The sequence below is a fragment of the Alnus glutinosa genome, chromosome 14 (assembly GCF_958979055.1).
Source record: "Alnus glutinosa chromosome 14, dhAlnGlut1.1, whole genome shotgun sequence".
NCBI classification, from domain to species: domain Eukaryota; kingdom Viridiplantae; phylum Streptophyta; class Magnoliopsida; order Fagales; family Betulaceae; genus Alnus; species Alnus glutinosa.
In genome coordinates this window covers 15,206,232-15,277,262 of record NC_084899.1, presented here as the reverse complement: position 1 = coordinate 15,277,262, position 71,031 = coordinate 15,206,232, and the positions used below count along the sequence as shown (strand labels likewise).

Sequence of the window (71,031 nt, the reverse complement as noted above, 5' to 3'; positions counted from 1 at the left end):
CTTCAAATAACGTAATACACGTTTAGTTGCTGATAGATGAACATCTGTGGGAGAATGTAGGTGTTGGTAGAGTTGGTTCACAGAGAACGCAATTTTTGGGTGAGTTAAAGTGCAGTACTGCAGAGCGCTTATAACATGTTGATAAATGGAAGGATCATTTAAAGCAATTCCATCATAGCGGGATAATTTGGAGCCAAAGGAGCACGAAACTTGGTTGGTTTTGCTCCATCCATATGAGTACGTTTAAGTAGATCAGTTATATACTTCATTTGACAGAGATGGAGACCATGGGAGCTACGGCTGACTTGAACTCCTAAGAAGAAACTAAGAGGGCCCAAGTCTTTAAGAGGGAATTCTTGCTGCATTTGACAAATCAAGGAGCCAAGTACCAATGAATGAGTACCTGTTAGGATAATGTCATCCACATAAACTAGCATATAAATCTGTACTGCACCATAAATTAAAACAAACAGAGAGTTGTCCACAAGTAAGGCTTTAAAACCAATATCAAGAAGAAATGTAGATAATCTTGTGAACCAAGCTCGGGGAGCATGTTTAAAACCATAAATTGCCTTGTGAAGACGACAAACAGAATCAGATTGGCTCTTGTCATTAAAATGTTGAGGTTGTTCCATATAGACTTCTTCAGTTAATTAGCCATGGAGAAAGGCATTCGACACATCTAACTATCGAATGCTCCAGGAAAAATGAACTGCCAAGGATAAGATAGTGCAGATGGTGGAAAGTTTGATCACAGGACTAAAAGTTTCCGTATAATCCACACCACATTGTTGATCAAAGCCTTTAGCAACCAACTGGGCCTTAAATCTTTCAACAAAGCCATCAGACTTCCGCTTGATTTTATATACCCACTTGTTGCGAATGATATTTATGGTAGCGAGGTCGAGAGCATAAGGACCAGATACTATTGGAAATCAACACATCAAACTCAAGTTTCATAGCCTCTTTCCATCGAGGATGACTTACATCTTTGCTATAACACGTTGGTTCAATCTCCTGCAGGATGGTTAATGAGAGGATACTTGGTAGAGTGAAATAGTTGATAGTCAAGAAAGGTTTTGGGGCGGAGAGAACTTGTTATAGATCTTGTGATCATAGGGTGCTAGGAAGAGTTGGATATAAAAGTTTGCTTAGAGGAAACAAGGGTAAGCACTAGAAGGACAAAGTCTATAGAAGAAGTAGTAGTGGTTGGAGAAGGTATTGAAGGAATAGCATCAAGAGGACTATATGTGGTATCAGTAGACATAGAGGCAGCAGGGGCATGGATAGTTGTTGAGCTAGAATTATTAGGTGGAGAAGTAGCAGTAATAAGTGGAATAGGAAGAGATATAAAGAAAGGAGAATCGCCGTCAACATTAAGCTGTTAGGGATCATGCGCTATTCAAAGCATGCACAGTGGAATACTGATTCTAGAAAAATTTCTTCAAGATAAACAATATTAGATTAATTAAACTAATATATTCAGGGTACTTACAATCGAAATCGGCCTCTCCTAGGCTACTACTACTAAGGCCAGTTGACTTTGGTTTATTTGCTTTTTGCATGTTGAATGGTGAAGAACGTGTTCTTCGTTTTCTTGACTCAACCTCTAAATTTTCTCTCTGATGATTGAATATGACCGTGAGTGTCGACTCACAATTTCAAGCAAGAAATTGGTAAATAATACTTTACTATGACCCTCTATTTATAGATATGATAGTGTTGGGAGATAAATCAAAGTTATAGCAGAGATAGGATATGAGTCATAGGAGGAATTGAATTCCACCTCCTACTATCTAAGGTGCACGACCAAGTGGCTAGAATCCTGCCGGCAATGACGGAATCTCGTCATCGATGGTTTTTCGCCATTAGTGATTTTTTCGTATGAGCCAAACGCTGGAAAATATTTTCAAGGAAATCATTTTTTCTGAAGAATGATTTCGTTGAAAATATTTTATGACGACAAAAACATTTTACGTCGAAAGAAACAGAGCATAAGATTTAATGTTATAGGTAATATGTTATCATTATTGAAAAGATATGATACATTTACAATTTCTGTATAACTCCACCAACTATATATATATATTATTTTTTTAAAAAAAAAACAATTAGATATGTAGGATCCACATGTAGGAAAAAAGATCCAACGGTTAGTTTGAAAAAAAGTTGTTAGAATTGTATAGAAGTTGTACAAAAGTTATAAACGTATTATTTCTCTTATTGATAACATTAGAAGTGGTTTATTCTGGTTAGTCTTTTATTTTTACTATGCATTGTAAGTGTCGATTTAAAAACACCATAAGTTCATTAATAAAATTAAGCAAAAATTAATATTATTCAGCTTTAGAATTGATTTGGGAGGAGTTAGGATTCTTCGAATTACCTTTAATCTATTTGTTATGTGTTTGAAAATTAAGCCCATAACATACCCATACTTCGATACAACATGAACTTGACACACCATATTTGGAACTGATAATCTTTGACACGGCCTATAATTCCAACACGATATTAAATGATTGGAGATGAAGGCCTGACCAGTTTAATTACGACAACTCATATCGTTCCACAATAGTATTGGTTGTTGATAGTTGGTAAACAAAGTTAGGAAAGGGACCTTTTACAAATTTTTTTTTGATAAGTAAAAGGGACCTTTTACATATTAATTTGTGTTCCGGGTTTAAGTAGTTGTTTTCACTCCACTTGACTATAAACTATATATTGTACGTTGTTGTCACTTGTTAACCTCCATTAATAATGCGTTCAGATAATGATTTTTTAAAATTAAGTACATTCGCAAAATCACTTTTGTTGAATTATGTGTCTTTTTCCTATCTTCTATAGTTGGACTATAATTGTTGAATTATCCAAAGAATAATGCTACACGCGTGGATTAAAGTTTATATGAGTCGTTCTTAAAGAGTAGTTCAATTGGCTGGAGACCACGTCTCATAAAACGATAATCATTAATTCAAATCTTCCCTTCATTCTTGTGTAGACATGTCAAAAAAAAAAAAAAAAAAATTATCTGAATCGGAGATTATGGGTCCGTGGCCACGTGCCATGTATTTGGTGTAAATACATAATGGTAATGCTTAGAAAGGTACATATTATGTTTATTTTATTTTTAGATATGTCATAAGGGGCTAATAATCACACAAATGTATAACACATAAACAATCTAAATTAAAGATAGTATTATGATCATTAGAAGTACAAATTAATTTTATTTTTATAAAAAAAATAAAAAAATAAAAAAATGCTTAACTGTGCTCCTTTTAAAACGGGAATTCGTAAAAGAGATATGATATTTTGCCACCTCAAGACATAACTCTTGACCATCTTGTCCACGTACCAAGATGGTCTTCCACTTGCTCTAGGGGTTTTTTTTTTTTTTTTTTTTTTTTTTTTTTCGTTTTCTAAAAAGAAAAAGAAAAAAGAAAAGTAAAAATTACCACGTGGATAAAAGTGGTCAAGAGTTGTGTCTTGGGGTGATAATATATCATATTTCTTCATAAAAATACCTGAACAGTCTTGGAACAGATACAATACATTGTTATCCCAAAATACAATTCCTGACCACTTTTGCTTACGTGACAATTTTTATTTTTATTTTTTTAAAAAAAACTAAAAATCTAACTAGAGAATCATCTTACCGTATGAGCAAAATAATAAAAAATTGTATCTTAAGATGACAATGCACCGAGTCTCTTGTCCTGAAATATAAAAAAACAAATGCACCAAGTCTCTTGTCCTGAAATATAAAAAAACAAACGAACGCCTCAGCTGACCAAATGCTATAATGCGCAGCCATAGAACGGCGCATCTTAGCTTCCAATTCAAGAAAATTGTGAAAGTCAGACGAAACTCAAATGGTGCATTTATAGCGAACATAAAAAAGAAAAAAAAAAAAAAAATTCAAATCCCAAAAGATTTAAAATATTTTTCACTTTGGAATCTAAGGAAGTTGGGTCAGTTTTGTTCCAAGCGCGCATCCTGCTGACTCTCAAGTTGGTGCCAAATTGAACTCTTTTCTCTGTGATTATCTCTGTCTTTCCCAGCTTATCAAATTTTCATGCTTTTGGTCTATTTCTATTTACTGTTGTGACCCATGATGCGTTTTGGGTACTCAAACCACAGCTCCACAGCTTCTGAGGTCTTGGCTTAAATGAGTTCAAGGTAATCTCTCTCTTCTGTCTCTTGGTTATTGTAGAGTTTGTGCTTTTGGGGTGGCTTAGAAGATTATTCTCAACTCAAAATGGAATGGGTAATTATTGCTTTTCTTTCTTGCCCACTGAGGGTTCATAAAGTTGGCATCTCATTTGGGTTTACAGATTTATCATATTCCTCGACTGTTACTTGATAACATATGCTTGAACATGGAACGAAACTTTTTCTCAACTTCTGTAAACTTTTTTTTTCCACTGAGCATGAATTGAAACGTTCTTCATTTTATTAATTTATTGTCCTGCTGATTGTGTAGTATATTATAATGGATGTTATGGTGAATTGCTAGCTTTTGCGAAAGCTATGTTTGGTCAATGAGAAACTGGATGAATAGAAAAGAGATCTTCGAATCTTTCAATAGACACATCAGACCCAAGTTCTCCTCCCTCGCCATACTTATAGGAACTTAGGTTCTATCATTTGTAAATCAAATAGATCGAAAAAAGAATAAAAGAGGAGAAAGAGAGAATAGAGTGATCACTTCGAGGGGATTTGGCCTCCTAAATGTCTTTGAGGGATCTAACCTCATTGCTTCCATAATAATAAGCCCGTAAGGCATTATGATTTATAGACTTCCCAAAACTGCTAATACCCAATGGCCAAAATTCTATTAATTGCTCAAAATGGTTCATTGGCACTGGCAATTTCACAAGCTTTTTCTAATAAGGACTTCTAATCTCTAATGGATAAGGATTCCTTTTTTTTTTTTTTTTTTTTTTCATGGACAAGGATTCCAATAATTGCAAATAAGGACTCGTAATCCTTAATGGACAAGGATTCAAAAATTAATTGACAAGGACTCTTAATTTCTAATATTAATACATAAGTTTCGAGTAATTAAACCTAGAAATCATGGGATTGTATCACATACATGAGTTGGCTGTCAACGAAAGATTTGTGGAGAAATAGATTGTCTAAAATAAGTCAAGATGAACACTTAAAGCTGTCTAATTTCTAATCTGTTGTATATGCTAGTTTTAATGCTAAAGATAAATGCCTAACTTACATGCAGGCTATATACTATAGAACCTTAGCTGATCAGATAGTTGCTTGTGAAGTAAAAGTGATGATAGCCTTTGGTAATAGTTTCTTTTAGTCACTTTTCTGTTTTGTTTTAATTTTCAGGCTGTTTATTTTAATGACCTTTGAGTACAAAATTAAAAGTCAGGAATCTTGGTATACTCATATGTTTGATCAAAAGAATCTATAGAACTTGATAAAAGTAAATGTCCGAAATCTTGGTATACCTATTCCATCTCCAGGTGGTCATGCAAGGTTGTTGGTAATATCTGATGTTATTAATCTTGATAAACAATGAATGCTATAACATCTAATACTCTAATGAAAACTCAGGATGAACACTATTTGTAATGCATGGAAAATAAAAAGGTAACTATGTACTAGTATTCTATGGATGTAAGAGTTAAATAGGTAATCAAAAATTAGATTTCATGAAAAATGTTCTTGATGGAAGCTTTAGCACATAAATCTTAGTCCTTGTGATCTGCTTTTGTAGTCGATGATAACATAGATAACAGGAGAGATGCTATGGAACATTTAATAGTTTATTTTCTTGTCTGGATACTTAACATTCCTCCATTACGGAAACTTACAAGAACTAATCCTCCATTTTTCATTGTTGTTTGAATAGGTAAGGTCACTAAAATTCTAAATCTACAAACCACATTTCTTGACAGCAGCCTTACCCTGCTAGTCTTAGTTATGGTGTTTTGGCATAACACTTTCCAATGATAATTATAAGATGGAGAGGTCCAAGTAATATTCAAGAGTTCATTCCTTGAGTTTCCTCATATTTGTAAAAACAACTTTTATGTTCTTGTGATGGTTAGGGAAGTTATAGATTTCCTCTCAGGGTTATCAATGGGAAGTAGATTATTTTCTTAGCTACCATTTTAGTTGCTGGTAAGTTTTGGAAAATTCATTTTGCTAGAAATGAAATATAGAATAGTAGGATTTTAGTCGTATAGGCCCTTTTCAGTCACGAACTACGGACATTTCATAGCTCCATTTTAATTGTCAATTATATGCTATGTTATATTACTTCTGCAGCTGCTATTGTTTTTATCCTTTGATTCAGTAAGATCTCCAATTGGGACATGGAATTGATGCCTATATCCTTTTTTTTTTTGGTTAAATATTTAAGACCTGTGTTTTAAAGAGCTTCTCTAGATTCTTTCGATCTGTTTCAGAAAGAAGTCTCGGGGAAGACATAAGTAACATTAGCTGAAGGGTCAACGAGGCCTCAAATTTCATTAGTCGAAGACTCAAATTGGGTTCTAGGTCAGGTCTCCAGTGTTCAGTCCATTAAGAAGAGAAGTAGTTAAACAGGTTTGTTTTGCCCCATTAAGTGTTACCGTATTGTACTTGATACTGGGTTTTAAGTGTTTATAGATTCCTATATTTAATGTTTGTGATTCTGATAATTTTTCTTTTCATGTTAGCATTGCCTCTATATTTTACCTTTTTTATATTCTGTTTTCATTTGCTTAAAATGAATAGTATTATACTTGACAAAAATATGATTTTGTTGCACATTTCTGTTATTTCTTGGCACTAGATGTGACTTCAATTTTTTATGTCTCTTAGTGGTGATGTGTTTCATTTTATTACAAGTTGGAAGACTAAACAAATTTGAATTACAAAAAGAGAGTTTTTCCTTCTACTTTTCTTAGATGCTCTTACCCTGCTTTGTGTTTTTCCTTCTACTTTTCTCCTTCCTCTTTGTCATTGTGCTAGAATTCTGCATGGACACCTATCTGAGTCTGAACTCTTCAATTTAGAGGTTTATGGCAGTGCACTTTGTGAAACATGTAACTTTTAAGAAGAGGAAATTGTGATAATCTTGTAACTGATGGTTATTTTGTTGAGTTAATCACAATATGGCTTGTTTTAGCTGGAAACCAATGTATTGTTCTATCAGATTCTGTTCCTATAAGGAGCCATTTTTTTTAACTATATTAGAATTTCTTCATTCTGCAGCACACCTCTTGGCAATCTACTATTGCTCCTATAATGTATGAGAAGTGAAATTTGTGAGCTTTATTCTACATTATATTTGAGTTATCAGGAATTAAGTATAAAACTTTTTAAAATTGACAAGGCTCTAGACCCTGATGGTTGTACTATGGGTTTCTTCGAAGCTTTCTGGGAGGTGCTCAAAGTTGAAATTTGTGAGCTTTATTCTACATTATATTTGAGTTATCAGGAATTAAGTATAAAACTTTTTAAAATTGACAAGGCTCTAGACCCTGATGGTTGTACTATGGGTTTCTTCGAAGCTTTCTGGGAGGTGCTCAAAGTAGACATCACGAATGTCTTCCATGATTTTCACGCTAGAGGTATGTTTGAAATAAGTCTCAATGCGACCTTCATTTCTCTTATAATAATAACCCAGGGGCGTCGACATTAAAGATTTTTGACCTATTAGCTTAATGGGTGGAGTGTGCAAAATTGTTGCCAAAGCTCTAGCTAATAGGTTGAAAATGGTAGTAGAGAAGACCATTTTTAAGCCTTAGAACGCTTTCATCAAGTGTAGGCAGATTCTAAACTTTGTTCTCATTGCGAATGAGTGCCTTGATAGTAGGTTTAGATCTGCGGAACTAGGTGTGCTGTGCAAGTTGGATATTGAGAAGGTTTATGACCATGTCAATTGGTTTTCACTTGCATATGTTGAGGAGATGCGGTTTTATTTCCTCGGTGCGCTTTTCTGCATTGGTCAATGACACTCCGATGTTTTCTTTAGTAACTCTTGTAGCTTGGGACAGGGAGATCCATTGTCTTCCTTTTTGTTCATCATTGTTATGTAGGCATTAAGTAAAATTATTTCTGCTTTATTGAATGGGGGTCTTCTATTAGGGGGGCCTAGGAGTGTTAGTGCTATCAATATTTCTCACCTTTTGTTTGTAGATGACGCCTTGATATTTAGCGTGGCTAATCCCGATCATCTTTGCAACTTGTGTTTTATTTATTTATTTATTTTTTTATGCTTTGAAGCGGTTTCAGGTTTGAGAATTAATCTGGCTAAATCAGAGTTTGTCCCGGTTGGAAATGTTATTAATGTCGAAGTTCTGGCTAGTATTTTGGGTTGCAGAGTATCTTCTTTGCCTATGAAATACTTAGGTCTTTCCTTGGGAGCCTCGTTTAAGACCAAATCTATTTGGGATTTATTGAGAAGATATGGTGCCGTTTGGCTGGATGGAAAGGGATGTACTTGTTAAAGGGTGGGAGAGTTACACTGATTAAAAATACTTTATCTAATCTGCCTACTTACTTCTTGTCTCTTTTTCCCCTCTTAGTTGGTGTTATTAATCGCATAGAGAAGTTGCAGTGTGATTTTCTTGGGGTGGTATGGCTGAAGAGTTGAAATTTTACTTGGTTAGCTGGGCTAAGATATGTACTCCGATCTTTGAAAGAGGGTTGGGGTATGGAATTTACTTGTGTTCAACCAAGCTTTTTTGCAGAAGTGGTTGGCGCTATGCACACGAGAGAGGCCTTTTTGAGGATGGCTGTGGATTCAAAATATGGTAGTGCATGGGGTGGTGGTGTTCAAATGAGGTCCATGGGTTGTATGGGGTGCGACTTTGGAAAAATATCAAGAGGGTTGTGGGGAGCTTTCTAGTCATACTAGATTTGAGGTGGGTGACGGCTCAAAAATTAGATTCTGGTATGACGTATGGTGCGGAGATCAAGCCCTCAAGATAACTTTCCTTGACTTGTTTAGTATTGTTCATTTTAAGGAAGTTGAGGTGGCAAACCATTTGTAGCTTTCTAGTGCCACTTATCAGTGGAATATTAACTTTCTTAGAGCAATTCACGATTGCGAGGTTGATCTCTTTACCTCATTTTTTGAATTTGTTATATTTCATCAGAGTGAGGCAGGGTGATGAAGACAAGCTTTGTTGGGTACCTTCCAAGAGATGGTTGTTTGATGTTATATCGTACTATAATATTCTTGTTCCCCATGATAGTACTCTTTTCCCTTGAAGGAGTATTTGGCGGACTAAGGTTCCCTTGAGTGGCGTTCTTTGCTTGGTTGGCCGTATTAGGAAAGATCGTCACCATGAACAATCTAAGGAAACATGTCATTTTGGTTAAGTGATGTTGCATGTGTAAGAAGAATGGAGAGTTAGTGGATTATCTTCTACTCCATTGTGAGATTGTCAGTGCTTTGTGCAATACTATCTTCAGTAGTGTAGGGCCAGAATGGGTTGTGGCGAGCATGTTGGAGGGCGCAAGGTGGTAAGTTTTAGCTTGATGAAATTTGGAAGACGATACCGTCCAGCCTCATATGGTATCTTTGGTGGGAAAGAAACAATCGGAGCTTTGAGGACAATGATAGGATGTTAGTGGACTTAAATGCTTTATTCTTTAAGACTCTTTATCATTGGGTTGTTGCCTTTGATTTTAATATTTTGAGTTTTCTTTAGATCTTTTTCTGCTTATAGTTAGGTGTCTCTCTTGTATACTCCCTTTGTACTTGGGTTGCTCCTTTGTAATTTTTAATGAATTTGCGATTGCTTATCAAAAAAATAATTTTTCCTTTCTCAATGATTGAATTTATTGGTTCCATTAGTCTTCTCACAATAGGTTTTATCTTTTTTGCCTTTATTTGACCATTGAGACTCTTTGGGGGTCTAGACGATAAGTTGTTTATGTGCTTGGCTTTATTTCTCTCTCTCTCTCTCTCTCTCTCTCTCTCTCTCTCTCTCTCTCTCTCTCTCTTCTTTGGTCTTCCCTCTTTTGCTCCTAGAACAATAAACAAAAGTGAGTTTTAAACATTGGCCTCGAACTAATCCTATCCACTTATATGCAGGTCATTATCTGCAATGAAACCTTTTGAAACCAATGAAAATGACTTGGAAAGTGGTAAGTTGGACAAAGACAAGGATAAAGCAACACGAAGTAACAGGGTGCTCAAAATGCATAATCAAGCCTTATTGTCTGGCCTTGCATATTGCGTTTCCTCATGCAGCATGATATTAATCAACAAGTTCGTGCTTTCCAGCTATGATTTTAACGCTGGGATATCTTTGATGCTGTACCAGGTAGTTCAATGTAATTGTTGTCCCTTATATGAAATTAATAATTGTGATTTTTTTCCCTTTTTTCATCAAAATAATTTTGTTGGATTTACTTAATGCCACGAACTAAAATGACTTGAAAATAGTTTTTGATATCGAGCAAGATCATGACACTGACACGTACTTCTGTGGATGCAGAATCTTATTTCAGTGATTATTGTGTCTATATTGAGTTTTCTGGGCGTAATACAAACAGAACCATTAACATGGAGATTGGTTAAGGTCTGGTTACCCGTGAATGTTATTTTTGTTGGCATGCTTATAACAAGCATGTTTAGGTATGCAAATTTTTGTTTATGTGCTCGCTTCATGCTGCTTTTAACATGAAACTTATCTTTTTACTTGTTCCTTAAATATGATTAATCTTTTCTGCAGTTTGAAGTACATTAATGTAGCTATGGTCACTGTCTTGAAGAATGTTACCAATGTGATAACTGCACTTGGCGAAATGTATTTATTCAGTAAGCATCATGACAGTAGAGTCTGGGCTGCTCTGTTCCTAATGGTACGTTCAGTGACTCAAAATGTACTTTTGGATTTAGTCGTTTCCAGAAATACCAAATTGGGATGTGGAATAAAATAATCAACTTCTTTTTCCTTTTCTAGTTTCCATTGTTGCTTGCATCTCTAATTAGTGTCTCATCTTTTTCTTTTTCTTCTTTTTTTTTTTTTAGTTGTTAATATTTTGTTGCCTACTCTTTGTTGTTGATTTTTTCTTCTTCTCCATCAGGTTTTTAATCTGTATGTCTTAAATAGTTAATTTTATTTCAAAAATATTATTTAAATTTTTTATTATTATATCTAAAGAATGTAGTAGTGAAATAAGATAGCTAAATTGTTCTATCAAATGACTTTTTTTATATTGTCAAAATTTGAAATACTATATTAAGTGAAGGGTGATAGAGAAAGAGAGTATATAAAGAATTAAGATAGTTCAGCGTTAGAAGCTTAAATCCACCATAGACAGAGCCCTAGGGACTACAATCTTTATTTGTAACATATTACAAGGACTCATATTTATATGAGATTTGTAGGATTTGAAAATAGAAAGTCAATTGATCAATTTTATTTATTTTTGAATATCAAATTGGTATAATTGACTGTTGCAATCTCATGATTTATTTCAACAATCAATCCCTTGGTTTAACAAAAACACGGGAAGTGGATCCTACTTCAACGTATATATCTCCTTTTTTCTGTTTTGGGGAAGAGGATGATAAAAATATGAATACATTTTAGGGGACCAAAGATTGGTGTCCCTGCAGTACTTATCAAAAAAAAAAAAAGATTGGTGTCCCTGCAGCTTAGGAGGTTCATGTGATGTTAACATATTAATTGCTGATGTACTACAGTAACTCTCCATGGGCCAGACATGTTTGAAAGGATGCCTTGTTTGTGTGTGCACGTATTTTGATGTGTCCAATTAAGTATAAATGCGTCGTTGGTTGCCAAGTTGAACTCTGATTAATTTCCTTTTGATTGATGTAAATTGCAACTAATCTGGTTCTCTTTTAACATCTCGAGAATTCAAGCACATTATTACTGGATTTGTACTTTTTCTGAAGATGTTATCGTGTTACATAGATTTTATTTAAATACATTTCCATGGATTTACGAACGAGTAAGTTTGAATGGTTTTACCTTGCGGCTTGTGCAGATCATTTCAGCAATTTCTGGAGGAATTACTGATCTATCTTTTCATGCTATTGGCTACGCATGGCAGCTTGCTAACTGTTTCTTAACCGCATCATATTCTGTGAGTACACAATTGGACATCTTGATTATCCATAGTAAGCTTTTGTAGCTAGTTTGTTGCATTTTTTTTTTTTTTTGTAAGTAATAAAATTGTATAAAAAAAGTGTAAGGCACTTCTAAGTACACAAGTAATATACATGAGAACAATCAAACTAGCCCCAAAAAAGAAAGAGACCCAACAAACCTGCAAGACCCTAAAAACTTAGAAACCCAAAAGACCTAAGCCCACGAGAGGCATTCAACATTACATCATGTGAGCCTTACCTTTCCAACGTTGGGAGGTTGCACAATCATCGCCATAATTAATGGAGCTTTTCAAATCTAACACATCCCTCTTACCTTTGGTCTTTTGACACGCAACCATTGTTTCCTGATGAAACTCCTCTTTGCTTACACTAGCATCCAGGATAGCCAAAAGTAGAACCTCATCCTCTTCATCATCCGCCGCCCAATCCAAAGGCATGTTGGGCAGATAAACACCCAAAGGGAAAGGAGATACACCATTCTCCCCATCCCAGAACTGATCACCTTGATCCTAAACATCAACCTTCCTTGACAGACCAAAACCTACCGACCACTTCTGAGACTGGATCACCCTGAGGTCCTCATCCTTATCAGCGGTTGGAGTGACGCAACTACCCAAAAGTGTTGACGACGACGCAACCGACACTTTAGGTGAAGCTTGCCCTGACAAACTTGGATTGAGAAATCCCCTCCGTAAGAAAGCTCTTGCCGGAGAAGTTTTCTTAGAAGCAACCTTCACAGGAGCTGCCTCATCAATAACATTTGTCTTCGAGCTCTGCAGAAGCTTAGACTCCTTTGGGCTCAAAGGTTCCCCCCGGCTCTGGCGCAAGAGAATTGCTCGAGAGAGGGAAATGAGGAGTCCCACCGGCAGTATCAACCCTCATTGCCGCCACAGAATCTACATATAACCCCTCATCCAAATGCATTGCTTGACCTTCCCTAGCCATCCTTTTAGCATCATTTGGCTTTTTGACATTTTTTTAATGATATTTCTCTTTTTTCTCTGTAAAACACTTATAAGCTACAATTGGAGTTTACTGAAATTACTTATAAAGCTTAGTCTCACGTAGTAAGGAACCAATGTAGGACTTAATAACCATGAGCACTTTTATAATCCACTTACACAATGTGGACAATTTACCCACCTCACACCACAGTGCCCAAGTGCCACAGGTGTTACTAGGTACTTTAATGTCATTTGTCACGACTTACAGAAGCAGAAGTCATATATGCGCTATCTATTCAAAAGGACTAGTCAACTTATAATCGTAGCCCTCTGAAAATCACTTAGAAAGGTCAGCTTCACCTATTAAAGAATCAATATGAGACTTATCACCAATGAGCACCTTTATAATTCATTAACTCAATGTAGACACCCAATGTGAGACTAACCTTTTGGAGTGTTTGCTATGCAATATGGGGATGAAAGCTTGGTTAGTTGAACAAAGTTGTAATGTATATTGTGACCCTCCCCCCCTCTCATTGTTGTCTTCTTCTAAGTCTATGAGGCATCTTGTACATGTTTGCATGTCTATCATGAGCACTTTTGTGGTTAAGAGGAAGGAGCGTTCTTCACCTAGATAGTTAAAACTGTTCATGTTAATGTGTACTAAACACACTAAGTAGCGAACAGCTTATCAAGAGGTTGTGATAGGCTGAAAGTTGAAAAATGAAACAATGAATTTGTGTGTATATAACTTAAGTAGCCACCTTATTAAGGAGTGAATAGATTTGCAATCATTGTAATTAACTTGGTTGCATTACGGAATATTTAGTGGTCCTACAGCATTGCAGTATTTTGTTAGTTTTATATCTTAAACTTCAAGTTTGAGGTGCAAAGACTAAAGACTCAGCGTCGTGGCTGCAGGTTCAACAAGATCCCTGTAGGTGCACTGGGTTCTTGTATTTGCATTCTGATAATAGAGTGGCTCCTTATGTGCTTCTCCCTCCATCCCATTTCGTTGGTCCTCTCTTTTTTTTGATGTTCCTTTATAGTGGCTAATGTGCACGCACAAGAAAACATTCAAGAGGAGCATCTCAAAGTATGGGAAAAAAGCATCAGGCACTTTGACTGTGCCCAAAATTTGACAAATTTACTAAATAGTCTTTCTAGATGATAGTGAGTAGTATTTATATGCAAAACCATAAGGACAAATTTGAAAAGTCAGAAAGTTTTAAAAAGTAATGGTGATGTGCCCTTAAAAGTTTCGAATTTCTGTGGAGGACCAACAAATAGGGATGGAGGTAGTACTAGTTTATTGATCTAATAGGTGCATCTGTCAACCAGCTCATACATAATATCTTGTTCCTTTCTAGTTTTAAATCTAAAATGTAGTTGATGCATTATTTGTTTTATTTTATTTGTGCAGCTGACTCTTCGTAGGGTCATGGATACAGCAAAGCAAGTTACCAAATCTGGAAATTTGAATGAGTTTTCAATGGTCTTGCTCAATAACGTCCTATCGTTGCCTTTAGGGTTTCTTCTAATTGTTGTTTTCAATGAGGTGGATTATCTCTCTAGAACGTGAGTTTTTTTCTTTATTTTTTTATTTTCTTCCCTCTTCTCTTAAAATTTCTTCTTTACTATTAGTTTATAACTAATATACTTCGTCATCTGCACCCAAATCTTCCTATTTCGTTATTGATGTATGGCATTAATCTTTTCTATTAATTATTAATAATTAATAGATTTCATGAGTTGATGTTATAATGTTTTTGAAATTCAAACAAACTCCGTTTAACATACTGATTCATTTTAAAGCTGTATACATCTTCGGAGGTATTAGAAGCAGTTTGGTCACACAGTTTGTCTCCTGTGCACAAGATTTTTGGTTATGGAACTCTCTGATTTCACAGCTCCTCTTTGCTCCCTATCTGGTCTTAACATGATCATCTTATTTGGTCCATGCAATGGAAAATTTGTTTAGATATTGTTGGCTGCAAGTAGAAGCGGGGAACTCCTCCATAGCTATAGCAACGGTACTCAAATGAATTGCTCTATAGTATGACTATCCCTTTTTGGTGTTGATAATAAAAACGCGGATGCGGTTATTAGCAATATCATCATTCGCATCCGCATAATGCGGTTATCACTTTTAGATATTCGTATTCTCATCATGCGATTACTATCCGCATCCGCGTGGTTATTAAATGCGGTTATAATCAGCTAACCGCATATGAGGTAATGAATGTTTTGGGTCTTGAAGTTGTAATTCTTACTTCTAGTAAATACAAACGGGTATTATCTATAGTATTTCAAATCACACTTGCTAATCATTTTGTCATGAAATTTTCATCTCATACATTGTTTAGCTTCTTGCATCATCTATCTATGATTGGTGAAAGGAAGTAATATTTGAAAAAGTAATAATAATATAGGAAGAACATATAAGGCAATTAAATCAAAACAAATTAGAAGAGTTTCCTAGTAGTGAAATTCAATAATATTACAAACGATGTCTGTTTAGTGATTATATATATATATATATATTATATCTTAAGGAAATGCAGATGCGGTTATTAACCGTATCTATATACTCTAAAATTGCTATCCTCATCCGCATATGCGGATAATGGGTTTTATTAACCGCATCCGCATGTGCGGATAGCGGATGCGGGCGATTATTATTTGCCTATATTTTCTCCCTTTGTTGATATTACAAAGATTAACGAGAAAATCAGGTGGTGCCTTATGGCTTTTGCACGATTAACTAGAAATCTTGCACCAGAGATTGCTGCTCTGTCCCCAACCATTATTTGCTATATTCTGAACTATTCTGGCTATAGAGTGGTTTCGGTCTAGTAGAATTTCCCTACAATAGAATAAATCTGTATCAGGGACTCAAAAGTATCATCTTGCTCTTCTTATTTTTCCCATCTGTCTTTCTTGTCGTGTTTATTCATTTGTTCATTCTTTCTTTCTTCCTTCTATTAGATGCCCATGCCTCTTTCTCCTCTCTCTGTCTTGTCTATTTAATATGCTTTATGCATTGGGGAAACCATTTTTCAAGAGTGCCAGTAATTCATCCAATTTCACTAAAATTTTATTGTGATTCCTGTTTTCTACTTGTGGTTAGATTGCTTTATATGTCTTACTCTGAAGTACCTCAATCAGATGCCTCTCATCTTCATTTATTTGCCTTGCTAGAATTTATTACTTTATTCAAATGTTTTCTTTCCTTTGGAAGATGGAGATTGTTCACTGCCCCAGAATCATAATTGCTTTCAAAACATTTCTTACTTGGGATGAAACCTTTCATTTTTTTTTTTACATTAACTGCCTACCTAGATGTTCATTTTTTCTCATGCACCAATGAGTGTGCTTTTATATCAGTCTTCTAAAAATATTAATCTTATGATCAACCTTAATTACACTAATTTATCTCCTAGATAATAATGGCACCTTTCAATAACCTGTATAACCTTTTGTAACTCGATCATCATAAGGCAATTCGAGAGACTTGATTAACCTCTAATAATATGCATGGGAAATTGTTTTTTTTTTTTTTTTTTTTTTTTTTTTCATTTTGTTCCTTTTTCAAAATTATCTTGTTGAATGTTTTGGATCTTGAATTGAATTGGCAGGCCACTTTTGAGGCTGCCAACCTTCTGGCTTGTAATTACATTAAGTGGAGTTTTGGGACTGGCAATCAGTTTCACTTCTATGTGGTTTCTTCATCAAACTGGGGCTACAACATACAGGTAAGATAAAGAATACTCGACCCCCCCCCCCCCCCCCCACCACAAACCAAAAAAAAAAGAAATGGAAAAGAAAAAATAATATTTGATGGCTATATGTTAATTTGAGGGTGCAATTTTTTTTTTTTCCTTTTTCTCTCTCTTTTTAATTGAGACCCAGATGACCCAACTCTGAGACGGCTGGTTATCAGGTTTTAACTTTTCTTTGCCATTAGATTTTGTTTTTCCTAGTGAACAAGGTGCAAATCAAATGGAGGATGGGTTTGGGATGAGTTGAGGCTTTGTGCAAACTAGCCACCCCAAGAGCACACTATTGCTATATAATGACTAGTTGCAATGGTTGATTTGGGTAAAGGGTTTAAAAGTTCATTGTTGAAAGGGGTTAAATTCAGTTGCTCAGGTCTTATGCCATTATAAACTCATGTTCACTTTAAGCTAAATGAAATTTGATTGAAAAAAAAGTTACCATCAGGTCTTTTCTTTTTCTTCTTCTTTGAAAGAATGAATTATTGGTTTAGTTTGATTAAACCATCATCCTTACTTTGGATCAAGCATGTTTACCCGATACATCACTAATCACTGACTGCATCCTGCAGCCTTGTCGGGTCGTTGAATAAGATCCCTCTGTCTGTTGCTGGCATCGTTCTTTTCAAAGTTCCTACCAGCTTGGAGAACTCTGCAAGCATATTCTTTGGTAATTTTCTGTCATGTCATTGGCTTGACCATGTTACACGTGCTTCCGCAATCCAGAAGAAACACATTTTCAATTTTCTTCATTTTTGGCATTATCAAAAACAAATTTTCGCAATCTGTAGGTCTTTTGGCTGGAGTATTCTTTGCTAGGGCCAAAATGCGGGAGAGATCTCAAATCTGAACAAGTACTGAAAGTGATGTTTCATTTCATGATAACCTAATTTTGCACTCCGAGTGAATTGCATCTGAGAGCTTGACTATCTCATGGAGTAATCATCACGGGTAGTTTTTCAGAGCAGTTTACTATGAAAGATAGAAAAAAGAAGTGAACAAGATCTTGGCCCATTTACCAGTGCTGTTCTCTTGAATTTTTTTTTCCTTTATCATAAGGGAGAACGGCTTTCTGATGGAATGGATTGGGTATCTGGTTTTGGTTTTGTTGTATTGAGGGAAGATGCCACCATCACTAATTCTTTTTCAGATATGCACTGGATCATGTAACTCACTCTTATCTTCCCCTGTATCATCATTGTCTAAACATTATCACATTGAATTTGAAACCTTAACGTCAATGAAAGGAGATGCTTGAGCTGATGAAGGTCATCATGAAAGTTGATTTTTCTTCTGGATAAATGTGTTCCTTATTATTAGATTTGGAAGGAGATTTGATTGGTTGCATGTAATTACAAATCAAATGGGGTTTGGGAATCCATGATTCTGCATCCCGCCTCTGCTGGTGTTGGGAGAGTTGAAAAACCCTCGACTTTGCCTCCTAAATGTCGGAGGCAGAGTCGGTTGGAAGCGTCGGAAATGGGCTGGAGAGTGGAGATGAAGAGATATTCGTCTTCGTTGGACGAAAACGAAGAGATCGATCTCTTTGTCGAACGGACGGTGGTACACTACCACTGTTCCTGACTATTAGTTCCATCACAAATCTTGCATCTCAGACTCTTGGCCATAGGAAAATGCTGTCATCACGAGGTGAAAAGAGCTGCATTTGAAGCTCCTGAAGCCAATAAAACGAAGAACCCAAGCAAGAATGAGATTAGTCTGGAAGAGAAGCCGAAGTTGGAGTGGAATGGACGAACGGCGCGGAGGACAATTACAGTTTTGGAGAAACTAAGATATTCATTATGTCATGGAATTAAGTAGGGAAAACTACCGCTCCATGGTCAATGTGCTCTTCAAATTACCAATTGTATCAATGTCCTCTCCCCTTTAACTACTAAAAAATGTCGATGTCCCACCAAAGCCAACAAAAAGAGAAAACTAACCCTTAAAAAGTTTTAATAAGATAAATATATCCTTATAAATTCAGGATTTTTTTTTTTAATAAAAAAAGAGGGTGGCACAAACTGAAAATTTTATAAAACAAAATCTTTAAAAAAAAAAAAAAAAAAAAAAAAATCAAATTTTCTTTTATTTTTTCGTTTTTTCTATTTTTTTTTAAATAAAATAATAATTTTTTCTTTTGTTTTTTATATAATTTTAAGAATTTTTATAATTTTATGAATGGTATTTTTGTCATTGGGAGGACATTGATATTGTTCGGTGGTTTAGGAGGGTACATTGACACAATTGGTAGTTTAGGGGGCACATTGATAACTAGGTGGTAGTTTAAGAGAGATATTTATATTTTTTCCGATTAAGTATAAATTTGGAATGTTAATCATATGTAAATTCATCAACCTTTTTTTGAAGGGAGTAAATTCATCAACCTAACATCGTGACGTGTAATTTAACAATCTGAATTGTCACATCAATATTGTGAAAAATAAAAACCTGAAATTTGTTGCTCAATACCAAATTTCCATCATCCTTATAATTGCTCTTCCTATTACAATAAAAACTTGTAATCTGAACTGCCACATCAGTATTGTTAAAAAAAATTAATATAAAAATTAAAAAAATAATATATATATAAGAGAGGGGTTCATTTACAACCTAAATAAGACGACGCCGTATAAGAGACTGCCTCAAGTTCCGGTGTTAACAAGGATCTCGGTCCATAGTTGCACGAATTTTCACGTCAACACAGCAGCTGTGCGTCTGTGACACAGAACTACAGAAGCATTCCTCAAGAGCACAAGAAACGACGTCATATCGAGGCGCTAGCGACCCACTCTGATCGGAGAGGGTTGCACCCCGGTGAAAATGGAGACCGGCTCAGATACCCACCCGGCCAACCCCAACCCCAACCCCAATCTCAACATTCTGAACAACCGGAACCCTAGTCCTAGCCGGAACTCAGTAATATCGGGGACTTCGCCGGTATGGCCCACCATCGACGGCCCGCTTGGCCTCTCGGAGGAAGATTCGCTGAGCTACGCGCGGAGATTCTACAAGTTCGGATTTGCAATGCTGCCCTGGCTTTGGGCCGTGAATTGCTTCTACTTCTGGCCCGTTCTCCGGCACTCCCGCTCCTTCCCTCACATCTACCGCTGTATCTCTCTCTCTCTCTCTCTCTCTCTCTCTCTCCGTGCGCGCGTTGATTTTGTTTTGTTGCGAAATTTAGATGAATGTTCTATTATCAAGTTAATCGCTTTGAGTTTTACGGGTATGTGTTTGTTAATGTTGTCACTGTTGGTATGTAGATCGGTCTCTGTGGAAATATTTATGATTTAGTTGAGCATCTAAAAATTGATTTGTAAGAAATGAATCATATGTTTGAAATTCGATAGTCAATGCGATTTGCACATCAGAGTTTTGGTTGAGTGAATAATAGGATCAAAATTTTGGTTTTATGTAATGGACTGTAGTTGGAATTCTGTTTTTTTTTTTTTTTTTTTTTTTTTTTTTTTTTTTTCATTATTTTATTAGGGACAGTGTGTGAAACTAAATAACCTTAGAGCCCTAATACAAAATATCAGGACGTATATTGGTTTTTGATGAAAGGTGATGAGAACTAATACCTATTTTCACCTATATCTGCGCTGAACTAATTAATAATCTGCTCCAATACATCAATATGATATTCATATTAGGTTTACAGTAGGGAGGATTGCCAGTTAGACCTTGCCTCACTATTGAGTGCAAGTGTGGTAAAGCTACAAGCAATGAGTTGCTTATCTCTTGGTAGTAAAGGTATTACAATTTGCTAGATATGAGACTTCTGTCAATATTTTAAACAAAAGAAAAAGAATTGGTGTTTCATTTTACTATCAACACTCGGTTCCCATTCATTCAATTTGTGAGTGTAGATTACATTTCATTCTGGGGTATCTATCTATTCAAGATCATTTCGGTACTGTAATGTCATTCTCTTGCATACAGATTGAGTGTGGCACTCTCATTGAAAAGCTGAGAAACATTAACCTGGAATTGACAAATTTCATTGTAGTTGGCACATCATATGGGCTTATGTGCATTTTTCAGTTCAATCACGCTTATTCAGCAAAGATAGGGCCAGACATTCTATATGTAAGGGTTTGCATCAAGCATAAAAGGAAGTAGAATTTCCAGGCAATGCCTTAGTTATTTTCGACTTCTTGTTTTATGTTGTGTCTTAGCATCTTGTATTTTATGATTTTATCCTATTACATACATGGGCTTTAATTCATTAGAAAAGGAAAATACAAGAAATGAGAAAACCTGCATTTTTTCTGTGTCTGTATTTTTGCTCAGATATTGAAAGGTCATGCTTGGTTTAAATGTCGTGCCTTTGATCTTTGTGGTTTAAATTTTATGTTGCTTCAGTAGGTAAGGCTTGCGGTATATGTGTTTCTTAAGTTGCTTGAGTTTGAGTGTTTTTTCTTTCCCCCCTATTCTGTTTTTTCAATTTATAAGCATGCTCCATCTGCTGAACTTTCATATATAAATTTATGTTTCTTCTACTGGGAATATATCTCTATTATGATTCACTAGGTGGTGGCAGTTTTTGTATCACTGAGTTGCTTGGCATGTCTTATAAAAGGTGCACTTAAATTACATGGCCGTTTTTGTTTTAATAAACATTTTGTCTTGTAGATGTTGTTCGATCAGCAGTTGGGTTTGCTGTATTTACAGCTCTTCTGTCATCATGGGCCCTTACTTTTGCCATTGGAGGGGACCGCCTCTTCGGATCTGTTTGGGATCAACTTGTGATGTACAATCTCGCTGAGAGGTTAGGCTTGACTGGTTGGAGCTAGTCTTATGCCCTAGTTTGTGGATTTCATGGGTCACACACTTTGGATTAGCCTTTTTTTCTTTCTTGCTTTGTTTCTATTTGTTCTCCCCCTCTTTTGTTGGGGATATTGCATGTGTTCTTTTACTTTATTTTGAACACATGATTGTTGTATATATATTCTGAATGGCTGTATTTGTTGGCAAACCCCAGTTTTCACATATAAATATATCCCATAAAAATGATAAGGAATGGCCTAAGCAAAAACTTAGGTAATTACAAACTTGGGTTACTCTTAGTGGGCCATATTTTACGTTGGTTGATCTAGTTGAATTTTTGCATTGCAGAAATATGACATCCTGAGTTGTGAAAGCTAAGTCTCACATTTAGGTGGATGATTATAAAGACGTGTATATGCTAGGTGCCATATTAGCTTTATACTAAGTGAGACCAGGCTATTTATTTGACTTTATAGGTTCCAATCTAACTTTTACTACTCCTTTTAGGATATAGATAAATGGTGGCAAGCTTCTTCTTTGGTCATGACAAATGGTATTAAAGCCAACCAGATAACATTGTATGGTTTTGGGGCATTAGAGCCTAATGATGATGTTTGGGATTTGAGTGGGGGAAATTGTGATATATTGTGAGGGCTAGAGAAGGCAAAGCAGTGCGCGTGGATGAGAGCTTATTTGCAGAGTCTGTGGCGGCGATGAGGATAGATATTGTCGGTGAGACCAAGTCTTTGCAGTGCTCTAAGGTGGAGGATCCCCTTTTTGTCGAGGAAATTTCGGTGGATGCGGCATTGCTACTGCTGGATTCTGTTGGAGTGGCAGTTTTCAAGAAGGCTGTTGTCAAGAAATCTTCCCGACAAGGGGTTTCCTTCGGAGGGGGTTTCTCAATCGGTTACTGCAACCCCTTCTCTTGCCTAAAGTGTCGGTTGTGTCGTCATCGACTCTTGTTGCTAAGGAAGTTGGGGTGGAAGGGACTCATTCCCTTTTGGGTGGTTGCGGCTCTTCCAATGATGAAAAGGGTGACGATTCCAGGATTTGGTTGGTAGGCTTTGGCCCGGATGGGGAGATCGTAGGGTGGGATCAGGGCGATAAGATTTGAAATAGGTAGGATGGAGAATCCCCTTACCCTTTGGGTGTTTTATATCCCGACATGTCCTTGGATTGGGCGATGGACAGTGATGAGGGCGAGGATCTGTCCTTGGCAATCTTGGATGCCATTGAAGATGAGTTTCATCGGAAAACTATGGTTGTGTGCCAAAAAACCAAAGGTATGAGGGATTTGTTGAACTTTAAAAGCTCCATTAACTACGACGATGCAAGCGCACCCTTTTGGCGTCAGAAAGGGAATGCCCACATGATGTAGTTTTGAGTGCCTCATGTGGGTCTTAAGGTTTTAGGGTCTAGCGAGCTTGTTGGGTTTCTTTTTTTGGGCTAGTTTGGTTATTCATGTGTATACTTTCTGTGTACTTAGAGGTGTTTTATATTTTTTTTTTAATATATTTTTATTACTTATAAAAAAGAAAGAAAAAAAAAAAGTAAGTTCCATTTTGGTTGGGTGAATTATGAAGGTATGCATGTGCCAAGACTTATAAAAAAAAAAAAAAAGAGAAAGGTATGCATGTGCCATGCCCTGTATTGGTTGTACATTAGGTGAAATTAGGCTATATAAGTGACTCTAGAGAGTTCAAATTTTTATTTTTTTGACTTAGGCTATATAAGTGACTCTAGAGAGTTCAAATTTTTATTTTTTTGACTTGTTCTTTTTAGAGTATAGTGCAGATGTGAGTTGAAAAAAAAAAAAAAAAAAAAAGATAAGAAAAGAAAAAGAAAAAGAAGAGTGAAGAATATTTTATAATAAAAGATGTGTATATGCAGGTGGTCTCCTACTCAAGCCAGCCATTTCCTCCCATAAATACCTTCAATTACAATTAGAATTAGACCCCTAAACGCCCACAAAAGCCCAAGAGAAGTCATCCTCGACATTTCTAAAAGATAATGCAACAGTAAACTCTCCCACACACTCTTCTATTTACTTCGCAACCCTCCTATCCTGCATAAGCAAGATTCTACCGGAGGCCCCTTGAGAAATAACAACAATCCACATGTTCACATCCCCACAAACTAAGCACAACACTATTGGAGATGAACTCCAATTTAGATTCTTGTAAACAAATGATATCTACCTTCCATTGTCTTAGTAAGTTTCTGATTCTCAAGCGTTTGTCTCCCTCATTCAATCATGTCACATTCCATGATAATAGCTTACACTTCATAAAGAACCATTCACAGTCCTGCCACGGCTAGTCTACCGCCTTTCAAGTCATAGTTGATGGAACTATAGACCGACTCCCTCTCAGAGTGGCTCGCTTCAATGGCTGTAAATCGGGCCATAAACTCCTCTTTAAAACCCTCACATGTGCCCACAATATAACAAACTTCACTGTTTGCAATACCCAGGGCTGAAGATTTTGCCCCTGCACTTTTCTTATTATCAAATGGGGTGCAGGATTTCAACGGAATAGGCTCTTTCTTAATGAACACTTCCATATCCAAGAAACATGGGGGTAACATTAACAAAAGAATCACTCCTATCTACACCACCCACATCACACCCAACCATCTCAACATAGACAAAACCTTTCCCCTTAACTATATTAGCACTGCTCCCCTGCAACATCTCAGAGGAGGATGGAGAAAAAAACCCTTTAGCATCAAGAATCCACTCTATTGTTTTAGGTAAAGAGCCCGACTAGTGGCAAGAGACTTCTTTGATGTTACAGGATCTAAGTTGGCTCCCAAATCCTCATTCCTCAAGCAAACAGTCAACCACAGTACCTTCATTAGGAACTACTTGCGGAACCAGACAAGGCAGACCACCAGACTTGCAAACATTGCCACCAAAGTTCAAAATGGAGAGCTTTGGGTCGAGGGGGACTACCACAGCCTCATTACCGGAAAATCCAATGTAGGGGGGAGAGCCAGGTGCTTCGACCGACTCCCTGAAGCTTTCTCAGCATCGACTGGCATACCGCGCGAAGTTACAACCTCGAGCAACGTCGTTTGGCTGTCGGAGAAAGAGCACTAAGGCGCATAGCTCACTCGAGCGTACTTGTTACCCTTCAGAATCTCCCCATAACTATCTACATGAGCCTTTGAGTTCAACGACACACATGCTCAACGGAGAAGGAACCCAAGTTGAGATTTTACTCTCCACATAATGTTTGCATAGCATTATTCAGTTTCATGATTCTTCTCTAAAGCCTATTGGGATAACAAAAATTCCACATAAGTTTGTTTATATATGATGGATACTTTTTGATGAAACAGATGAACAATGGAAGACTCTGAAAATATAAGGGAAATTGTATGATGATTAACTCCAATTAGTTCTGGAAACAAATCACAAGACAAAAGTCTATCAATTCTCAATAATTCTCATTAATAACCAAATGGCCTTTAAATAGAAATACAAGTAAGTAAAGCCTAAAATGATGACACCTAAATTTTTATATTCAAATTCAAATAAACTCTAAACCTAATATTAACTAATCTAATCTTAATATTCCAACTCCACCTCTTAACCTAATCCGACCCCTATCAATATATTACTCCATCAAAAGAATCTAAGTAATATATTGGATTCTTAGGGGCGCCTTTTACGCTTTTTAATAATATTCTGTTTATCACCTATCAAAAAAAAAAGAATCTAAGTAATATATTGGAGGTTCATTCAAAAAAAAAAAAAAAAAAGTAATATATTGGAGGTCTACCCATCACTGATTAATAGATGTAGATTAGAGAGAAGTAATTTTTGACCATGGAGCCAAGATGTGAAGTATTTACATGAAAACTGTGCATGCATCCAAAGCCATAAATTAGTAGCATATTTAGTGTAGAGGGTGTATTTTGTTAACTCTCGTAAGATAACAATTCAAAGCAAAAAAAGGAAAGCCTAAACAAGATTTTATGATCGAAGGAGGATTTGAGTAGTAGAATTTGGTCCCCAATATTGGACGTGAATAAAAATTAAAAGGTAAGAAGGTCCACAATAATCTTTGGCATCTATTGGCACCATCCCCACAAGGGACTAAGCAAAGCCATGAAACTTTACTCAATTTGCGGAAAGTAAAGTGTAAAAAATTTATGAGAAATGCTACACTTGCACCTAGATGTGATACTACGCAAAAAAAAAAATAAAAAAAATAAAAAAAAAAAATAATAATAAAAAGGAAAGGTTTATGAAATTGATGCTTTCTTCGACCAAAAAAGTGCTGTCTGACGTCCTTCTTGGGCTAGATGTGACGTCTCTGCAAAAGCACGTGACCCAGCTCTGCATAGGGCATATCTTTCTAAATCTCTCCAAATAAAAAATTTCACACCTCTATTTTCTCCGTATCTCAAGCAAAAACCAAACAAAACTCTTCGAATCCTTTTCAAATTCCCCAGATAAAAAAAATTTCGCAGCTCAAGCCAAAACCAATCCAACCTCTGCATATCTTTTTCAAATATCTTTATTCTCTACATCTGTTATTCAAATCTCCCTAGATAAAAATAAATAAATATATAAATTGAATTTCTATTCTTTGTATCTATCCAAGCTAAAACCAAACCAAGCTCATCTCCAAGCCACCATGAAAGTTAGGCTAGTGAAACCCACAAGGCATGATTTGGTTAATTGCTATGGTGTAATCTGTGAGTTGATCGAGGGATTTGTTTAATTGTTTGGTAATCATCAAGTTGGCATGAACGAGACATTTATTGACTTATCAGGAAGAAAAAAAAATGATATTACAAAAAAAAAATGATATTACAAAAAAAAGCCATGAAAGATTTGCAATAGAGAAGAAAGCTTGCACACACACACACACACACATAGAGAGAGAGAGAGAGAGAGAGAGAGAGAGAGAGTTTATCTAATTCTTTTGAGGCTATTGGCCAGATAAGGGATGAGGTGGTTGGTCCAGTTGAGTTGAGAACTCCTATAACTTTCCTTGAAGTGTTTGAACAAGCCCTTTCGGGTAAAGACAAAGGGAAGGGAAAGGTGGGTGAATATGGGAAGAGTGATATGATTGAGAGAGGGTTGTCTCCTACATTAATTCCATGAATCTCCTAATATGGAATATAAGGGGCCTCAATATGCCCCTTAAACAAAGGGAGGTTGTTAAGATGGTTAGACGTTTTAAAGTGTCTATTTTGTGTTTGGTGGAGACAAGAGTCGAGCAGGAAAACTGTTTGAGGATTAAGGCAGCTATGCTCCCTTCTTGGGGGCTTATTCATAATTACTCTTCTCATCAGTTGGGTAGGATTTGGGTGTGCTGGGATCCAAATGTCTTTTCTGTTATGGCTGTCTATATCCATGAGCAGCTGATTACTTGTAGGGTGTCTTCAGCTTCAAATAATGAGAGTTGGATGCTTTCGGCTGTCTATGGGGCTACTCAAGGTCCAGATCGAATGAAGCTTTTGCAGGCTTTATCCTTTGCTAAAGGGTTAACTCATGGGTATCCTTGGCTCATAGGAGGAGATTTTAATGTTATTAGGAGCCCTCATGAAAAATGGGGTAATGTTGGATTTTCCTGCTATGAATTGGAGTTTATTGAGTGTATGCATAATCTGGAAATAAAAGACCTTGCTTATACTGGTTGTTTCCATACTTGGACAAATAACCAAGTGGGAGATGCGTTTGTTTCTAAAAAGCTTGATTGTGTTCTATCCAACCTTCTCTGATTGCAGCAATTTGGTAACTCTTCGGTGGAGATTTTGGAGAGGGGTGTTTCAAATCATTCTCCTTGTCTTGTTTTCATTGCAAAGTTTGTGAGCTATGGTCCTAAACCTTTTAAGTTTTTTAACTTTTGGGCTGACCATCCTCATTTTCTGCATTGGGCAGAAGAAGGGTGGAGTTTTGAGGTGGTAGGCTATGCTATGTTTCAGCTTTATGCTAAACTTAAATCAGTTAAGAGGGTTCTTAAGGGTAAAAATTTGGAGGTTTTTGGTGGTTTGGGGTAGAGGGTTTTGAAAGCTCGGCAAGATTTGGCTTCTGCTCAATCTGATTTTATTATGTCTCATGGGAATGTGGACTGTCATTTGAGAGAGCAAGTTTGTTTACATGCTTTAGTCTCCATTTCTATAGCTGAGGAGAAGTTCTTAAACCAGAAAGCAAGGATTAATTGGCTTAAGCTGGGGGATGGTAATAATGCTTTTTTTCACAAGGTGGTTAAGGCTAGGAATTCCTTTAATCTCATCAAAGTTCTTCATGATGAGAGTGGGAATCGAGTGGTTGATATGAAGGGTATTAAAGATCTAGCTATTGGTTTTTATCAAAATCTCCTTGGCTCTTCTGATCATATTTTCACTAGTGACAAAGTTGCCCGACTTTCTAGCCTTTTTCGAAAGAAGTTTTCTTTTTCTTGTATAACTGGTATGCAAGCAGGGGTGACTCATGAGGAAATACAGAAGGTTATTTTCTCTATGAATAAGAGCAAGGCTCCCGGTCCGGATGGGTTCTCTGCTGCTTTTTTCCACAATGCTTGGCCAGTTGTTGGTGATTCTGTTTGTGAGGCTGTGCTGGAATTTTTCTCTGCTGGAAAACTCTTGAGGGAAGTTAATGCTACTATTCTGACTCTTGTTCCAAAGAAGCCCAACCCTATTTCCATGGGTGATTTTAGGCCTATCTCTTGTTGTAATTTGGTGTATAAATGTATCACCAAAATTCTTGCTAATCGGCTGATTCCGGGACTTGAAGATGTTATTAGTTCTAATCAAGGTGCTTTCATCCCAAAGAGAAGTATTGCTGAGAATATTTTACTTGCTCAAGAATTGGTGTGTAACTATCATAAGGAGAATGGCAAACCTCGGTGCACACTCAAAGTAGATTTAATGAAGGCTTATGATTCTTTAAATTGGGACTACATTCTTCATTGTCTTGCTTGCTATGGTGCTCCTTCTTCCTATATTGGTTGGGTTCGGGAGTGTATCACTACTCCTAGTTTTTCTATAGCTCTCAATGGTTCTTTGGTGGTCTACTTCCAAGGGAAAAAAGGGTTGCGTCAAGGAGATCCAATTTCTCCTTATCTATTTGTTTTGGCTATGGAGGGTTTTTCTCTTTTACTTGAGGATATGGCTTGTAGTAATTCTCTGTTCTGTTTCCATCCTAAGTGTAGGCCTATTCAGCTCACTCACCTCTGTTTTGCCGATGACCTTTTGATTTTCTCGGCTGCCTCTCTTGAGTCTGTGAGTGCTATTAAAGGGGTTCTTGTTGAGTTTGAGACTTTATCTGGGCTAAGAGCTAATCCTTCTAAGAGTTCTTTATTTTGTGTTGGGGTTTCTGTTCAGGCTAAGAGGGAGTTGTTGGATTCCCTGGGCATGCAGGAAGGAGTCCTTTTGGTTAGGTACTTGGGAGTTCCTCTTATTTCTAGAAGGCTAACAGCAGGTGATTGTGAAGTTTTGGTGTCCAAGGTCACTGCTGGGATTGATTCTTGGTTAGCCAGAAACTTATCCTTTGTTGGGAGGTTACAATTGCTGTCTTATGTTCTGTTTAGTCTGCAGGTGTTTTGAGCTAAGGTGTTCATCCTTCCGAAGAAAATCATTCATATGCTGGAGCAAAAATTCAATAGGTTCTTGTGGATGGGAAAGGACTCTAAAGCTCATGCCAAAGTTGCTTGGCATCATATTTGTGTTCCTAGGAGGGAGGGTGGTCTGGGGCTAAAAAGGTTAGAAGTTTGGAATCAAGCTTCCATGTTGAACCATATCTGGTCTCTGTTTGCAAAATCTGGTTCTTTATGGGTTGCTTGGGTGGAGGCTGTTTGGTTAAGAGGAAGAAGTTTTTGGCAGATTCCTGTTCCACAAGCTTGCTCTTGGAGTTGGAAGAGGTTGTTAAAGCTCCGGGATATTGCAAAACCATTTATTCGGTTTAAGGTTGGCAATGGTAGCAGGATTTTCTTGTGGTGTGATCAGTGGCATCCTTTGGGATATTTGCTTGATAAGTTTGGTCATCGTGTGATGTACAATGCTGGTTTTCCTGTGGGGACTAAATTGTCTACCATTATTCGAAATGGTTCTTGGTTTTGGCCTTCTGCTCGTTCAGATACTTTGGTTGCTATACAAAGTAAACTTGTTGAAGTGCCCATTGGGGACTCAGATTTGCCAGTTTGGAAGTCCAGTAATGGAGTTTACTCATGCTCTGCTACTTGGGAGTTATTGAGAGAGAAGTATCCTGTTGTGGTTTGGTGGAAGATAGTTTGGTTCTCCATGTCTATTCCTAGGCATTCCTTCATTCTTTGGTTGGTTTTCCGGGATGCACTTGTAACTAAGCAACAGATGTGTAGTTGGGGTTTTATGGGTCCTTCTAATTGTCTCTTTTGCCATGGGTGTATTGAGAGTAGAGACCACCTTTTCTTCCTCTGTGGATTTAGTCGTAGAATCTGGTTTGCTCTTATGAAGGCTTGTGGCTATTCTGATCCTCCTTCAGATTGGGATTCGGTTGTGGATTGGAGTGTTGTTAGGCTGAAGGGTAAAAGCTTAAGAGTTAGCCTTGCAAAGCTTTGTCTTGGAGCTTGCATCTATCATCTATGGAAACAACGTAATGCCCTGGTTCATGGCATTGTTCCTAAGACTGAAGAAGCCATTTTTGGCCAGATTAGGTGGGAAGTTCGTTCTAGGATCTTGGCTAAAGGTTTGGTAAAACCAGTGGATGGTGAGTTATCTCTTGCCCTTCATTGGGGCCTCTCCCATCTATTGTAATGTGCTTATGTTTTGTAGTCTTTTTGGTTGATAAGAGGCTGGAGGTTGCAGTAAGTGTATGCTGCAGGGTCATGAAGTTGTAGGTTGCTGTTTTGCTGCTTGTATCTATGGTTGGTTCCTCCTGTTTTGAGGTTTGGTGGTTATGGTTCCTGGCAGAGGCTTGAAGGGTTTTGGTCTGCTTGTGTTCTCTGCTTCTCCACTAATGGTTCCATGTTGAGGTGGATTTGCAGAAGATGTTTAGCAAATAGTTTCTGTAGTTCAGTGGTTGGTTGATAGTAGATTGCTGTTTGATGCTGCTGATCGTTTGGTTGATTGATGATGTATTCAGTTAGTTTCTCAGCTGAGTTTTCTTTGTTTTGGGTGCTGTTTGTTTACTGTGGTGTTCTTGTTGTTGGTTCAGCCTTTGTTGGCCGGCTTGTGGTTGGTTAAGGCTGTTTTGTTTTGTTGCTACTATTTTTTTTTAGTAGCTTGTATCCAGTTTTCTGGAGTGTTTGTAGACTTGCTGTGTTTGGGCCTTATAAAGCTTTTATTCATCCAAAAAAAAAAAAAGAGAGAGAGTGAGCGAAGAACAGCGATTTTTTTTTTTTTTTCAATTCAGAAAAGACATGGCATGTCTTTTCTCCTTAATTGCGTCACTACAACAACTTAGGCATCGTTTGGTTTGCGGAATGACTATTCCATTAGGAAAATGAATAGTCATTCCTAGGAATAGAAGGTGGCGGAATGGAATGGTTATTCATAATCTTTAGTTTGGTAAGAATACATATATTTTAATTGGAATTCAATCAAAATTACTAAAAAAAACCCCACATTTTAAAAAAAAAATTAAAAAGAAAAAAAATTATTAAAAAAACAAAACAAAAAACAAAAAAAAAAAAAAAAAAAAAGGAAAAAAAAGAGAGAAGAAAACCCATGGGTGGCTGACCACCCATTGGGGTGGTCGGCCGCCAATCGATTCACTTCGGGGGTGCTCGGCCACCCCCGAAGCCAGTCGCGGCCACCCCTAAAAGCGTCGGGGGTGGTCGCACCACCCCCGGAACGCCTTGGGGGTCCATCGCAAGGCGTTCCGGGGGTGGCGCGACCACCCCCGGCTCCATATACTGGCTGGCCGGCCACCCATTAAGGGTTTGGGTTTTTGGTTTTTTTTTTAAAATAATAATAAAATATAAAATAATGATTTTTTCTTGAAATATTGCATTTACCCCAAGGAATAGTTATTCCTCCCATTTTTTAAAGGAATAGGTATTTCAATGAGAATACCTATTCCAAGGAATAAACCCCTACCAAATTCTAGGGGTTTATTCCGCGAATCAAACGAAGCATTAGTGGTGCCAATTTTTTATTTTTTGCAGAAATTTAATGTGATAATGCCATGTCATTGATGCCGCATCAGGCGTAATTAAATAGGTGTGGAGAGTGGGTGTAAGCTTATCATTTCTCAAAAAAATTTATATGAACAAAAAAGTCAAAATTTCTCTCTCCTCCTCCACATGGTAAGTATTTTATCTATCCTTCATATTTCTTACTTCGTGCACTCATTCAAGCACCCTTTAATCACTTGCAATAACTCTTATCAAGCAAAAATTATATTCTAATGACTATAATTAATATTAATGATTTTGTAAACAAAGGAGACAACCAATAAATAATGACGCAACTATAAGCTGGGGCGGAACTATGATTTCTTGTGTGGGTGGTCCGAACTTACATAGATAAAATACTTACAAAAATAAAAGAGTCTTAAATTTAATTTCATACTAACTCATAAGTCATAAAACGTACACAAAAATTACATGTCATAAGGCATAAATCAATCTCACATAGAGTGTAAGAGTAGAAATTGTTATGAGAGAAACAACAAGAATTAGAAACAGAAAGATAGTTGACTTTCCGTTTAGTAAAAACTGTTACTAATATTGTCATCTGTTATATATTCACATTTAACTTGTGTGGTTGGCGTAATGTTAAATGTACATCTTTTCATCTTGCAAGGCACCTGCAAGGCTGCAATTGCAATTTTGCAATTAAAATTTTACTAAATGTAAAGACTTCAAAAGTTAAAATAGTCGATTCTATAAGCATTTAACCATTTCCCCAATTTCAATAAAAAAAAATGGTTTAACAAAATAGCCACTGAAAATTGCTTTTCAATATTACAATCTAAAACCATTTATATTAGACGGGACCGAGGCCAGAGTATATAAATAATATCTCTGTAAGCATTTATAAAAATTTGGGATTGCCGAGCACTCCCGGTGCAATTGCTAGGTCCACCATTGACCATAATGTGTATATCCTAATCTCTCGAGGCACAATGAACAATTGAGCATGTTTGTTGCCAAATGTGACTAAACAAAATGGAAAAAGACAACTAATTAATAGACCCACCAAGTCTACATCATCATACAAATGACATGATCAGGTTTTAAATGCATGAGAGGGTTAGTTTTGGTAAGCATGGAAATACACAAAATTGGTCATTTGACAAATTCTTGTGTTGGGATCTTTTTCTTAGACCGCTGTATTATAGGACATGTTTGGGTAATACAATTTTTTATTTTTTTATTTTTTAGAAACTTGTTTGGGTTATTTTTTGGAATTCAAATTCTATTAAGTTTTATCTAATTTTTTTTTTTTTTTTTTTTTTCATTCCAAACATAATTTCAAAAAATAAGTTTTCTCAGTATTATTCGTAATTTTAAATATAATACAAAAAAAGGCTCACACCCGAACGAGCCCATAACTTTAGGAATAAATTTTCAACCTTTTTTGGATTTTGAGCAAATTAATTGGCCTTCAACTTGGCCATTTTTTTTTTAAAAAAAAAATCTTTATCATTCCAAATTGTTAAATAAAATCCCTAAAAGAAGAAAGATTTCATTTCATTCATCATTATACGTTTGTTTTTGGGCATTTCTTATCTTCTTAGACATCTTTTATCTTCCTTTATTGATTTTGACAAAATCTTCGATCAGCGTTCTAGAAATTAAAGCCATCTTCTAAGGTGGTTGTTGAATATTTAATGATGCCAGATGTTAACATGAAACCACCATGTAACGTACAAACAAAATAACATATATGTAACAGTTCGGAAAAAAAGATGGTCGATCAAATAGAAACTGCATGGCCGGTGGAAAAAGCTGAAAAGAAGCCCACAAGTAAGGTAAAAGCTTAGGGGTATTAAACGTGTTGTTTAAGTAGCCTTGCACCTGATTAGACATGCATTAGGGTGTGAATTCGACTATGAAAATGAGAATTTTCATACCTAATTAGTGTTAGCCGTTGACCTGGGATTTTACTGATACTCTGATGAGACTGGGTCAAGATATGACTCAACCACACTTAAAAAAGCACTTTCTGTTTCCCAATGTTTAAGCGTCTCTTATCATTAGTTCTCAACAGATAGGTGCTATTATGGCCACGCACGTATAGGTAGAGTAGCCACTCTAGTTGCCTATTCCTATATACCCTTATTTTTATTAGAAAAAAAAAAATGCCTTGCTCTATATTATATTTCAACGTTTAATATCCCACAATGCTGGCGTGACAAGCCCAATTAATTTTTTGAATTTTTGTTTTACAATGACTACTAATCCACTGTCAAGAAAAGTCTATTGATCTGGATGGGGAGGTTTAACATAATTATTTAAGTTGGATCGGAAGCAATAACAAAGTCTAGGATGATTTTATCACATGCATGGCAAGTTTTAATTCAATTCGCTTGGGTTTGAGGGATCTTGCTGTTATACGTACATATCAAAAGCATCCCAAATGTGGGATAAAAGAGAGAAATAATCCCTGTTCCTGCCATGACAAAAGCATAGAAAAATACAAGTTTTATTCTTTTTTAAAATCACTTTAGACAGCACGTACTACTCTAACTGAAGTATAAAATTTCTTCTTTAATCACTCTAATAAACTGCATGCAACAAGAAACTTCTAAACTTGAACAATCACAAAGAATATAACTTGATTAATGTAGTTGGTTTGCCATATCAGATGCAAATTGCCTTCCAAATGGGCCAATATTTGTACTAGGGCAACACATATTAATTTGTTTATACACAAATATAGCAGACCCTATCGTGTGAACATGTAACAAAAGCGACTTTTCATCCATAATATTATTTATTTTTTTTTTTTTTATATATATATGTGAATTAATGTGTATTCATTTCCTTAATTTAGCTCTACTTTTAGTCTCCCTCATATATATGATCATCATATGCATGTTGAACTTGTCATCATCGATCGGTCTTTCAATTCATGTCATTTGATTGACTGCAATAAAGCTTTTAGTTTGACTACTGAAGATGGGAAAGCCCGGAAGATGCCATAGAGGGCACTGGAGGCCGGCTGAAGATGAGAAGCTCCGAGAACTACTCCAACAGTATGGCCCCCAGAATTGGGAGTTTATTTCAGAGCATCTTGAGGGAAGATCAGGTAATTAATTAACATATCATTCCAGATATTTCAAGCTCAAAGAAATGGGATTTTGAAACTATAATGATATATTTATATATATCTTTTTAGGGAAAAGTTGCAGATTGAGATGGTACAACCAACTTGATCCCAACATTAACAAGAAGCCAGTCACAGAAGAAGAGGAACGAAGGCTTCTTGCTAACCATCGGATTTACGGAAACAAATGGGCTTCCATAGCTCGCCGTTTCAATGGCAGAACTGATAATGCAGTGAAGAACCACTACCATATTATCATGGCGAGAAGAAAACGTGAAAGGCTCTTGTCCTCGAGTTCATTAGATTCTTCAAGTTTTAGCCAATCCACCGACACAACCGCTTCATTGACTACTTTTGATGTTTTCCGTGGAGGAAGAAAGGATGATCTTGACGTTTCAACTAGCACTTGTTCATGTGCTCATAAGGGATTACACGGTCTGAATCAGTATCTTTCTTGTTACAATCTCTTCTTTTCTTTTTTTTTTTTTCTTTTTTTTTTTTAATATCCTGGGTTTTTAGGGCTTCGTCCCGCCTAGATCCTTGAAATACACAGGTCAGATAAAGCTTGGACTTTTGACCGTGAACTTGACCCCAAAAAATTATTAATTTGTCCTATTTCTTTTTGTATTCGGTAATTAATCGCCAATATTATATATATATATATATATATATATATATATATATATATATATATATATATATATATATATATATATATATATATATATATATATATATTTCGTTTGTGCCAGGAGTCCCTGGTCGGCATCCATTCAGATTCTTGAAGAAAATGGGTTGTGAGAAAGAAGAACAAGGAGATGGGTCATCACTGGGTCCGAAGCCTGTTCCCTTCATAGACTTTCTCGGTGTGGGAAGCTCTTAATTAGTTATATATGCATGGGAGCTCGATCATCTCAACTGGCCGGGTTTCTTCAAGTCTAGCTATAATCCTCCGACGATCGATCGTCTTACTAATTACGTACGTCCTATATACACGGCGCCGGTGAATATATATCGATCGATCTCCTTTGACATTTTTTATTTTATTTTTTTAGATAGATCTCCTTTGACATTTTAATTAGGACTTATAATTTAGCTTGACTTAAATAAAGGGAATTAATACACTCTATTATATTTCTTCTATATATATATGTCACTCACTGGGGCTTCATGCATTTTCAATGCTAGCTAGATCGATCTTACGGTAATTATTATATTTCTTGCAACTCTTTTTTTTTTGTTTTTTCTTTTTCTGTGCGGTTGATATTATTAATTAATTAGCCAATCATAATGATTTTTCACTTACATAAATGCAATATTTCACAAGGACGTATCAACAATTGAAATTAATATATATATACAAATATGAGCTCCATCGTGTGTTAATTGTTATAAGTTATAATTAACCAAAATCCTAATTATTTAATGATGGAGTATTAGTCCAGACTAAGGTAATAATAGTAATGCTAAACCAATCTTAGTTTAGTTTCTGCTACTCAAACACTTATGCTGTGGTTAGTGATCACTTAGTCTTTTAAAATCAACCGACAAAAGATTGAACCCGGCCATGTAAATTAACACCTCGCCCGATAAATATAATGCAATATTCTGCAATATCATCGCCGCGCAGAAATGCTATATATATATTTTTTATTTTTTTGAACTTTATCCGAACTATAAACTGTAAGAATTTCTATCAGATTGAGCACTAAAATGAAACACCCCTTACATTTAACCATAACTTAATTTATATGTAACTTGTTCTCAACGTACACAACTTCTGTTCTGAAAACTACTGTATATACACATGCATTAACAAAAGTGGCACTAAGCCAATTAATCTAACTCAAATTAAGCTGCACGTATCTTTGAAGCTCATTTGCGTTGGGGAAATTAATTAGAGAGGGAGAATGGGGTAATTATGAATATAATTATAAGCTATGCATGATTCCACGTTGTCATGGCATGCATGCTATCCATAAGTACTACTGTCTCGTGCATATTGTCATCCTAGAGTGTTTGTGCTTAATTCAAGTACTCCAATTGTGTCCATAAACCACGCAGACATGTATATATATATAGGAAAATAAGCCCATGCTGCACTAATGAGCCTAAAAGAACCAAATACACATTCGATCTGTTAACCTAATTAAGCCACAAATGACCCCAGGCTCAGGGGGTGCTATGGGCAACTATCGCGTGAAAAATCACTAAAACCCATCTACAGCATATTCCTTACAAGTTTCTTAGAGCATTTCCACCGGCTTTCCATTGATTTTTCTTAAATTTAGAGAATCGAACTACTTTTTACTTTCTTATCCAAATATATTTCACAATAACTTCCCTTTTATCTTTTCCTGTATGAATTAAATATATATATTCTTTTATTTTATTTTATTTTTCTTTCTTATTCTTTATTTTCTTATCATTACTTTTTTGAACGACTATATATATTATGCTATATTCTCATTCCTATCAATGTTTCTCTGATTGTCTTTCTGTTTGTTTGTTTTTTAGGAAATGAACCAACGACAATATTATCTACATTTTACCCTTTTGTTGAAATCGTTAGTTGTACATGAGAACTTGCGTAGGAAAAAACACAAAACGACACTGCATGTCTCTCTCAATCTCATTCTTTCTCTCACTTCAATCTCCTCTCTCTCTCTCTCTCTCTCTCTCTCTCGCAAACTTTGTGCAGAAGATGGATGTGAGAGACACCAGTGAAGAAGAAGGATGAGTTTTGTTGTTTTGTAGATATTGCGTGAAGAAGAGAGATGAAGGTGTATAGGAAAGTGTGGCAAAGAGAGAGAGAGTTTTTTTATTTTATTTTAATAAGAATTGGGTATGCTAAAGCTCTACCTAATACATTGGTTAAACTATAACATTTTCAATGTTTAAGGAACAATTAGGAATGCTGCAGTAAGTCACTTTTTATTATTTTTGGGTAATTATCTTTTCCTCCATCAACTACCAAAAAATGCGTGATGCCCCATGAACTACCAACTCGACCAAAAAAAAGCATTCAATTACCACAGTTACATGTTTTGCCATTTTCTGTCAGCCTAACTCGTGAAAAGACTTAAATACCCTAATTCAATTTCAAAAATAACCTAAATGCCCTCAACTTAAACAAATAATAATAATAAAAAACCAAAGGAAAAATGGGGTGGCCCCCAGAGGTGGGTCCGGCCACCTCTGGGGTGGCTCACAGCCACCCCGCAACCTGGGTTGGCCGTTTGGGGTGGCTGCACGGCCACCCCTTAGGTCGGGGTGGACTACAAGCCACCCCTAAAGGTGGCTCGCGGCCACCCTTGGAAAAACCTAGGGTGGCCGCCAGAGAAAAGCTAGGGGTGGCTCGCGCTCCACCCTCCCCCAAAGGGCAATGACCCCCTTTCATTTTTTTTTTTTTTAATTAAATATATTAATTTTAATATTTTTTATTAATAAATTTAAACCAAATTTTTTATTATTTTTTTTTATCAATTGAGGGCATTTTTGTCTTTTAATCAAAATTAACGTCCAAAACTGGCATATTCCATCCATGTTAACGGGTCTGACTGATAAAAGGGGGCAAAATGTGTAAAGTTGGTAGTTTGGTGCTCTATTTTGGTCGAGTTGGTAGTTCGTGATGACATCGCACATTTTTTGGTAGTTGATGGTGGGAAAAGGTAATTACCCTTATTATTTTTTATAGGGGTGAAAAGGGGTTATTGTGACGACCTACTTTTTTTTTTTTTTTTTTACAAATACAAAACGAGTCATCGCAGTAGAACGACTACATGTCGTTCAGGCAACATATGACACATGCCCCATAACATGCACCTGATAATCAAAGTGACATCTACTTAACTATGCAGCGGAAAACATAAACCTGAATAGCGGAAATTACAACTTATACATCTATCAAAAATTAATTACAATAAAGAGCCATTTAACATCTATCTGTTTGAGTCTTATTAATACAATAATTACATAACAATAATGGCTTAACAAAGAATAAGTGACACAAACGTCACAAGTCATACCAGACCTATAAAATAGTGGATAACCCGTGGTCCGACAATTACAACCGTCGCGGCAAGCTTCAGTCATAATATCCCAAGTACACTGCTATCAACCCATCAACTATATCGAAGTACCTGCAGCCAAAGGAACATCATCTACACAGTTGTGGTGGTATCCACATCCGCATAGGTGAAATAATGAGTCTACTGTCTCAGTATAAAACATACTAAGATCTCAGTGATATTAAACTAACTAAGTTTTTACAAAGAACCAACCTTTATTTTATTTTTAATCGCGAGAGCACTATATCAGCCACAATTTACTAATAGCTAATACAGCAAATACCAACTATCCAAAAAACATTTAAAACATACTACATAGCTGTGAACATATGTAGAAGTTCCAATCTATCGTTTGGAAGTTTCTACATATAGACCCCTCTATAATAATACTTTTCAACGGTAGCTCAGACATATGTGCACACGATCACTCCATCACAAATATCACGTCTACACATAAGTCTTAAGCAATAAAACATGGCATCTTACTCTTCCATTCTAGGATAACATCCTTCAACAAAACACTCGCAACACCATCTCTAATCGTATTTCAAATTCGTGCCATGAACGTCAGTAGATCATGAGAGCATTAGAGTTAAACTCAATTATGCTAACACGTCTTTCCTGAAGGACAATAACAGTCAACCTTCTTACTCATAGACATGTCATTACTCGCACCTGGGCAGTCATGTATCCATGTACATTCAAGTTCAATGTATGACATCTTAACACATGTGACCATCCGATAGAAATATACATAAGCACTTTTCATTTAAGACACTTATGCATACCAACACGTCTAGTAAAAGCTACTCATAACATAAAATCATCACTCATAAAACAATGATATATATGATATGCATGAAACTGGGTCTACTGGGGCTTGGGTCCCCCACGATGCTGATAACTGCTGTTTAACTGTGTATACTATTGCTTTACTACTGCACCGCTGTTGATGTATACTCTATACTACATGCTCTATGCTCTGTGCTTGACCAGTACATATTTCACTACTATATCATGCTATAAAATCATGCAGTTGCTAAATCATGTTCTCTTAAAACTAAACAAATCTAACATTTTATCAAACACTTTGAAATCATTCAAAACATAGTTTCTTCATAAAACCTAAACAGTTTCAACATAACATGTTCTCAAACAATTTTGCATAATTTAAATCTCAACCGCAGAACATACTCAAACACTTTAAATCAATTCAACACTCTTCATTCATACATCATTTTTTAAACATCATTGATATAATTTGAATATAATCGAAACTAATCAAATTATCTCAAAACATATAATTCATCATATGGTCGGTTCGGTTTCATAAACAATATATATATATATATATATATATATATATATATATATATATATATATATATATATTATCAATCTATTACATATAAAAATATATATTTTCTCAGTTAATAGAATATTCACCTTAGCTGCATTGGATTCTTGACTCGAATACTCCTCATGTTCTAGTTACTTGAACTCTACATTGGAGAACCCATTGAAGTCTTCGATTATGACACGATCCTGCAAACATTGGTAACATTAGACTATACTATTGAACTCTATACTCTATGACACATAAACTACCCGCGTGCTTACACATTGCATTGCCTACTTCTAGAACTAACTAGATATCCTAAATTATCATTAGGTTAATCCACGGTTCTATGTTCGTATTTTATTCGTTATTAACAATAAGATGTATTTACTATTTTCATTGGTTTATATATCATTGTTGTATCACATTATCATTGTCAATCCATAAATGACTTGTTGTTTATCAACAAAGCTAACAATGTATATCGGACTCATATATATGTATATACATATTCATATATATATAACACAAGTTAAGTTTAAGCCTAGCTTAATAGTACATTCAACTATTCCAAATGAATTCAAAACCTAATTAGGTATTCCCAAAATATTACTAATTTATTAATTGTTCTTTAATACCATAAGGTTATTTTGGAATATATCACAATCCTATGACACTTTCACCTAATAAACCATCTCATGTACCTTATTCATTAATTAGGTTTTATAGAACCCTAAAGATTCAGTTGGGGTTAATAACTAAATCGGGTTAACTAAAATTCCATAAACCTCATCAATTTGATCACTTTACTATTCAGCTTACGCTTTTACTTTCTATTACAACATATTCTTTATTTCAACCGTATTTACCAACATCAAAGAGTCTAAACACAATAACTTCAACTCTTCTCAACCAACCAATACTCAACCTGCATTCAACAATCCCGCACCTTCATTTCAACATAAGTAGCTATAACAACGAGATTAACCAAACCTCATTTCATCAAGAATCCACCATTCCTCCGTCCAAGCATCAACACTCAAAGAAAGATTTAACTAGCATAAAACCACTCCAAGCAAAGCCCCATAGTACAAGCATCAACGCTAAATCTACCAATTCAAAACTACCAAAAATCATTTAACCACATACTCATATGGTCCAACCTCTATAGAGCCTAATCAAAATCTCAACAACACCACAGAAACTACATTCGGCCTAGCTAGGAAAATATCCATAAAGCAATACAAATCACAACTAGGAACACACCCATCAACAAATAGCCACCGAAAATTAACCCACAAATCAAACTCCCAATTTCATACGGCCTTTCACAAGCATTAACTATCGAAAATTAACCCAAAGGATTTTCTAACTAAGCACTCACGCAGCTATTATATTTACAACAGAAAACCCACACTATTTCCAACAAAACCCCCAATCTCAACCCTTAGAATTTATCACTTAATCGGTCCTATACCAGAAAAATAACCAACCTTTTGTTTTAGAGCATTTGATTAACTCGCAAAATACACCACCAAAATCAATGAAACATTTAACTCCTCTTCTTCATTGGCCATCGACAAAAATACCCACATACCCATTTGGTTATGCCCAGAGAAATCCTCCAAAATTATCCACACAAAGAGACCCATTCGGTTTCCCCATGGAACCCTAACAAAAAACTCATCAATCAAAACCTTAAACAAATCTAAACAAACCCAAAATAAGAACCCATCTAGTTCTAACAGAAAAATCTAAGGAAATCCAAGTACAAATCAAGGAGAGGGAAGAGGAAATCTTACTGAATCAAGGCCGGAATCACAACCCAGCCACTGCCTCCATGCCATGATTGTGGCCCAGCCACGAAGGCTTCGAAAATCGCACCACCCACAGCCAAAAAAATCACTTCCACACTCACGGGTTCTCTCTCTCTCTCTCACGGTTTGGCCAGGTGCACGAGAAGATGGGGGAGAATGGAAGGGAAAGGAAAATGAAAGAAAAATGGGAGGAGACGTGTGTGAGAGGAAGGGAGAAAGAAAGGAAAAAAAGGGAAGAAATAAAGAAGCATGGGAGGCTGTGGGCTTGCGTGGGGCTTGAAGGGAGAAAGTCGTTTCTCCGAAACAATCCACAGCTACACACGTAGCTATGGATAAGACCAAACCTTGGTCTTTTTCCGATCCTAGCCTCTATATTTTCTAAATTGTAATTTTGCCACCATTTAATTCTATTCATTTAACAACTAATATCTAACCCCATTTTATTCAATACCATTACAACTTAACCTTACAATTAATTGCTCACTACATTAGGACTCATTATTAGCATTTTATTTCCTAATGACCCATTAGTAGTATTTTATTATTCTAATTTTTATTATTTTATCCTAAACTCATTTTATCTTGATAACATACATATTATTACTTTAGATCTAATTATTAGCCTCATCTAATTATAAAATATAATTTATTAATTTGCTAAGTCACCTATTTATTTTCTTGGTCTTTACATCTTCCCCTCCTTTTAAAATTTTGACTTCGAAATTTGCAAACATCTCTTTTATATATTCATTATAAGTCCAAATTATTCCACTAAGTCTCCCCTCTTTAGTTCAAAACTTATTATTCAAACTATAACTTAAGGTGAATCTTCCTCATTCCTCTATACCATATACTTTAATTTATTTATTCTTAGTGTCTCAAACTTTAGCCATGAAATTTATTCCTTAAGCAACCTCAACAATAATCTGATTGTTCTACATGAATCTACTCTATCGTTTTCCTTATCCACTCTTAAGATTATATTGGAATAACTCTAATTGTCCTCAACTGTGACCTTTAAGACACTAAAGACCTAGTGTGGGCTTACTAAGTACCTCCAATATTCACAAATCTACTTATCCTCATGTGATATTATGATCTATTTCTCGTTTAATCATAGGTACTACCATCCTCAAATAGGTAAACCATTGAGATTTTCATACTTAAGACATCACTATGCCTTAACTTGCTCCTTACTCATGATTGGTAGCTTATCCTCAACATATTATCGATTCAATCTCTTAACTCCTTACTATTGCATTGCCATCAATACCTTCAAAACATAAATTTTCCCTAAATATTGGTTTTACAACCGAAATGTACTGTGACATCATTATTTCTATAAAAGGATAAGCCATCTAGTAACTCTTTTCTAACTCTTATACCTACTTCAAATAGCATTCACTAACACGTATAACTATACATTGAAAGTTCATATTTGAACTATCACTATTACTTTAATGATCATTTGTGTTAAGTTATATACTCTACACATAGAGCATGTTTAAACTACTAATTTTTAAGTGAATTCCTATGTTTGAAATCGTGTTTTAAAAGTATTTTGGCTTTCCCCAAAATTTTATTATACGGTCATATTTAACTTAACTACTTGTCTTTAAATCATTCTTTAAATCACAATTTATTAAAAATAAAATATCTTGAAATTTATCGTTTTAGTTATTCACTTGTTAAATCTGTTTCATAATTTATTTTTTTTTTGAACGAAAGATTTAAGTATTTCATTGATCAAATATCATGAGCATACAGCTCTTACGTTACAAAGCATAAAGTCCTGCAAAATCATAACCACATGCTATGAGGTTACAAAGTCAAAATTCTTACAATAAAGTGCTATTTATGGCTTTCATCTTCCGCTAACCCAAGTACAAAAGTAATTAAAGAATAGATCTACTCCGAGCAGACTAGATCTAAGAGAATGGTAGCCAGATATCCAAGAAAATTTTATTTAAACCGGTCGTGAGAGATAACCCCTCACATAGAACTAACCAAGCCGTGAGAGATAACCCTTCACACTTGACTAACCTTCATCCCATAGATTATCCATGAGGGCATATCTATGGAGAATAAGACTCTTATTTAAAGCAAAAATACAACCAGCAAACAGCAGCAACGGCCATGGAGGAGATGAATAGTACAACATTGAGGTGGATGGACGGATGCATAATGGATAGGCCAAAATTGCTGATCTGGTTGGAGAATACCTGCAAACAAAAGAAAAAAAAAAAAAAAAAAAAAAAAAAAAAAAAAAAAAAAGAGAGAATGGGAGGGAAAATGTAAGAGCGGGGAGTAGAAAAGGAAAGGGAGAGAAGGAGGGAGCTGCTCCTTCCTCCTCTCAGAACTATTTTCTGAGAGTTTTTTCTCCAAGGCTGACTGAAAGACATGAAACTGGCAACTAATGTAAATATGTACCTATGGACACATAATATTTGTTTTAGTACTCTGCTAAATATTGTCTAAGTAATTTGTAGTTGCAGAAAAAGAAAAAGGGATAGCATCTTCCGTTGCTAGTTATTATCAAAGCGCCTCAAAATAATTATAAAAATGTATAATTATCAAGGGGGAGACATTAGAATAATGGTGGGCAAAGTTGATAGGTTAATAGCGATGTTAAAGTTGTGACGATGGCATGATAACTATAGTGTTGGATTTATTCACATTGTCCTTGATTACGAGTTAAGATTAGTAACTTCGTTTATAAAATGAAGTGAATAAATTCTTCATAGTTCTTATTCCACTTAAATTACATACACATACATATATAGAGAGTACTTATTTCCTAAAGTAGCAATAGTACCATCGTTGTGTTTTTCCTCTGCTTCTTTTCTTTTATAGGAAAGTTTTTTCACTACCCATTATTCTTAATTCTCTTTTTGTATCCTTTTATGTCTCACCATGGATGCCCATCAACCAAACATCCAAGCCTTAACCGCTAAAACAGAAGCCCTTAATTGGAATGATGCTTCTCAGTTAGAAACCATACCTATAGCAGACCCACGCCAGACCTATTTCAAGTTAATAATTAAACTGCTATCGTTCAAAACTCCAAATTTTATTTCGGTTTGTGACTAGACGTTCGCCATCCCTTTTGAAATACAAACTATACCTTCTGAAAAAATCCTATTCAAGGTCTTCCAAAGATCTCATGTCGACCGTATCTTGAAACAAAGGTCATGGAATGTGAGTGGATCTTTGCTCATCTTAAAATCGTGTCTCTGAAGTTGTCTTGTGACGAAGTGGAGCTTATCTCATGCCCATTGTGGGTACAAATCCATGGATTGCCACTACAGAACATGACTACACTCAATGCTATCAAAATTGGAAAGACACTTGGCAAAATACTGGAGGTGGAAAATGGTCATATTACAGGTATTATCTATAGCCATCATCTCTATATTCGTGTTGAGATTGATACTTCCAAACCTCTTGCTCCGGGTTTTAATCTCCCATGTCCAGATAGAGCTCCTATATGGGTTCAGTTTTTATATGAGAGTTTGGCAGATTATTGTCACCTTTGTGGTTTGATCGGATACAAAAGGAATCTCTGCCTAGCTCCACCTCCACCGAGGTTTTTACCTCAGTATGAACTCAATCTTAGGGTTTCCACACCCTCTGGTTCACGTCTTAACTTGGCAAGTAATATGGACCTCCAAGATATGGACCATCCGGTGATTAGGACTATCTCTCCATATCTTATTCAGGTTACTGTGGCGGTGGTTTCGAGCGGAGCATCCTCCCAGCTGATGTTGTCCACCAAAGTCACTTCACGCTAGCTTGCTAAGCAAGCTTCATACAACTCAAAAATTTCTCAAGCTACCATGCAACCTATGCGCCTTCTCCACATGCCCCTGCTGAATCCATATCTGCAACCTCATGGACAAGGAGCTACCACATCTACCCACTCTCAGAAGCTAGGGTCGATTCAAATGTCCAACACATCAGATGGAGGTAAGGGCTCATTAATGCTACTTCAGGTGGTATTTGTGTTACTGTTGATTCACCGACTTTGGCTAGTTTGGACCCGGTTATAATTCACACACAAACATTTGCCCAACCCATGTCACAGATTAATCGTCCTCTTTTGCAATCAGCGGGCATGCCTATTTTCCCAACAACCCATTACCCTTTAATCCACACATAAGCCCAACTTAACCAGGTTATAATTCTCCCTCCCCCACCTTTTCAATTAGCCACATACTTGAGTTTCTTAAAGTCCATGCTGTCTCCACGGCCCAACACAAATCGACCCCCAGCCCCTCTCATACACTCTATCCCTCCAACCCTAAAATCAAACCCTTTCAGTCCCTATAAAATTAGGTACCACTCATACCAACCAAAATCCCAATCCAACTTTCCTCATCCTTACTACCCATCATCCCCCACCCCTACCATTGGTTACTCCTCTCTAGTAGCCACTTCCCCCCTTCTCCTAGGTCATCTCACCATCTCACTGGAAAGAAGCAGGTATCTTTCTCAGATACCATTGAGTTTTTTAGTCCTCCTCTGAAGCAAAGGAATTCTTCACCTTCAAGCTCACAACAAAACTTTCAAGAACGTATGGATATGGCAGCATTTTCTCTGGCTGCAATGAAGCATTTGGTTCCTGTCTCCATGGAAATGGTCACTGCAACTTCACATCCTCATAGCTTTGTTCCCAATATGCATAATTTGGGTGTTGTTGGTTTCAGCTCTGATGCCTCTATTATAGCTCATATTCCATCTACTGAAGCTCATGAAGATGTTCCCTCATTGACTGCTGCCTCATCAAACATTGCTCGGAAAGTTTATAAAACGGCTTATAAACCCCACAGCGTTACTCATGTGGTTTTAGTGGATGAAAGGGAGGCAGAAACGGGTGTTATTTATGCTCCAACAACTACAGAGGCGGCTGGCTTGACCATGTCCCTCCAATTCCATGAAAATCTTAACATGTAGAGGTTTGGCTCAATCCTTTACAATTCATAGTCTAAGGCCACTCTAAGGAAAAATAACCCTGATATTTTGTTTTTGTCAGAAACTAAGACTGTATCAACTGTTGCTAGCTCTATATTGCATAAGCTTGGTTTCACTATGTTAATCCAGGTCCTCTCTCTAGCTCTAGAGGTGGTTTTTTGCTTGCTTGGAAAACAAATGTTAAGTTGACTAGCTTTTATGTAACAAATAATATTATATGTGTTTAATGCTATTCTGATTTGCCTGATACAAAATGGATGATATCTTTTGTGTATGGACCCGCTTATCAGAAACATCTTTATGATTTTTGGTCCAAGTTAGCTGATTTTGGTGTTTCAAATTTGGATCATTGGCTTTGCTTATGGGATTTTAATACAATAACTGCTCAAAGTGATAAACTAGGGGGTTGTCCTTTTAATGGTTCTTTTAACAATGATTTCTGTAATTTCATGAATACTTTTGGTATGATTGATTTAGGTTTTACTAGTAATCCCTACACCTGGTCAAATCATAGACAAGGTCACAGTTTAATAAAGGAAAGACTTGATCGAGGAGTTGCTTCTTCCCAATGGATTCATCTTTTTCCCTCTTTCTCCATCACCCATTCCAGCACACAATTCTGATCACAATCCATTTTGTTTGGATATTGCAGCATCTTTTCCTCCCCTTCCTTGTCCTTTTAGATTTGAAGGGTTTTGGACTCGTGATCCCACCTGTGGTACAATCATAAAAGAGGCTCAGTATTTTGCTATTATAGGTTCCCCTGCTTACTGTTTGATCAAAAACCTCAAAAATACAAAAAAGGCTATAAAGTTTTGGAATAAATATCATTTTGGTAATATTAGGAGAAAAATGGACTCCACCCTCCAGCTTCTTGATATTACCCAACAAGCTATCCCCTCTGATTCCAGCTTAGCCATAGAATTGCACCTGAAATCTCAATTAAATGAATATCTATTTCAAGAGAATCTCTCTGGAAGAATAAATCAAGGGAACTTTGGCTTACTTCTAAAGATCTAAATACCCGATTTTTCCATACTAGCACTCTTATTCGTCGAAGGAGGAATGTCATTGACTGTTTGAAATATGCTAATGATGGGTGGATAAATGATAGGAATGATATTGGTGGATGTTTTATCTCAAATTTCAAAGATCTTTTTACATCTTCTAATCCTTCTGCTAGTGATGAACTACTGGATGTGTTTCATTGCTCTATTTCCGATGAAGATAATCAGGTGTTATGTGCTATTCCAACAGAATCTGAAATATTTGGTGCTCTTGCAAGTCTGGGTACAAACAAAGCCCCAGGTCTTGATGGTTTTACAGCTTTGTTTTATATGAAATATTGGGATTGTATCAAACTGATTGTTCTACAGGTTGTCTGGAATTTTTTCAAGAACAATCACATGCTTAAGGAGCAAAACCATACTTTTATTGCTCTGAGTCCCAAGAAGCTTGGTGCCTCTTCTGTTCAGCACTACCGACCTATTAGTCTATGTAACATCATCTACAAGATCATCTTCAAACTGCTTGCTAATAGTCTCAAGCCTCTCCACTCTAATATTATCTCTTCCTTTTAGACAACTTTTGTGCCAAATCAACATATTCAGGATAACTCTATCTTAGCACATGAAATGCTACATACTCTCAAATCCAAGCGTGGAAGAGGTGGTTTAATGGCGGTTAGTATTGACATGGAAAAATCTTTTGATAAAATGGAATGGAGCTTTTTGTTGGCTATTCTTTAGAAACTTGGGTTTCACCCAAAATGGATCAACTATATCAAGATATGCATTTCTACATCATCATTTTCAGTGTTACTTAATGGCAGCCCATTTGGACTATTTTCACCATCCCGGGGTATTAGACAAGGTGATCATCTTTCACCATTCCTCTTTATTATTGGAATTGAAGTCATTTCTCGTTTGCTTCATAATAGCCTACGCGGTTTCAAGATATCTCGGTCATGTCCTTCATTAAATCACCTGCTATTTGCTAATGTTCTAGTAATTTTTGCTACGGCTACTTCTTGGGAAGCTCTCATTGTTAAGGAGTGTATGCTCAAATATAGCTTTTGGTCAGGACAAACGGTCAACATCAGCAAATCCAATAGCAAAAATACAAGTGCCACTACAATCACAGCTATATGGAATATTCCTCCTGAAAAACCGAAATTGACTTCTAAAAATAAAGTGTGTGCATAAGTGTCAACAAAAATTAAAGCACAGCGGAATGTAAATGACAACAGATTTTTGTTGACGAAGTGGAAACTCAGTTAAGAGAAAAACCACTCCGGGGCAGCCAAACCCAGGAATTTCACTATTCAGAAGACAAAGCTAGATACAAGATAGTAACACTCACATGTACCGATGCAGTGGTCGTACCTTGATCTCTGACGTGTAACCCAACATGAACGCTTCCCAACCAGGTTCTCCTACCTGAAGGTGTCTTCAATGGAACTCCTTACCTTAGAGCCGACCTCTAAGATAGACTTCGGTTTATAGCACAGCACACTTGTAAAACGGCTTCAAAGGGATTGATGACTTCTCTGAGCTCTAATGGAATTCACACTGAATTCTTGCAGTTCTCAATGCCCAGGGGCCTCTATTTATAGGCTGGGGGCTCAAATAAGCGTTAGACAAAATATACCTGGGCGCCGTTTGGACGGTGGACATGGGCCGTCCGGACGGACAACTGTGCGACAAGATTTTCTGAAAATTTCGCGAGAAAATCTTTCCTGTTTAAGTACTTCGTCCAGACGGGATGGCACATCGTCCGGACGGTCGCACGTCCGCTGCAAGTAATTTCCTTATAAGGCTTTAGAGCGTCCGGACCATGGGGGATGAGCGTCCGGACGGCTATTCTTCAACACGCAATTTCCATATCTGCAATGCGCGCGTCTGGACCATGATAGGCAGTCGTTCAAACGGTTGAAGTCGAATCGGCAATTTCCTTCTTTGATGAACGCTCATCCGAACCACAGCTGTCAGACGTCCGGACGGTGATATTTGAATTGCGATTCTTGCCTTAAGGAGACGTGCGTCCGGATAGGATACCACATCGTTCGAACGGTTGGTTGATCTTCCCTTTCTTGGAACTTGGAAAGAAATCGAAAACTGATCGAGTACTGAGAGGCGTCCGGACGTGCTGCTGAAATGTCCAGACGGATGCAAGCTGGCACAGAAACTTTTCGATACAGTATGGGGTCCGGACAGAATGAACACTTTGTCCAGACGGATGATGCCGATCTGTCTTGGAGGTCCGGACAGGAGACACGTCGTTCGGACGGATTGAACAGTAGACAGATGGGCGTCCGGACGGCTGACAGGGAACTTGAAATTCTTCTGACTTGCAAGCAGAATCGTCTGACATCACTCTGAATAGTGGAATCCCTGTTTACAACATCTTTACACTTAAGTGATTTTGTCCAAACACAGAATGAGGCCAAAATACCAACACCTCCATATACACTCACCCCTGTCACAGTTAAACATCTTGGCCTGCCAATTTTGTTTGGTAAATCCAAAATGGCGGATTTCTATGATTTATTGAAAAAAAATACAAGGTAAAATTGAAGGTTGGCGTTCAAAAACCTTGTCTCAAGTAGGTAAAACTGTTCTGGTCGGGTGGTGGCATCTGCTATTCCATCATATGCTATGAGTTCGTTTATGCTTCCAGATGGTCTCTGTCATCAATTGGACAAGGCATTCAAAAACTTTGGTGGGGATTTCCAAAGGACAAAGTTCATAATTTATCTCTCAAATCTTGGAAATCTTTATGTTTGCCAAAAGATCAGGGTGGTCTTGGATTTCGGCTTATGAAAGATGTCAATGTGTCCCTTATCTCCAAACTTGGTTGGAAAATGTTATCTAATCATGATAGCCCCTGGGTCTCTCAGTTTTAGAAAAAGTATATTAATTATGGTAATTTCTTATCCTCTCCTCTTACTTCTAGGTCGTGGATATGGAATGGAATTAAGGCTACCTTACCTATTATCTCTTTTGGAACTTGTTTTATTTCACACAATAATTCAAGTCTCCCTATTTGGTCTTCTCCTTGGATTCCCACTATTTCAAAATTTATACCAAGTCCTAGATTGTCTTCTTTCCCAGATAGTTACACCTTGAGTATTGCTGATCTTATACACTCTCCCACCATGACCTAGAAAAAGAATATTTTGACTTTTCTATTTGATTCAAATACAGTCTCTGAAATTCTCAAAATAACCATTCGCTCCCATCCTGATTTTCTACTTTGGAGACCATCTACTACAAGTGCTTTCTCCACAAAATCAGCTCATCATCTCAACATTTTATCCTGTCCTTCACCCTCTCCTCTCCCAAATTCTCGTTGGAAAAAGCTCTGGAAACTCAATCTTAACCATCGTCTCAAGCTCTTCCTCTATAAAATGGTTTGGAATATTATTCCAACCAAAACAAGAATATCTCAATCTATGCCTTCCACCCACCTAGACACCAGTTGTTCCCTTTGCTCCAATCCTATAGATTCCCTATCTCATCTATTTTTTACTTGTCCCATTGCTCATGTTGTTTGGCGTCAATCTTTTTGGCATTTGAATTCTATTGCTTTGAATGTTTCTAACATGATAGATTGGCTATTGATCATTCTCAATCCTCACAACATGCTTGGAATCCCTCAGTCTGAGGCTCATATGTTTCAAATTTTTGCGGCTGTAGCTTGTAATTATATTTGGTTTGTCAGAAATAAAGCTCACCATGGTGATCTTATTCCTAACGCACTTGTCATTTCTGCTGCTATTAATAAGACTGTTCTGAAGCATCATTCTGGAAGGAGATCAAAATAGGCTATTATCAAGGAGGTTTGGAAGCGTCCCTCCTACCCTTATTTTATGATCAATTATGATACAACCATTAGAGCACAGGCAGCAGTCTGCAGAGATTCAAATGGTTCTATTATTAAGTGTACTTTCCTTATCAGTTCTTCTTGCTCTGCAATTTATGGTGAGGCTCTTGCTGCATTACTGGCTGTTGAATTGGCAATCTCTTTGCAAATATCTTCTTTTATCATAGAAGGTGACTCACTCAATGTCACATTTGCTCTACAACAGCCCGCTCTCACACAAGACTGGAGAATTTCCTCTATTATTTCTCATATTCATGCTATCATTCCTTCCACAACTAGTTGGACGACTAGTCATGTTAATCGAAGTGCAAATTTCTGTACCCATCATGTAACAAATTGGGCCGCAACCAGACTTCATTTTGCTGCATTCCCATCCTCTCCTCTTTGTCTAGCTCTTTTCCTCCATTTAATGGAAAAAATTTCCCCTTCACTTTTTATGTTCCCTAACTTAGTTTTCCTTTGTTCACTATGTACTCGCAACAAATAAAAATAATAATAATAAAAAGCAATAGTACTTTAAAATATGGTTATAAATCCTCTCTCTCTCTCTCTCTCTAACCCAATGTCCCAGACACTCTTGCCGTACAAATTGCATGACCCTGCCTTGCTGCATCAATTAGATAATAATAATGTAATGATGATAAATTAGTAGAGTTTCGAATTCACGATGGTCTATTTGGGTGAGAATAGAGAAGTACCCCACTTGATTATATTTAATTGCCTCTTCACAATTTTAATGAAATCAAAGTGTTTAAAATGACGCTCAATGCCATTTGTATGGTGCCAATCCCTTTGATTCATGACACCGTTATTAATAACATGTAATAAATTTCTTCTTAAAAGTGTGGTTCATTTATTTGACTTCTTTTTCTTTTTTTTGGGGGGTTTTTGAAAGAATATGAGAATAATATATAAGTTCTTATATTTGAAAATTTTCATATATATATATATTGGATAAATTTTTTCATATATTTTGAGATAACTGGAAAGGGAAAAAAAAAAGATTATTATTTATAGTCCAAGATTAATTTCTTTTTTTAATAATAAAAAAAAGAGGATAATTTTAAAATGGTAAATATGACGTTTAGGACAAGGATGACCTCAACCGACATAAAAAAAAATCCATATTCTCATCTCTCTATTCATCTCCCTAGTTGGGCATTTGTGGCTAAATTTGTAACCACAACAAGAATCAAATGTCATAAACCCTAGCGATTGTGCCAAACCCAAACCCAAACCCCTTCTCTGCTAAACCCCTCTCTCTCTCTCCCTCTCTCTCTCTCTCTCTCTCTCTCTCGTTGTGGGACTGCACCGAACAATTACCCAAATGGTAATACTTTCTATCCCTCTCTTTAAACGTTTTTTGTTTAAATGACTGAAGATTGTGACTTGGGTTTTTTGTTGGAACAAAGATTTGTTTTCTCGAGAATTTATTTGCATTATTTGTTGTGTTCTGTTTTTCTTGCATATGGAAGTGTCAAGTGGGTTCTGATGAAAAATGTGTAAACGTGCTAATTTTTAAAACTAGTTATGTTAAGTGTTTAATTATAGGACTGAAAAATGTTAAAAAAGGGTGCCAAAATCTTGTTTTTGCGCTTGTAGATTGCAATTAACTGCGTGTTGGTTTTGGGGATGGATTTGAAACTCTGTTTTTTTGGTCCAAATTTCTTTCTGTAGAACATGGTATGATTTTGTTACTGTCTGAAACTTTGCTAATGCTTTATATCCTTGCTGAACATTCATCCCTCTAGTTCCGAGCTGGGAAAATGGCAAAGATGAAGATTTGATCTTTGACCATACCCGATTTCTTGGACACTGACTAGTCTGTCACTGTGTGTGTGAGAGCGCGCGATTAACATTGCCCATAAAATTGGGTATCTATTGGCAACATTCTCCTGTATTAAACAGTTCATATAGGGTTTCTTTGCACCCGATAACTGCGGGTTGAAGTGAATTTATTGAGCGTTGTTGAATTATGACATAGTAGATATGGTTTTGCCCATCTGTAAATCTGTGTGACTGCTCCAAGTATGGCTGGTAATTCTGTCTGCTTACTCATGGGATAAGGTTTCGTGGTTTTTTGGTTTCTTGCTCTTTTTATTATACTTTATACAACCCTAGCAACAAATGGACTTATATATGACTAATATTAATTATGTACAAGTGATCAACGAAGCGAGCATCTTGCATCAGATATGCTTTTTAGAAAATGGGGTCTGCTTCATGAGAGACTTCTACACTAGTCATATGAGCCAAACGTCAGCATGAATTCTACACTTATGTTTATACCAAGCTGAGGCTGAATCACCATATGGTTGCTTTGATTGGGTTCATGAACTTTTGGTGTCTAAATTTACAGGACATAACCTAAGGCTGAAAATTGACCTGATGATTTGTGATCAGTTAACGCAGCTCCTTTGTTGAACAAATTCAGATCTTTTCCCCTAGCCAAAGTGAGTTCAAGAGTAAGTTTTAGGCACAATTGCTCTGACATTCAAGTTTACGCGGACATCAGGTTTATTGTACTGCAGCTTGCAGCTGTTATCCATGACCATTGAGGAACTCTCTTGTTGATTAAGAATGTAGATGTTGGTGTTATTGAAGAATTGTGTAGTTAACTGGTATATGTTGTGGGTACCAATTGGCACTGCTAATGATTTGATATGGATATGAAAATTTAATTGGGTTAATGATCAAGCCAAAAACATAAATCCATCTCAAACAGGGCCAGTTGAGCTATGAAACCAGGTTGTAGCCTTGAGTAGCCCAATAGTTCGCTCAGTTTGGCCCTTCTGTAAACTTATTTGTAATGAGCTTATTGATAGGCAAACTTATGATAAAGTAAGAATTTTAAATACCTGATCAACAGGATCCTTAATGACTAATTTGAGGGAGCTGTTAACTCAGACAAGGTTTGGGTTGGATGCCTCTATGTAATAATTAGAAAAAGACAGTGTACTTAATTTGTTGCTCATTTGCAACTCGTATTATTTCTTTCATATGGTTGAGCCAGGTAGAATGTGCTCTCTTAGTATCTCACCTCAAATTGGAATTTTGAGCTGCACTGTCATGACTTTGCCATCTTTAAGACAAGACGGTATACCCGATCCTTCTTGAACTTCATATGATCATTACCAAAAATGAATTTACTTGGATCGGACATCCTCAGTGATGACCCTTCTTCACTGTTTCAGAATAATTTTTCTCACAGCAATTTTTTTTTTTTTTAAAAAAAAGGATGTATAGAATAACAAGTAGTAATGGTCTAATTAAATTTGCTACTATGCACATTTGCCTATTTTGAATGGTTTGCCTTTACTCATTGGTTAATTTACCTTTTTCTGTGCACTTTATTTTGCAGATAAGATTGTAACTAATTTTGAGCCAATACGTTTATTTATTAGTGGGTAACGTTTTACAAATGGCTATAGTAGAATCCATACTTGATATCTCGGTGCAAGATCCACCAGAGGAGGAGTTCTGTTCTGCTGATTTGACTTGGACCAAGTTTCGTACTTCTGAACGTGAAGATGATGTTGCCCTCATTCCTTATGAACGTGTTGATGCATTTATAATTGGTGAATGCTCTAACGTGGAATTCCCAACTCGGTTCCATATTGAAAGGGGAAGAAAACGATCTTTGGGAAGCTTGAAGGAGTACAAGAATGATGAATATTTGGAATATAGAATGTAAGTTTATGGTGTGCTTTGTAAACTTCATGTCCTTTTTGCTCTTTTAATTATTTATTTTTTCGGTTAAAGGTAGAATTCCTTTCTTGCCATGTCATATACGCTGTATAACACAGTCCTGACAAGATACTTCTTTTGATGGTTTAAAGCCATCAAAAGTATGTGTGATCTTTGGATCTGCCATTCAGATGTTGATGTGATTCTAAGAAACTTTCCTTCTGTTGGGTGGGTCTAAAAGACGTAGAAACAGGTCCAAATTTTGATTTTTAATTTTCCAAAGTTTGGACCTGATTAAGTTGGGTGGTATAAAAGACGTAGAAGCGACTTCAACAACCTTGTGTTTTGGTTTCTTTCTCTTTTGAGACCTTGTTATGGATACCTCCTATATACATACATACATACATACATGTGTGTGTTCTAAAATTATGAAGCTTGAGCCATAACAGGTTCTAGATGGAAAAAAAAATGATAGAAAGCCAAGGTTCTTAATTGACACAAAGCTTCAGAAGTTTCTTATGTTGATTTTCTTATTTGGATTCTTGAAGGTATTGGTGTTCATTTGGTCCTGAAAATTATGGCGAAGGTGGGGGTGTATTGCCTAGTCGAAGATATCGACTTAACACCCGCAATCGTGCTGCTAGACCTCAATCCATGCGAGGCTGCACTTGCCATTTTGTGGTGAAGCGCCTGTATGCTCGTCCATCACTTGCACTTATTATATACAATTATAGTGTCAGGCGCCATGTAAACAAGTCTGGCTTTGTCTGCCATGGCCCACTTGACAGAGATGCCATTGGCCCTGGTGCCAAGAAAATTCCTTATATCTGTAACGAGATTCAACAGCAGACAATGTCTATGATCTATCTGGGCATTCCTGAAGAGAATGTGTTAGAGAAACACATAGAAGGGATTCAGCGATACTGCAGTTCAAATGCAAAAGTTAATAGCCTTGCTTCCCAGTATGTCCACAAACTTGGAATGATTATAAAACGATCTACCCATGAGTTGGATCTAGATGATCAAGCTAGCATCCGGATGTGGGTTGAACGCAATAAAAAATCGATATTCTTTTATCAGGATACTTCAGAAGCAGATCCTTTCATTTTGGGGATTCAAACGGAATGGCAATTGCAACAAATGATTCGTTTTGGCCATCGCAGTCTTATTGCTGCTGATTCAACGTTTGGCATAAAGAGAATTAAGGTATTTCATTCATTGATCATCATTTATCCTAGCTTTAAAAATGTTAGTCGAGAGGATATTTATATCATTATTTGTTGAATTGCAGTACCCCTTGTGCACGCTTCTTGTATTTGATTCAAGGCAGCATGCCCTTCCTGTTGCATGGGTAATCACCCGCAGCTTTGCAAAGCCGGATGTGTCTAAATGGATGAAAGCTCTACAAGATCGAGCCCGTAGTGTCGAGCCTGGATGGAAGGTCAGTGGGTTTTTGATTGATGATGCAGCGGCTGAAACGGATCCCATAAGGTAGGATTCACTTGCTCTAACTTTCTGTTTTGAAACAAAAATAGCTAACCTTGGAATAGAATAATTTATAGATAGTGTTGATGTTTTTTTTTTCAGGGAAATATTTTGCTGTCCTGTACTTTTTTCCCTCTGGCGTGTTCGTAGATCATGGCTAAGGAATATTGTTAGGAAATGCAATAACATTGAAGTTCAGCGTGAAATATTTAACCGGCTGGGGAAGATAATGTATAGCATTTGGGATGGAGTTGATACTCTCGTCGCCTTGGAGGAACTAGCCCAGGATTTCGTTGATCAAACTACTTTTATGGAATATTTCAAGGCCTCTTGGGTGCCTAAGATTGGTTCGATTTCTCTCTGTAGTACACTCATAAATGCACATGCTAAGACATGCACACACCCATACAAGACATACTGTGTGAAGTTGCCTTGAATTTTTTGCATCTAACATTTGCTTGCTCTTCATCTAACAGAAATGTGGCTTTCAACAATCGGAACTCTTCCACTTGCTAGCCAGGAGGCATCTGGTGCCATAGAAGCCTATCATGTGAAGCTTAAAGCCAAACTGTTTGATGATTCGCATCTTGGTGCACTGCAGAGAGTTGACTGGCTAGTGCACAAGCTGACTACTGAACTGCATTCAAGCTACTGGCTTGACCGCTATGCAGATGAAAGTGATTCTTTTCAAAATGTAAAGGAGGATTATATTGCTTCTACATCATGGCACAGGGCACTACAGATTCCTGATTCTGCCGTTACCTTGGATAATCAGGACCAGCTCTTTGCCAAGGTTTTAAGCCAAAGAGACAGCAACCTCACACGTCTAGTGTGGAATCCTGGATCTGAATTTGCATTCTGTGATTGTGCATGGTCAATGCAAGGAAACCTGTGCAAGCATGTAATCAAGGTCAATATGATATGTGAAAACCATAAAAGTTATCAACCTTCAATGTCTTATCAGTCATATAAAGAGATCATGATGAACCTTTGGAAAAAACCAATGGATGATTCAGTTTCACTAGATCTGTCGATGGCCTGGACTCACCACATGCTTGATCAAATTCAGAAACTTGTTGAACTGACAAGTACTAGCGACATTGGCACTGTGGTAAATAATCTGCCGTTGAAATGGGTTACGAAGAAAGTCAGAACATATGTTGGCAAGCCCTCATCCACTTTGCCTCTTCCATCTAGTTCCAAGGGTATGAAGACAGCTGCTGTACGGAAGAAGAATCGGAAGCGGAAAAGATTGTCACGGTTAAGGTAGTCACAAGAGTGGATGTATACAGTGTCTTCTGGGATACTTCTACCGGAGCAAACAAGATTTAACTTCACAATTGTCTTCGTTTTCAAATTGTTCCGAGTACCGACTCCATTGCTGGTGGAGTTGAATTCTTCTAGCATCACAACCAAGGATGATAAAAACTCTGCCATCATCGAAGGCGATGAATTCACTGGCATCATGAAAGATGACATGGAGAAAAATCAAGGATTAATATAATTTTACGAGAGTTGCACATCCTTAATTGAGAAAATTTCGAGGACACCTTTCTAAAGAAGACAGATTTGCTTTGGACTTGGTAGGTATTATTCATCGCATTTGAACATCTCTTTTCTTGAGTCACATTCATCAAGCCCTATGCATTGTAATTACAGTTTTGTTCTTTTTTTCCTTGGATGCCTTTAAGCACATGTATGCTCCGAGGGAAGATGTTGAAAATCCATATTAACACAGATGAATTTATGATCTTAATTCGTTTTATGTAGATTTGCATAAGAGAAACATGTATATTGATTAATTATTAACATGATTATTTGAATTACATAGTATCTTGCATGCAGATTAGCACTGAGTGAACTCTTGAGTTGGCAGGGTTAAAACAAGCATGTTGGACTTTACTTGGAAGGTGAAAATTGAATGTGGAGAAATTCCACCAAAGCTGGACTTTGATGCATATCGCTCTTGACTGATTCAGTAAATACTAGATGAGGAATGAGGGTCCCTGTACTTAGAAGCCCGAATTGCTAGCAATTAAGATAGCCTCCATAGAGGCAGGTAAATCCCGCAACCCCCCTCTCTATGAGCTGCCCGGATTGCTAAGTCCAGGGCATCCCCGATCCCTAGTTGTTGAGAGGTCTCATGAACAATTTCAGCCAGTCAGTTTCATTCTGTGTATTTTTGGACTTTTTTTTTTTTTTGAAGGGAAATACTTTCATTAAGAATCAGAATCAGTACAGACTATGCTCCAAATTTCTTTAGAACACACATCCACCCACACGTGGTGACCAGAATGGGAAACAGCTAATTTCGCCAGCTTATGAGCAGTCTTGTTTCCATCACGACGCACATGATTTACACTCCAAGAACTGAAAGACTCTAAGAGAAGTCGACAGTCCAAAAGCACGCCCTCAAGGCTACCCTTACAAGCTTCTGAACTCCCTAAACCCAACACAACTTCTCTAGCATCACCCTCAAGCACAATAGAAGAAAAACCCATATCCTGGCCAAACTTTAAAGCCTTTCGAGCTCCAAGGGATTCAGCCACAGAAGGATCCATTACATAGGGCAAATAAGAACACAAAGCTGCCTTCACAGACCATGTAGCATCCCTAGCCACCACCCCTACTCCCATCATCTTCTTCCGAGCTAATTACAAAGGTGTACGAAAATGCTAAGATGAATGGATGCCATGCTGCTTTGCTTATTATTTGATGTCCACATTATTTATTTATTTTGTGCTTAAAATGCAAAAGCTTTCAATACATATAATCTGGTGAATTGAGCAAATGGAACCCAGACTCGAGTCATCATGTTCATACGTTTTTTTAACTACCGTTTAGCACGTACTTTGTAAATCTATTTAGTTTTTGCTTTTAGAAAAGGGATTAATGCAAGTTCTTGTGATGGGCTAAATTACAAATTGCTCCTTACGATATAAAAAATAACTCAAAAGTTTTTGGAGTAAGCCAAAATAACAATTTAGTGCCTTTAGTGAAATTCCGTTAAAACAATTACGGATTCTGTTAGAGTGCTACGACAATACTAATAGACTGATGACACGTGTCACTCTTAATAAAAAAAAAATTAACAAATATATAAAACCTAAAAATTTAAAAATTACTTTTTTTAAAATAATAATAATAATAATAATAAAGAAAGGGGATGGCATGCGAGCCACCTCCAAAGGTGACTAGGGTTGGCTCACGAGCTACCCAAGAGGTGGGGATGGCCCCCTCTAGGCTCTAGGTGTACCCTTTTTTCTTTTTCTTTTTCTTTTTTTTCTTTTTATTAAAAAAGAAAAAAGAAGTTTTATATATATATATTTAAAAAATAGTGACATGTGTCATCATTCTATTGGTAATGACGTGACACACTAATGGAATTCATCAAGTATTTTGACGAAATTTGACTGCATGGACTAAATTGTTATTTTGATCTACCCTGAGGGCTTTCAAATTATCTTTTGTACCACAGAAAGCGCTTGTAATCTAGCCCAACTACATGGACTGATTTTGTATTTATCCCTTTAAAAAATAACGGTTTGTTTATCGTATGTAGATGTATATGACTTTGGAAAATTTTCATTTATCCATTTTCCCCGCAGGGAAATAATCAAATAATTTTTATATTTTATTTAGGGTCCGTTACATGGACTGATTTTGTATTTATCCCTTTAGAAAATAACGGTTTGTTTATCGTAGATGTATATGACTTTGGAAAATTTTCATCTATCCATTTTCCCCGCAGGGAAATAATCAAATAATTTTTATATTTTATTTAGGGTCTGTTTCAATTTGCTCAATTGCTTGTGATTTGAAAATACTGATTTTTCTACGATTGCAAACCGCAATTTTTTTTTTTTTAAAAAAAAAATACACGCTCCTAAAACGATATACTTTCCATGATTTTGTTTAAAATTGCATTTTAACCTAGAAAATCCAAAGCCAAACGAATTCTTATTTTCTAAGCAGAGTTTTTTTTTAGCAAATAATCCCGTGTCATTTGGGTAACTGGTTCTCATTCCCTGATCCAAATTGGTTCTGTTTTCACAAGAAAGATACCAAGTACAAAATTTGATTCCCAAGTGGGGCCAAAGTTATAGGTCACCACAGAAATTCAATGCCGAAAACAGAGCATGAAGAGCAGAGTTTGCCAATAGGAGTGAGGCAATCTCACCTTATCCACACTCCCACCACAATCTAGTATTACATTCATTATCACAACACTCCTTATCAAATATCCATAATCCTAAAAAAAACCTCATTACAAAGAAATCTGAATATTGCTTTCCTCTTCTAATCAGAGTTGCAGTACCAATGGCAGCCATGAACTCTAGTGTTTTGGCATGTAACTATGCCATCTCAGGGGCTGGATCGTCCGATATTAATGCAAAGCTTGCTTCCATGCCTTCTGTTGCATCCCCAATTGTGCCTGGTCGCAAGTTGCCTGTGATAAGGGCCCAACAGGCCAGAGAATCAAAAGGGAATGAAGGAAGAAGGGCTGCTCTGCTTTGCCTAACAGCCACCCTTTTCACAACTGCTGCTGCTGCTGCCTCCAATTCCTCTGCCAATGCTGGGGTTATCGAAGAATACCTTGAGAAGAGCAAAGCTAACAAGGTTTGCCATGTTGCTTGGTTATGTAGTTAATGCTAGTTATATTGGTTACAGTTTAAAGCATCTGCTGCACATTGTTACATGTTACAGAGGAAGTGTATTGTTGATCCATAATTTGTTGTTTTATGCATTACTAACTGCTTGTCATCTTTGGTTTCTAAACTGAGACTTAGGTCCATCTGTATTTGCCATTTCAAGACGTAATTTTTAAACACACAATTAAGTCCTGCCTTTTTAAAAGCACACCCCCAAACAATACATTTTCATTGATTTGATTTAGAATCGTACTTTTGGTCTGCAAAATCGCATTCAACTAAGCTTGAATGTTGTAATAGGAACTGAATGACAAGAAGAGGTTGGCCACAAGTGGTGCAAACTTTGCAAGGGCTTACACAGTTCAATTCGGCACATGTAAGTTCCCTGAGAACTTCACAGGCTGCCAAGATCTTGCCAAGCAAAAGGTTTGACTTTTAATTGAATGGGAATCGTTTATTTCTTGGTTTTGTTTTTACATTGGTTCTTCTCTGACTGGCTCTCCTTGATTGGTTTTGGGTTGATGCAGAAAGTGCCATTTCTTTCTGACGATTTGCAGTTGGAATGCGAAGGGAAGGACAAATACAAGTGTGGTTCCAATGTTTTCTGGAAATGGTAAAAAGGGCAGTCTTTTACCCCTTTGGTAGTAATTTCCCCCCCACCAATGTACCTAAATTTCTATTGAAGAAACTCTACATCAGTATGTTTTGCAATCTTCTCTCTCAAATTCAGCTTTGTTTCTAAATACCCAATGTTTGTTTCATAGACTGGACAAAAAAAACTGTAGTGAGAGTTTCGTTTCCAGAATTTCATGCCTAACTGTGTTCTTTACCAAATCCAAGGGCCTGTGGTAATATTCCAGTTTTTGGGAGAGAATTATTAGGGCTAGGGTTAATCCATATGGAACTTTTCAAACAAATTACACATGAAAGCAAGTTAACCTCTGCAACAGAATCACAAGTCCTATATGAAAATTTTCACCAAGTTGAAACTAATTTCTGATTAAATTTTTCTAGAGGAAATATTCTTTTTTAAAATAGCTACAAGCATGAGGCTGTATATAAGAGATAGAGAGGGAGCCAGGGAGGTAGAGGAGCCAAAAGCTATGGATGAAAAGTAATCAAACCAACAGAAAATGGAAAAGTCGAATTGATAATTAGGTCACTTGACAATTAAATCATCAGGTAAGCTGTACGATTTGTGAGTATGCAGATAATATACATGAGAAATGCTATATACCACATTTTTATCTCATAATTATTCCACAATGTTGATGTGACAGTCTCAATCAAGAGTGTTAATTGAGACTACTACTTCAACATTGTGGGATTAAAAATGTGGTTTCTAGCATTACTCAATATGCACATAACATATATTATAAGGTAATGCTACTTTTTACACTCATATTATACCGACTGATGTGACGTATTTTAAATGGTTTATCATGTTAGCCACATAAAAAGACAAATAGAAAGCTACTTAAAATACGCGTGTAACATCAACCGGTGTGACATGAGTGTAAATAGTTGCATTTAATGTGAACCCAATAGTAACAGAGTAGGTTCGTAAAGGGAACATAGACCTTTAGATTTGTAAGGGAACTTAGACCTTTAAATTCATTAAGGTAACCTAGACCTTTTGACAAACACAAGATTTGAAAATAATGATTGACTTCAACATACTTCTTCATTGATAGGTTGTCCTTTTTTTTTTTTTTTTTTTGAAGGGTTTTTTGAAGGGGATAGGTTGTCCTTTAAATAGAAGAACAGTTGCATAGAAGAAAGAAATAAGAATTAAACTATTAATCTAAATTATCTAAGTGATCGACTAGAATTAAGACTAACTCTATTAAGAAAATAACTAGAACTACGACTCTATTAAGATTCTAAATCAATTTGGAATCGAAGATCTAACTTCTTATTGGACTCTAACACGACACTGTTTTATGATTACATCAGCTAATCTCTTTAGTGTATGCTAATGTATGTTGGTAGTGTAAACAAAATTTAAGAAGCCCACTACACTACTTTTATGTGCAGAAGAAGTGTATGTTTTCATAATCAACTAAAAGCAAACAAATCCTCACCCTTTTTGCTGCTCCAGTGCTCCTCCCTGTATTGTGTTCATCTTCATTCTCCTGATAGCCAGACTTTAGTGGAGGTTCTAATTTATGTGTTCCTTTTGTCAAGGAGCTCATGTAAATCTCTGTTTTTCTTAAGTCATTAGTTTTTTCACCTCACAACTCCCATTATTTAACAACTGCTATATTAAATAAGGAAATTATGTTACAACCCTCTTGGGCTTTTTTGATTTGATGAAATTGAGACCCATGCTTTGACTATTTGTAAATCGAGACATCCGTTAGTACGTATTTTTGGTCTAACAGATAACAGAAATAATATGAAAATACAATAATACCTCTCAGATTAAAAATTGAAGAAAAAAAAAGAAGAAGATAAAAGGCTGGTCAGACTTTAGAAAGTAACCAGAAGCAGATAAAAAATGTCACCTTTCAAATTTTAACATGAGCTTCTCATCAATGAAATGAATTTCAAGTTCTATATGTATTACATTTCACCTATGTATCTCTATACATGTTCAGCCTACCTCTCTCTCCCTCTCTCTCTCTCTCTCTCAAGGTTGAATGTGTAACATCTGTGATTAACTGAAACAAAACATTTATGGAAATCATCAGAAAAACCTGTCAGGACAAGCCAGTTCCAACTTCACAAGAAAGCTGCTTTGATGTCAAAAGGCCGATATCTGACCTGCAGTTCCCTTTAAGCTCATAGGTACACCAGCTTGACATCTCACTCACCCATGTGAAGGAAACAAATTCATATGAACTGCCAACAATCTGATCACTGATTCAAATCTCTCATAACATGACTGCTGCGAAGTAGATCAAGTGAACCTTTGAAAATTCAAGCCTAACTTTTCTCAATATACAAAATCTGGAACTTTCCAAAGAAGTTATGAGCTGTGTGAACACCAGGACGGAGAGCCATTGTTCTGCAAGTGTGGACATGGCATTGGAAGCACCTGACTGGAAAATCCTGAAACAAATTCACACTTCCATGTCATGGATGGAGCTAAGCCAAGAAGTGTAACATTTTTAAAGCATATCTCTTCAAATATTGCATCCTCAATGCCCTCCAGTATGGGTCCTTTTGTTGAATTTAAACTGATCACATTACTTATAGAAATACCCTTCACTTTTGGAACAGCTTTGGGATCCCATCCTTCATCAGGGTGGTCATTAGAGCCTCTACTGAACCTTATGGGTATCTTGACTCTCTCCATGGTTATGTTACTAAAACTGATGTTTGCTATATATCCCCCTCTACCTTTATCTGATTTTATACGCACCCCAGATGCTGAATCCCAAACATGCAAATCCTCAACAGTTACATTTGAAATTCCACCAGACATCTCGCTACCAATTCCGACCCCAGAACAGGTCGGCGTAGTGCCGGAAACTCTCCTGACAATAATGTTGGAGCTCGGCCGGGACATGGCGATACCATATTGATCCCAACCACTCTTTACTGCCACAAGATCATCACCGCTCTCAATATAACAGTCTTCAATACATACATTGGTGCTTGAGTCTGCACCATTGAATCAGAAGTTAAAGCTCAAGATCAGTATGTTTTACTCTCTTTTTTCTCTAATAGGACTGGTCGATAAGAAACTTATAGCAATGCAGAGTACAAAGATTGCAAGAATAGAAATGACCCAACATACCTGGATCTATACCATCTGTATTTGGTGCGTTGAGAGGAGCCAAGATTGTCATGTCTTTGATAACAACATTACTGATCGAACAAATACACAGAAAATGGTTAGTACATCTAAAGCATAACATGTCAAAGTAGCGGGGCAGAAAAACCAAATGAATTCTCTATAATTCATGTGAGATTATAATATATCGGCGTTGGATGTTACCAACCAATCAGCAGCATCTCCAGGGGCGGAATCGAGATTTTTTTGTGTGGGGGGTTCAAACCTACGTAAATAAATAAGCACATAGATACAGATAGTTGTACATGACTGTGTGCACGTTTATGTAAAATAAAAACAGATTAGTCTAAAATTTAATTTCATACCAGTCATAACTATATACAAAAATTACATGTTTATAAAATCATCTTAAAAAGAACTTTCCTTTCGAATACAAAATTTTTCTAGTTTGCTATAAACATGTACAAAAAATAAAATCCATGTTTAAAATAAAAATAAATAGAACAAAAGATTTTACGTAGAAGTAGACCAGTCATATGGGGGGTGAAAAATTAAACATTTGTCGGGGTCACACATAAAAAGTAGTATTTTTATAGGAGTTTAAAAAAAAAAAAAATTGAGGTTGAAACACCCAGAGGACCAATATAAGTCCACCCCTGAGCTGCTTTTGTGCTGAACAAAATTATCATGTACAGAAGAAATAAAAACAGCAGGATATGAATAACTGGGGACAGGGGACACTGAACCTGCAGTAAACAGGATGAATGGTCCAAAAGGGAGAATTGAGGAAAGTGAGATTTGAGATGAGAATGTTGTGGGAGTTCATTATCTCAACTAGGTGGCCTCTGGTATGCTCCAATGTTCTGTTCCACCAAAGGTCCCACCACATCCTCCCTTGGCCGTCGATTGTTCCCTTTTGTCCTGCAAGACAAAATAAGTGATCAAACACACTTCAATTAAGATACACTACAGAATTTTTGGTGGAATGGAAGATAATGGCACAGCAACAATTTGAAGTAAACCAAATTATACAAACTGCAACCATGACAAATTTCAATAAATTTAAAAAATATATAATCAATGCTATATATATATAACACTCTTCAGTTCTCTAAACAAATAATTTATATAACCCTGATATCATATCCCTGAAAGTTCTGCTGTTTCCACTAGTATTCATGATTCATTAAATATTATTATAGAGAAGTGTTATTGATTAGCTGTTTCTGTGAAAGTTATGATACATATTATGCTGTCCAAACAAATGATTAATTAAATATAACATAATTTGCTTGATAAATCCACCTTGTTAAAAGATGACTTATTTTGTTCAACACAATACTCAAAATAAGTCCTATTTTTTGCCCCATGTATATATAAAATGAAATTATTTTCAGAAAATGTGCCATTTCATTTTTATATTACACACTTTAGTAATGGCACTAGAATAAAATAAAAAAATATATAAAATAAAAATTGAATAAAAAGGGGGAGGGGGGGGGGGGGGGGGGGGGGGGGTACGGTACCTGTAATTACAACATTAGTGAGACCATCTCCATGTATAAGGCTTATGTGTCTTCCTCCTAATCTCTCTCTTCCTCTTCCATAAGAAGGCAATGGCTCTATTATAGGCCATTCTTCCGGATCCTATAAATGAAAAAATACAACAGAAATTGGGAGAAAAAAAAAAGATGATTTAGCAACTTGCTAAAATATTATAAGAAATATGACCACCACTTTTCGTGTATAACTTTAAGGACACCAGAAAGAAAGCAAACATGGCAGCCCATTCTCTAGAGAAGGCGGCGATCCAACAATCTTTGGAGCAAATATGGATGAAAAATTATCTTGTTTTTATTCATGATATGGTAACTGATGAGAGTACTGTGTTACTGTCATTTTAATGAAAGCTTCAAATTTTACCAAAAATAAAAAATAAAAAATTAAGCTCACATTACACACATATGATAAAGAGAAATGTTTTTTTTACATTTTAGTGTTCATCTCACTTATATTTCTACTGAGTTGGCATGCTCCATCCGTTACTAGTATTTTTTATACTTTTTAATTAAAGGTGAATGAAACATATGCCTCTCAACTCAATGAAAATGTACGCGAGATGAACAACAAAATTCATAAAAATAAGAATAAATGGACAAGGATCCTCTCTAGTTCATTTGAACTGGAAAGAAGCTAGTTAGTATAAAAATAAGAACAAAATTATCTTTTTATATTTTTTTAAACAATTTTACCCTTTTTACTTAAATTAACTTGCTCCTTTCCGGTTCAAATGAACTAGAGAGATGATCTATATGCGTCCCAAATTCACAACTATCCCACTAAATTCGTCTCTCTCTCACACACACCTTGGCGCTTGTTTGGCAAATGGTTGTAATTGTGGAATATTTATTTGAATAGTAGTAAAAAATGATTGATATGATATAAAGTATAAAAAAGTTTAGAATTGTTTTATAAAAAAGTGAAAAAGTTTTGTTTTGTAGTGAATTTTTTTTTTTTGAATAATAATAAAAAAATTATTGATGTGATATAAAAAGTGAAAAAATAAAAATAAAAATGAGAATATTTTTTATTTGACTTTTTTGAGAAAAGTAAAAAAAATAATAAGGGAGAGAATTGTTTGCCAAACAACCTCTTAAGACACCAGTAAAGTCAAGAACAAGAAACACATTAAAAGTAAATCGTATAATTTAATCAAAAATGGAGCCACCGAGATCTTAGGCAAAACAATAAAAGTAATTTTCGGTGGGTCCCTTTAGTCGCACATTTCAACTTTCCCACACCGCTTCTTGCCTTCTTCCATAGAAAAACACGTTGCGCCGGCCATGACTCATGAGCACGACAACCATGACAGTATTTCCTTACTCCTCACCCTTCTCAATCCAAAGTTACCCCCAATCGCGGTAAAAACAATTATTATACACTAATTCCCATTTGTAACGAACTTTGAAATAATATAAGTAATACAAGATTTTTAATTATTATTTAATTAATATTTATTATCATATTTAATGATTATTATAATAATGAATGCTTATATTATAAAATTACAACTATTTCCATTCCATGTAATGAATATTGATAATGATAAGCAGAACTACTCCAGTCTCCAGATAATACTAATTATACCTTAAAAGCTATTCATAGCCCTTTCAAAAAAAAAAAAAAAAAAAAAAGCTATTCATAGTATTAATAAATAAATAAATAAAATTCAAATAGAGTATTTAGGGTTTTTTCATACGTGCCTGGGAACCGAGAATTACAGCGCCCTCTTCGAGAAAGAGGGTGAAATTACTGGTGAGGTTAAAGCTGCCTGTGAGCCACCTCCCCCTGGGCACGTTCAGCTGGGATCCACCTTTCTCGCCGAAAACCTGCATGTGCCGTACCGCCTTCCGAAACGTTTCGGTGTTTGACGTTTTCCCGTCGCCAACTCCTCCGAACTCCGTGATAGACATCACCACCTTTCTCATCGGCACGGCCCCGAAAAACCCGGCGCAGGTCTTCGGCTCATACGCCACGTCACCGGGGCCGGTCGACCCGGATATCAACCACGCCCGGAAAACGGGTCTGTTTGAGAATTGGACGACGGACAGGATCGCCAGGAGCGCGAATAACAGAATCAGAGGCGCCCATGAAGGTCTGATAACGTTACCCGTGAGTACACCCCAGAACGATTTTGCCGGGTTCATTTTTCGCATGCACCACCAGAACTGTAGAATTCAACAAAAAAACCGTTTATTGGTAGTGAATGGAACAGTGCCTCGTATGCAACGGAGAGGTGGTGAAGGTGGAGATGGAAGAAGGAGATCAAGGGGCGGTGCGCATTGCGCGTGGCACCGTATTGTACTGTGGGGTCGGGTTCTGAAAGTTCAACAGGAGCGCCATTCGATTTGTCCGGTGTGGACGGGGTTCATGACCACGTGCGGACAAGACCATTTCTTATGGAGAGCTGGCCGCTAGGATTCGGAAAGGTTTGGTTTTGTTACACCGTGGCGGAATATGAGTGGGTGATTGGGATAAGAGGGTGTTGTGGGATGTGGTTGACTTTCTTGGGCGAAGGTGGAGAGTAAAGAACAACCGCTCTTCACGGGGGACTTTTGGGAATCGACTAATTTTTAAAAGGAGGGTTTTGATAAGACGTGCGTGGTGGTGGATGGTTTAGCTGTAGTGAATGAATGACGCGTGGTGTTTCAACATACCTAAAAGGGCATTTCTCCAAGTGGGAGTTATCATTCTCTCGATTATAAAATAGTATATATATATATTTTTAGGGAATAGTATATTTTATTTTGAGATATGGTATTTGTATAACTTTTTTTTTTTTTTTTTTTTGAATTAATGACATATTTGATACCTATAGTTTAAAAACTTTATTTTTTGGTACCTCAGTTTCAATTCGTATAACAAATAGTACATGGGTTTTGGGAAAAGATGGACTTAGTATCTCTGTCTATTTTTTCCTCTAATATTTAACGGCATACCATGTGTCAACTCCTGAAGGTTGACATGTTGCACAATATAAAATAATAATAATAATAAAATAGAAAATAAAGAAAAAAATATTTTAAAAAATTAATTAAAAAAACATAAAAAAAAAAAAAATATAAAAACATAAAAAAAATAAAAAAAAAAAAAAAAAAAAAAAAAAAAAAAAAAGGTGGCTCAGCCAACCCTTTGGCCACCTAGGGCTGGCTGAACAACCCCCATCCAAAACTGGGATTAACACGTGACAAACCGTTAAATATTGGACGAAAAAAAATAGACGGAGGTACCAAGTCCCTTTTTTTCCAAATCCCAGGTACCATGCGAATTGAAACTGGAGTACCAAAAAATAAAGTTTTTTAACCACATGTAACAAATATGTCTTTTACCTTTTTTTTTTTTTCTTTTTTTTTTTTTCTTAGAAGATCAGATTTCATTCATAAAACCAAAAGAGCAAAAATGCTCTTCAGAAACAGAGTCCTAGACTCAGAGGATACAATTTCCCGGATACACGCCGGGAAACAAGCTAGCCATACACCTATAATTCCTCCATAACATTCTCCATGCCGAAAGTTTACAAAATCCGTTTTGGCCACAATACTCGGGATAAATCTGCTCATGTATGACCATGTCTTCCGCAATTATGCCCGATCTTTCCTAGAAAGTTAGAGCAGCTTCCTTTTCCACTTATAACCGTTTTGCCAAGGCAGCCCCCAAACCTGATCACCAGAGTTTGTGGGTGTCTCTATAACCTTTTGATGGTCGCGATTGATGCCAAACTGGTACAAAACCACCAAGGAAATGCTCCTTCGCGGGCCACCATAGATCGATGGACTATGCCAACCTCGCAAATCTAAAGCAAGATGGCCACCACAATCTCCTTCTACCTTTGCGACCCCACTTTGATTATCTCCCCCACCATGAAGAAATAGCAGATCCAAAAAAGGATTGATGCCAACACCCGGTGGACAAAACCTGGGATTACACCACACTGGAAACAAAAAGGATTTTCACCTAGGACTATGAAAACATTCATCCCAGATTGGTTTCCATTCCCAGATCTAGTTGGA

The 71,031-nt window shown here is 36.5% G+C and overlaps 6 protein-coding genes across 13 annotated transcripts; 4 read left to right on the top strand and 2 right to left on the bottom strand.

Annotated features, from left to right (window-relative positions):
• Nucleotides 1-3,894: 3,894 nt before the first annotated feature.
• LOC133856914 (GDP-mannose transporter GONST1) lies at nt 3,895-18,121 on the top strand. Of its 6 annotated transcripts, XM_062291964.1 has the most exons (11): nt 3,947-4,013; nt 4,144-4,182; nt 6,441-6,575; nt 10,061-10,295; nt 10,470-10,609; nt 10,707-10,836; nt 11,989-12,087; nt 14,480-14,634; nt 16,695-16,811; nt 17,405-17,502; nt 17,624-18,121. In XM_062291964.1, exons 4-11 carry the CDS (start codon nt 10,077-10,079, stop codon nt 17,680-17,682), a joined length of 1,017 nt encoding a protein of 338 aa, XP_062147948.1. In that variant the 5' UTR covers nt 3,947-4,013; nt 4,144-4,182; nt 6,441-6,575; nt 10,061-10,076; the 3' UTR covers nt 17,683-18,121. The 6 variants fall into 6 exon arrangements, with proteins under 6 accessions (XP_062147942.1, XP_062147943.1, XP_062147944.1 ...); XM_062291959.1 differs by having other exon boundaries at nt 3,896-4,182; XM_062291960.1 differs by having other exon boundaries at nt 3,896-4,182; nt 6,441-6,579; nt 10,064-10,295.
• Nucleotides 18,122-19,487: 1,366 nt separating this feature from the next.
• Nucleotides 19,488-21,810, top strand: LOC133856915 (probable gamma-secretase subunit PEN-2). The gene is made up of 2 exons (XM_062291965.1): nt 19,488-19,944; nt 21,468-21,810. The coding sequence occupies exons 1-2, from the start codon at nt 19,656-19,658 to the stop codon at nt 21,626-21,628; spliced, it is 450 nt and encodes a 149-aa protein (XP_062147949.1). The 5' UTR covers nt 19,488-19,655; the 3' UTR covers nt 21,629-21,810.
• A 31,218-nt stretch (nt 21,811-53,028) lies between these two features.
• LOC133857786 (uncharacterized) lies at nt 53,029-59,052 on the top strand. 2 transcript variants are annotated; one of them, XR_009898379.1, is made up of 7 exons: nt 53,029-53,225; nt 55,257-55,585; nt 56,131-56,788; nt 56,874-57,073; nt 57,170-57,414; nt 57,544-58,654; nt 58,913-59,052. XR_009898379.1 is itself a non-coding variant. In XM_062293133.1 (6 exons), exons 2-6 carry the CDS (start codon nt 55,317-55,319, stop codon nt 58,335-58,337), a joined length of 2,166 nt encoding a protein of 721 aa, XP_062149117.1. In that variant the 5' UTR covers nt 53,029-53,225; nt 55,257-55,316; the 3' UTR covers nt 58,338-58,832. The 2 variants fall into 2 exon arrangements, 1 of the variants encoding a protein (XP_062149117.1); XM_062293133.1 differs by lacking the exon at nt 58,913-59,052 and having other exon boundaries at nt 57,544-58,832.
• A 234-nt stretch (nt 59,053-59,286) lies between these two features.
• Nucleotides 59,287-59,706, bottom strand: LOC133856735 (uncharacterized). The gene has a single exon (XM_062291785.1). It carries the CDS (start codon nt 59,704-59,706, stop codon nt 59,287-59,289), a length of 420 nt encoding a protein of 139 aa, XP_062147769.1.
• Nucleotides 59,707-61,293: 1,587 nt separating this feature from the next.
• On the top strand, nt 61,294-62,430 carry LOC133857175 (photosystem I reaction center subunit N, chloroplastic). Of its 2 annotated transcripts, none has more exons than XM_062292323.1 (3): nt 61,294-61,687; nt 62,020-62,145; nt 62,251-62,430. In XM_062292323.1, exons 1-3 carry the CDS (start codon nt 61,388-61,390, stop codon nt 62,362-62,364), a joined length of 540 nt encoding a protein of 179 aa, XP_062148307.1. In that variant the 5' UTR covers nt 61,294-61,387; the 3' UTR covers nt 62,365-62,430. The 2 variants fall into 2 exon arrangements, with proteins under 2 accessions (XP_062148307.1, XP_062148306.1); XM_062292322.1 differs by having other exon boundaries at nt 61,305-61,687; nt 62,247-62,430.
• Nucleotides 62,431-64,207: 1,777 nt separating this feature from the next.
• On the bottom strand, nt 64,208-69,463 carry LOC133857174 (probable polygalacturonase). Its single transcript, XM_062292321.1, has 5 exons — nt 68,725-69,463; nt 66,988-67,108; nt 66,208-66,382; nt 65,465-65,535; nt 64,208-65,328 (listed from the first exon to the last, which is right to left on the bottom strand). Exons 1-5 carry the CDS (start codon nt 69,175-69,177, stop codon nt 64,691-64,693), a joined length of 1,458 nt encoding a protein of 485 aa, XP_062148305.1. The 5' UTR covers nt 69,178-69,463; the 3' UTR covers nt 64,208-64,690.
• Between the last annotated feature and the right edge of the window lie 1,568 nt (nt 69,464-71,031).

What these genes read in the sequence shown, in the direction of transcription:
- LOC133857175 (XM_062292323.1), top strand. Translation starts at nt 61,388, where the DNA reads ATGGCAGCCATGAACTCTAGTGTTTTGGCATGTAACTATGCCATCTCA. An exon ending in AGAAGAGCAAAGCTAACAAG is followed by an intron (nt 61,688 to 62,019) that starts GTTTGCCATGTT and finishes ATGTTGTAATAG; the next exon opens with GAACTGAATGACAAGAAGAG. An exon ending in AAGATCTTGCCAAGCAAAAG is followed by an intron (nt 62,146 to 62,250) that starts GTTTGACTTTTA and finishes TGATGCAGAAAG; the next exon opens with TGCCATTTCTTTCTGACGAT.
- LOC133856915 (XM_062291965.1), top strand. Translation starts at nt 19,656, where the DNA reads ATGGAGACCGGCTCAGATACCCACCCGGCCAACCCCAACCCCAACCCC. An exon ending in CTTCCCTCACATCTACCGCT is followed by an intron (nt 19,945 to 21,467) that starts GTATCTCTCTCT and finishes TTTGTCTTGTAG; the next exon opens with ATGTTGTTCGATCAGCAGTT.
- LOC133856914 (XM_062291958.1), top strand. An exon ending in CTTATAACAAGCATGTTTAG is followed by an intron (nt 10,610 to 10,706) that starts GTATGCAAATTT and finishes TCTTTTCTGCAG; the next exon opens with TTTGAAGTACATTAATGTAG. An exon ending in TCTTAACCGCATCATATTCT is followed by an intron (nt 12,088 to 14,479) that starts GTGAGTACACAA and finishes TTATTTGTGCAG; the next exon opens with CTGACTCTTCGTAGGGTCAT.
- LOC133857174 (XM_062292321.1), bottom strand. Translation starts at nt 69,177, where the DNA reads ATGCGAAAAATGAACCCGGCAAAATCGTTCTGGGGTGTACTCACGGGT. An exon ending in CTGTAATTCTCGGTTCCCAG is followed by an intron (nt 67,109 to 68,724) that starts GCACGTATGAAA and finishes TTTCATTTATAG; the next exon opens with GATCCGGAAGAATGGCCTAT. An exon ending in CACTAATGTTGTAATTACAG is followed by an intron (nt 66,383 to 66,987) that starts GTACCGTACCCC and finishes TTTGTCTTGCAG; the next exon opens with GACAAAAGGGAACAATCGAC.
- LOC133856735 (XM_062291785.1), bottom strand. Translation starts at nt 59,706, where the DNA reads ATGATGGGAGTAGGGGTGGTGGCTAGGGATGCTACATGGTCTGTGAAG.
- LOC133857786 (XM_062293133.1), top strand. Translation starts at nt 55,317, where the DNA reads ATGGCTATAGTAGAATCCATACTTGATATCTCGGTGCAAGATCCACCA. An exon ending in GAATATTTGGAATATAGAAT is followed by an intron (nt 55,586 to 56,130) that starts GTAAGTTTATGG and finishes GGATTCTTGAAG; the next exon opens with GTATTGGTGTTCATTTGGTC. An exon ending in GCTGAAACGGATCCCATAAG is followed by an intron (nt 57,074 to 57,169) that starts GTAGGATTCACT and finishes TTTTTTTTTCAG; the next exon opens with GGAAATATTTTGCTGTCCTG.